This window comes from Hemiscyllium ocellatum, chromosome 5 (assembly GCF_020745735.1).
Source record: "Hemiscyllium ocellatum isolate sHemOce1 chromosome 5, sHemOce1.pat.X.cur, whole genome shotgun sequence".
In the NCBI taxonomy this organism is placed as follows: domain Eukaryota; kingdom Metazoa; phylum Chordata; class Chondrichthyes; order Orectolobiformes; family Hemiscylliidae; genus Hemiscyllium; species Hemiscyllium ocellatum.
Window position 1 is genome coordinate 41,847,111 of NC_083405.1, and position 72,089 is coordinate 41,919,199.

Here is a 72,089-nt window from a genome sequence, read left to right on the forward strand (position 1 = left end):
ATTAGACTACTTTCCTAACATGGACACAGGATTGGTTAGCTGACAGGAAATAGAGTATAGATAAATTGGTAATTTTTGAGCTTCAAGCACTGTATCTGCAATCCAACAAAACATTTATTTAGTTTACAGGAAGATCCAGAGTAACTCAAATGTAAAACAGGTCAAACTTTGCAGGAACAGTTACAGAAATATTGACTTGAGCTCAATGCTCAACTGAAAAGCTTTCAATAACAGGTGAAGATGCACAGTACATGACAAAAAAAAGCTGAAAATTCCTCACAATATTCTGCCAATGGTACTGAAGACTTTCAGTCCAGAACCAGCTTCATTGTTATCAAAACTGTTCCAGTGCAGCTACCGCACTGGCATCTAGCCAACAATCCAACAATGTGAAAAATAGCCTTGGTATGTCCTGTACACACAGACTAGGACAAACCCAGCCCAGCCAATTGCTCCCATATCAGTCAGCTCTTGATCATCAGCAAAATCATAGGGACAGGTAGTGGTGTATTGGCAATATCACTGGACAAATAATCCAGAATGCCAAGCTATTGCTCTGAGGTCACAGGTTCAAAACACAGCATGACATACAGTAGAATTTAAATTTAATTGATAAATCTGGAACATTAAACCTAGTCTCAGTAATGGTGCCATGAAACTATGACTGATTTTTGTAAGAGCTCATTTAGTTCACAGTGTCCTTTAGGGAAGAATATCTGCCATCCTTATTTGGGCTAGGTTACATATAATGCTGTACTACAGAAATATGGTTGACTCTTAGCTGCCCTGTCAAATGATTCAACAAGCCACTCACTTCAAGGTCAAATAAAGATATGCAACAAAATCTTACCTGCAGAACCCAGTTCCCATGAATGAATGAAGTAACAAGTAATGAAAGAAGATGTCAAATGTGCTATCCAATAGCATTTTCAAAGGAATAAGCTGCTCACTGATTCTCAATTTGGGTTCTACCAGGGCCAGCAGGCTCCTGGCCTTATTACAGCCTTGATCCAAACATAGACAAAAGAGCTGAATCACAGACATGACAGAAGTGACTATCCTCAACATCAAGGTAACAGTTGACTGAGTGTAGTATCAAGGAGCCTGAGCAAAACTGAAGTCCATGGGAATCAGGGGGTGAACTCTCGACTTGTTGGAATCATACCTAATGCAAAGGATGATTGTTGAATTTGTTGGTAAATCACCTCAATCCCAAAATATCACTGCAGGAGATCCTCAGATTAGTGTTTTATGCCAAACCCTCTTCATCTGCTTTATCAAAGACAATCTTTCCATCATAAGGTCAGAAATGGGGATATTCAGTGAAGATTGCACAATGTTGAGCACCAGCCATAACTCCTCGCATATGAACAGCTCACATCCACATGCTGTAAGACCTGATCAACATCCAGACTTGGACTGATAAGGGGCAAGTAGCCATTATTTGTGCCACACAAATGCCAGACAATGGCCATATGCAATAAGTGAAAATCTAACCAGTATATTTTCATCATCTACAAGGCAGAACTTGAGAGTATGATTGAATACGCTCCAGTTGCCTGTAGAGTTATGACTGAAATGAAGGTTGAAACCATCCTACACAAAGCAAACCATTTGCCTAATGCTTCATTCACCAATATCAACATTCAGGACCTTCATCACTAATGCACAGTGGCAGCAATGTGTACCATACACCGGACAGACTACAGTGCTTACCGAGGCTCCTCTGACAGCATCTTCCAAATCTGTGACCTCAAGGCCCTCGAGGAACAAGGGCAGCAGATGTATAGGAACACTATCCCTTACATATTCCTCTGCTAAATATTTTCACTGCATCAAAATCTTGGAACTCCCATCCCAGTAGCACTGTGTGTGACCCTACACCTAATATCTGCAATTCTTCAATAAGGCATGCTCGAGAGAAGTTTGGAATGGTCAACAAATGCTGGCATAGACAGAGAGGCCCGCAATCCATAGACAAATAAAAAGAAACACATGATATAGGCCTTTCAGAAATAACTTGATTTTGCTCTACTTGAAACAGGTTGAGACACAAAAGAAATTTGATCTGATTTGGCAAAATATGGTTGAAGAGCATCAGAAAAAGAAAATTTTGGAACAACAACTGCAGTCCTTGAAGGAAAATTTTGATAACGCCTTCAGATAAATCACCATTAAGAATTCTGGATGTGTTACCAATAGGTTAGAGAGACTCACAGGCTCATCTGTTATTAGAAATAGGTAACCTTCATTTTGGGAAGGAAAGATTGTTGTATCTACACTTTATCTTGAAGGAATTTCAACATCCAGGACTCCATTTGCTCTCTGTGTAAGATGGTGTGACTCTGCTTGCCAGTTAGTCTGCTTCGTGTTTGCAATGCACACACAGTTAGTTGCTGTAATATCTGTATCCTAATGATCATAGACCATAGTAAGATACAATACAGAAGAGGCCATTTACCCTATCAAGTCTGTACAGCCTAAAATATACTACTATCTAGACTAGTTCCACTTTCCCACACTGGGTCCATAGCTTTGAATGTTATGACATGTCAAGTGCTCATCCAAGTATTTTTTAAAAGGTTGTGAGGATTCTCACCTGAACTACCCTCGAAAGCAGCACATTCCAGGCCCCACTACTCTTTGGGTGAAAATGTATTTCCAAAGATTCCCTCTAAAGCTCCTGCCTTTCATTTTAACGTATGCCCCTTGTTATTGATCCTTTAACTAAGGGGAAAAGCTGCTTTCCAATCACCCTGTCCATAGTCCTCATAATCTTGTACATTTCTATCAGGTCCACCCCTCCTACCACCCACACAACCTTCTTTCCTCCATAGAAAACAATCCAAGCTTATCCAGGCTCTCATCTTACCTGAAATGCTCCATCCCAAACAATGTCCTAGTGAATCTTTTATTAAAAGTGATACTTTTTAAATAAACTAGTGCACGAAATTTATCAACCCATATTGAGCAATTAGTTATTAGACCATTATCATTACTGTGATAGAGACCACTGTCTTGCTTCTACCTCTTGATATTAATCATGCACTATTTGTCAATGGTAGTTTCATTTAATGTTAAAGAGTCATGTTAATTTTCAGCTTTGCTGGAGCAGATCATTGTCTGATGCTAGTGTGGCATGAATGTTAGATGCCTCTACCAGGACAAACCTAAATGTTCTTCAGTATATTAGGAGCTGCAAATGATACTGAACATTGTGCAATGGTCAGAGATCACCCCCAATTCTGACCATATTTTGGATAAAGATGCTTGAATCCAGGACACTATTTTAAGGAGTCCAGAAGGCAGTGTCCTGTGGAGATTGGCCTCCTACATGTAAAACTACTTTTTAAAATATATATTAGATATCTCCTGTATTCAGCTGGCTGTAGAAAAGGGATATAGTGTCTGCCAATACTTTCAAAGACCCTTTGTGACCATTGGGCAACACAGAGCTAAACTGCATTCTAGACACTGGAAATATTATTTTAACTTATACATTTATTTCATGGATTAGTTTTGCTTAGTTTTGTACTGTTATAAGTAATTTTGGGGGGCTTTGATGGTATGAGTGCAATACAATGTCTTATTTGCTTACTCAGACCAACTATCTGGAACAAGTTAATATTTCATTTATAGACCCATTATTGAATTCTTCAAGAGTCTGCAGCAATGCAGTATTTTATATCCCCGAATAGAAAACATAGTTTCTGCTTGTTGGTTGGCTGGTCAATGCAAATGTCTGAAACCTCTATAGTTGAGTCTCCCTCTGAGTGAGATGCCAAGCTAATCATTTTCAGCAATCAGCTCTCTTGCATTTGAATGTGCCTCTTTGTCTCTCTTAGCATAATTGGATTTATAAAATTTGCACAGAATTTTAAATTGTAAAATAGCAATGGGAACGCAATACTCCTTTCATTTTGATTTTTTTTTAATGGCACCCATATACTTAATGCAAGCTTCGAGCCATTAGCAGAACCATTGGCTGCTAAGAGCACGATGATTGTAAAAACAAATTTGTTAAAAAAGACCTTCCACCCTAGAGTTGGTAAGGTTTGACCCATTTCCATGTTACCACAAGCTAGGCAGTGGGTGGTCAAGGCACCCACCGTTATATAGTCAGACTCTCTGTAATTTGTGAAATTTTAACATGTTGAAGTATTAAGTATACTGAGAAATCCCCACCCAGCGGAATTCTGTATACATGGCCTCAGCCATCAACTTTATGGAAATTGCTCCAAAAACATTACAGATAACTTTATTTAATGACTTTTATGAGGCATTGTGGAAGCATGTGCAAAACCTTGCAGCCTCTGCTAGGGTCACTGCAATCCACACCCCCCAGATTACATATGCCCTCTTTAATCACAAAATGCCAGCTCAGCTCCACAGAAAAACCATTGGATTTCCTGCCTCCCCAATTAGCAAGCTGCCTGTCAGTGACCCGAATGCATGGGCGGTTTGCCATGAATACTATATTGAGACCTGAGCTTGAAAATCATTCAGGGATTTCAGTTAAGTTCATTGGGCTTCCTTCTCTCACCTTCAGATCGAACAGATGAGATCACATAAAAATCAGTCTCTCTCATACACTGAAACAAACAGCTTTTCTGTTATACCAGCAAATTTAAGCTTAATTATAAGTTTCAAAAGTTTATTTATCTCTCTTTCAATTAAGTTTGAACAACAGTCATATGATGTATGTTAAGTGAAGACAGTAATGCATATCATTTGGCATCCTTGAAAGTAAGAAATGCACTTTTGGGATTTTTGTGCACTTAAGAATTAATACCTTCAACATAAAGAGTGGCTATTGCCAGCAAAAATGTTAAGATGTGAAATATCTTGGGAGAAGTAAAGTAACTCTATTTGGCATTAAAAAGTTTATAAGATAAATTTAAGCATTATTACAAATGTATCCATTTTATTTAGTTTATTTCATTTAAGTAGACAACTTGAAAAGTGAGTTACTGAGAAAGGCAAAACAATCTTCTTACCGGAAACAGTCAGATTTGTTTTTTTATTACAAAGGGCAAGCTATAATAGTTGTGGTTTGACATATTTACATAAAGTGCTTATTGTATCGGATTGACTTATGCTTTTTCAATCTTAAAAGTAATATAGGAAGTGGAATAATGTGTAAATAAAAACACATTGTAATGAACTAATATGTAGCTTGAAACTATTGGCTAGTTGGTTATTCTATCTTCATTACAAGTACATTAGGCAAGCCTAAATGGAGTGCAGACTTTTCTTGCAGGGAAAGTGGCATGCCTGTTGGAGAATGTGCTAGATTTTCCTCTTGTTTATGAAAAAAGATGTAGATTCATGAAGGATGTACAATTTTCTCCACTTAAATCTTTTTGCTATTTATAGCCTGGGTAGTGTTCAGTGGCTGGGAGTGAAAGAAGTCCAATTTACTCCATAGGTTCTTGTGATATTTTCTTTGTTACTAGTCAGTTGGGCTTTATAAGCTCTGAGTGCACTTCTGAAGCAGCCACTATTAGATGCAAAACACAGCTACAGTTCTGTACCTGTAAGAATAATGAAAATCTTGAAGTCCATCTCAACCGTAATGAATTATATTAGTAATACTAGATTATTTTTCTGCTCTAACACAGGGAGGTAGTATCAGGAACATTCTGCCTTGCTAGTCAGAACTGTAAACTTTAAGTCTTTTGAAGATTTCTCTGTAGTATTTCTGTATCAAGTCAATAATATTGATTGCAACTGGGGTCAATAGCTTAACTTACAGTCTGAAAATTGCAGTTAATATTGTTGCAATGCAAACTTGGACTTTTAAATGCATAATTTACAGACTGCCCTGGTCCATGAACAGTACTTTTGTTTTGACTGCTGAAGAGCTAATATGCACTCTTAAAAAATTGGATATCTTTGCATACATTCTGTGTTCTCTACAACCTGTGTTCTTGAGACACTGGGGTAATCATCTCTGGTCTGCTATGTGCTGATATCGCTAACTGAAGATGATTGCCTGCAGACAAACCACCAATTTAGCCAATTATTAGTGGGAGTGTCCAATCAACTTTGGACTCATTGCAATCTTCCACTATCACTACTGTCTTACACTAGGTGTGGAATTAAGGCTCATTGAAGTCAAGGTTAAAAATTTCCAATTTATTGAATAGACAAGAAAACCTCTTTTCATTGAAATTTAATGTTAGGTTTATCATTTAATAAATATATCATGCAACTTCCTTTTTCTAAGAACTACTATATTAACAAATCAATAATGTTTTTCATGCTCTAAGAAAATCAGTCTTGGAAAACATAAAGGTAGATAAATCCCCACCTGATCAGGTTTATCTCAAGACACTGTGGGAAGTGAGGGAGGAAATTGTATGATCACTAGCAGAAACACATCGGAGGACTGGAGGGTGTTGTGCCTTTATTTATAAAAATTATGTAAAGACAAGCGTAGGTACCATAGATCTGTGAATCTGATATCGGTGGTGGGTAGGTTGTTGGACGTGATTCTGAAAGGTAGGATTTAAATGCATTTGGAGAGGCAAAGAATGACTGGGTTAGTCAGCATGGGTTTCTGTGAGGAAAATCATGTCTCACAAACTTGACTGAGTTTTTTAATGAAGTAACCAAAAAGATTGATGAGGGCAGAGCAGTAGATGTTGTTTATTTGGACTTTAGTAAAGCCTTTGACAAGGTTCTGGATGGTAGGGTAATTAGTAAAGTTAGATCACATGGGATTCAGGATGAGCTTGGAGACAAAATTGGTTTTATGGTAGGAGATAGAGGGTGGTGGTGGAGGGTTATTTTTCAGTATGTAGGCCTGTGACTAAAGGGTTCACTATTGGGTTCATTTTTATTTATCATTTATATAAATGATTTAGATGAGAAAAAAGGAGGCATGGTAAGTAACTGCAGATAACACCAAAACTGGTGGTATAGAGGACAGTGAAGAAGGTTATTAAAAAGTACAAAGTAATCTTGATCAATTGGATAATGGGCTATGGAGTGGCAGATGAAGTTTAATTTGGATAAATATGAGGTAATGCATATTGGTAACACAAATAAGACAGGTCTTATACAATTAATAGTAGAGCCCTGTGTTGTGTTATAGGACAGAGAGAGACCTAGGAGTTCACTACATAATTCTTTGAAATTTGCATCAAAGGTAGACAAAAGATTTAAGAAGGTGTTTATCACACTTGCTGTTATTGCTTAGACCTTTGAGTATAGGAGTTGGGAGATCATGTTGAGGTTGTACAAGATGTTGATGAAGTCTCCTCTGGAGTATTGTGTCCTGTTGTGGTTGCCTTGCTATAGGAAGGATATTATTAAACTGGAGATGGTTTGGAAAACATTGATCAGGATGTTGCTGGCAATGGATGGTTTTAATATAAAAATACATCAGAAAGGCTGGGAATTTTTCACTGGAGCTTAGGAAGTTGAGAGGTGATTTTATTGAAGTTTGTAAAATCATGAGGAGCATGGATAAGGTGAATGACAAGTGTCTTTTCCTTAAGTTCAAACAAGGACCATATTTTTATGGTGAGAGGAAAAAGTTTTAAAAATACACATGGGGACAACATTTTTACACAGTGTTTGTAGAGTGAATAGCCATAGCAAGTGGTGGATGTGGGTACAGTTACAACATTTAAAAGATATTTGGATATTCATGAATAGAAGGTTTGGAGGGATATGGGCCAAGCCAAGACTGGTGGGACTAGTTTAATTTGGCATGGACAAGTTAGACCGATGGGTCTGTTTCTATGCTGTATGACTCTATGACATCGCTGAAAGCTAAAGTTTTATGATAAAGTTATTGGTGGCATGGAAGGATGTTTAGATTTGTAAAATGTGTATATAAATATTTGTTAAAATGACAAATATTTCATTTCTGTAACGTGGTACAATCCAATTAACAAATTGAGTTATATGACTGAAAACAAGATTTGAGTATTGAAGAGGGCTAAAGATGGGCTGATTGCAAAAGTGACATTCCCAATAACTAACTCAGCACTGGCCTGTTACTTTAAAACAGAAAATCTTAAAGAAATCCCAAATGCTGAAGAAAGTAGGCACAGAATAGAGAAGTGATGCATTTCACATTTTGTTATCCTATGTAAAGACCAATGGAGAAAACAAATTGCACTCTGCACTTGGCAAGGTGAGTGGTATAATCGGGGTAGATGTTCAGTGAGTCCTCATCTCAAATGTCAACACCACCTCGCTGCAATTTTTACATCCTTCTCAAGTAGTACTTAGATTCTCAGTATGCAGCAGCATGTTCCCGAATGACACTCTTTATTACTTGTCAAATGGCTTGTTAACAACCCAACTTGTCACAGGTTAGGATTTTACCAAACTTGCCATGCAAATTAGCCATCAGGAAAACTCAACATGGAAATCAGAGTGGGTTTTGACAAGTTCAACTCACCACGTTCTCCAAATGACCTTCGTGTTGGACACCACACCCCATCTCAGGCATGCTCTATTGGTACCATGTATCTGCATCCATATTTACAAACATTGGCATCCAACATATGCCAACCTCTGTGACCCCTTATGACACATTACCAATCCACTCTTAGGACACTTCTGCACTTCAGTGACGCATCAGTAGCTATCAGGTAATGCTGGAACAAGGATATTTTGCACTCGGAGACATGTACCCAGCTCATAGAATGGACCAGGCTGCATCTACAGGCTCTCACTCTGAACCTACCGGGATGCTTACAGCATTCCAAATGTCATATTCCTTCCCTTCATTAGTAAAAGTTCACAGTTTTACCATCAGAGGAAGTGGGGGAGTATTGTTGGTCACACAGACAGAAACCCAAAGTCAGTAGGGTTGCTTAAAATTACAGGACGAAAGTGAGGACTGCAGATGCTGGAGATCAGAGTCAAGATCAGAGTGGCGCTGGAAAAGCACAGCAGGTCAGGCAGCATCTGAGGAAAATCAATGTTTCTGGCAAAAGCCCTTCATCAGGAATGACTGATTAAGGGCTTTTACCCAAAACTTCAATTTTCTTGCTCCTCGGATGCTATCTGACCTGCTGTGCTTTTCCAGCACCATGTTGAACTTGCTTAAAATTACAGCTGATAGCAAAACACTCAGTTTTTCAGTTTTAAGGGCCTTAGCACACAATTGTGGGATTCTTAAATTTGTGGAATAAATGTAAATGCACTTGAAGGGTGAACAAAGTCTGTCTAAATAATCACGAATTGAGAGTATTTAAATCCCCAGTCCTTTAAACATGAAAATTCAGGTTGGGCTATCAGTTCAAGGTTTTCTAAAATAAGTTTCTGTTGGGATTACTTTGATTTCTAGACACCTTGCATAGTTTGGTAGAAAGCTATTACCATTTCTTCTTGCAATTTCAATAAACCTGCTTGTTAATTGTTCCAAAAGAGTGTCACTCTAGCTGAAATTATTACGCATGCTTGGCTGGGTTTAAAATGTTCCTACAAGATTTACATCAGCAGGGGGTTGCTGAGTTTACATTTTGAATGATAGGTTAAAGAAGCTATAAAGGATTCGCTGTCTTTGATGTCATTCGCACATGAAGCACGAAGCTTATGAAAGAACTGCACTGCATCAGCAAATGGCTATGTGTGAATGTAAACAGTCATTTTGTCTTTAGAAGAGACTAACCATTTGAACAGATTTAAACTATTTTAATTAGTTTCATGAATGTGGTTCTTTTCTCCATGTCAAGTATTTGAAGTCTATTAGATGGTTACAATGTTTCTCATATACATGTACTTCCTGATGTCTTCCAATACTGTATACTAATGAATGACTATAAGTTGTAAAGGTTGGCTATGAAATGGGGTTTAGGTGGGGATGAGTAGGTGATGAGGGGTGTATGAAGATAACCAAAGTGGATCTTCCAACAAGGCCATGTTTAAACCTGTTCTGAAGTTGTTGACACTGACTCTTTCTGACCTCTACATCGTCCATATATTGAGGTAGGAATGATTCAGGCTATCCAGCTCAAGAGCAAAGATCTAGCCTCTAGTATTTGAATGTTCCTAAATGCTGCCTGACCACATTCCTCCCTGACCCATTGTCCATACAAGTCTACATTAGCAAACCACCAACCTCAATACATCACCAAACCTACTCTCAGACCAAATCATATGGTACTGCAGCTTTTCAGCACTTTAGATTGGAGAACAGGGGCACCTCTGGCTTTCATGTTTTCGACAGGTTGCTTTGCATGCAGCAACTGGTACCAACATGTACATCTGCACAGGATGCATATTTTGGCTTTAGCATGCATTCTTCGCCCTTACTCACTTTGTGCTTTCTTCGAGGCTGCCAGCCTCTCTATATTTCCTATTGCCTTTCGAGTACACTCTCACTGTCTTCAGCACTAACTGACAGCCAGCAAGCATCTGAGGGGTTGTAGTGCTTTTCAGCAGACAGTGCCTTCTGTGCTCAGGTGCAGGCTGCATGTTTCTGTGCTGCGCAATGCTGGTTAAGCAAACAAGGAAAGGCAGGCAGCTTGTCATGGTGGAAAGGACTAAATATTCATCAAGATGTTTGTCTCTTTGTGGTATTGTGCCACATCAATGGTACACAACAGCTTATGAAAGAACCGCACTGCATCAGCAAACGGCTATGTGTGAATGTTAAAGGGGAGCAGTCTTTAATAAGATGAAGGAGAGCTATAGTCAGTCAGGCAGTATTGTCACATTCAATCCAAAGGCTTGGCCGTGATCAGTCAGCAACTTGATTCTACTAGAGACCAGGGATATTTGGTCACATCAGTCCAGCAATCAAATGTAACTTGTTCAGGATTATAGGTATGTTTTGGGGTGTTGTGAAGACATCATTCTCAGGATTAGGCTATGGTCACTTGGTGCTTTCCTACCAAGTCTTGAGAATGGGTGGGCTTTGTTTATCCTGCAGGGTTGAGCAATAAGAGTCAGGGGTCTTATCCAGGGCAGTCCAATCACTCTGGGAAAAGTGGGCAGCTCAAGATTGCAGAGGAAATGATGACAGTTCATATTGGATAGTAGATAGTAGATTGGAGATCGTATATTCATCCTGGTTAACAGGAGCGGCTGGGGAGCCGGAGGAAGGGCTAATCAAACAGGTTTGACAGTAATTCTGGTCTCTACATGCAGGGAATGTAGGGTCAACAAGGGCACAGTAATGTGGTCCAGGAGTAAAGTGAAGACATTAATGGTTGTATGGGTTTAACAAAAACAGGGGATGCTGAAAGAATATAGAGGTTACAGGAACAGTAACATAAAAGGAATCACAGGTGATACCAAGCCATTTACACTGAAATGAAGTTGGATCCTTGCCATGTTTGACTGAAAATCTAAATGTACAATCAATAGAGAAAAAGGCTGGTACTGTGTAAACTGGGTGGAGATAAGCTACTGTTTGTTTTCTTTGGTGACATGTCAAACTTTTGGAATTTGAATTCTGCTCAGAGCAATAGCAGCAATTGTGCATCTATTGATTTAGAAATGCTACCAATTGAAAATGCACTTTCAATTGCACTTTATCAGAGGGTCATTCATTGTCCAAGAATACATATTAAGAATTATAGCTTCAAGCAATCAAAATCATTGCATTGTGTGCACTAACTGCATACTTGTCATATCAGGTAAGCAAATGTAATCAGACAAAAACACTTAAAGATGGACCAGAGCTTTCCATTTCACAAACATATTTCATAACTAACAGTGGAAGACAACATTTTCCGACTGCCACCTTTGCACACTGAATCATAAGTATAGCAGTAGGTGGTCTGTGATATGAAAGGGAGCCTTAGTTTTGGAAAGGAGGTTGGACTATCATAAGGCTGACTGGTAGAATTCAACTCACTCAATGTCGTATGACAATGTTTCAATGTAAAGCATTTTCTGCATTATGCGATATAGCTCAGGGCTCTTTATAGAAACATCACAATGACCTTGTGAAGCCCCAGTGCCACATTGTGTTCGGGAGAAATGCATGCTGAGGAGCAACTTCAGTAAAATTGTGTTTTCTTTCCGAAATTGCCCACAGATTACCTGCTCACTCATCTGACTTGGAGATCAGTGTTTGGTGCCCTTGTGGGGCTGTTTCACTCTGAAGACAAAGCAGAAAGAGTCAGCAATTACAGTTTTGTCAGAGACACCAGCAAAACAGTGGCTGCTGTAAAGATTCATGGTGGAGAAGCAGTATGCGAAAGAGAATGATGGGATTCTGAATTGACAGGTCTCATTGTCAATTTCTCTAACTCTCTTTAAATCCTATGTCCAGATATACCTATTGCCATTTTCTGCAGATTACAACTATTCATATCCTGCTCCTTGTGATTAAGAGAGTCAAGTAGATTTACCTGGTGGGAGAGAAGGAGAAACTCCTCCAAACCTGGCTTAATTTAACCCGGTCCAAGAGTGAAAATTACACTACAGCAGCTGATACAAAAGTGCTGGCACCGACTAAGGATGTCCCTGGCCATTGTTACTGAACTGTGTTATCCATTGGAGCAGGACTTAGCATTTAGGATTTGTTTGCAGTTCTATCCCAGTGGCCACTGAGATCATACTGTCTTGTATTTTTAAGTGAAAAATCACACAACACAAGTTATAGTCCAACAGGTTTATTTGGAAACACTAGCTTTCAGAGCACCGCTCCTTCATTGGGAGCTAGTGCTTCCAAATCCACAGCCACCTGATGAAGGAGCAGTCCTCCGAAAGCTAGTGTTTCCAAATAAATCTACTGGACTCTAACCTGGTTTTGTGCGATTTTTAATTTTGTCCAACACCAGCACCTACTAGTCATGGCTTGTATTTTTAAGCAAGTGGCTCATTTCAAGGAACAACGAGGTCTTGTATGGCATCTCCTAATCCTCGACCCACAACATCATCCAGAATGTAACCATTTGCCATTTTCTAATTGAGGTGACTCAATTAGATTCACCTGTTGACAGACGATGATTAACCTCTAAACCTGGCTCAACTTAACAAGGTCCAAGAGCTAAAATTACACTTGAGCAGACATTTTAAAAGTGCAGGTGAAGATATCTTTGTGCAAGTGAAGGGTTATTTACAGTGATACTTCACATACCTCCATTATTCTCTCTACATGTTTTCTTCTTGCCTCCCATTATGTCTGCATCCAATCCCAACATGTGCATCCAAGCTGGAGAAGGCCTGTCCTGTTGTTTGTATTGTTGGCCTGGAAGAATCAGGTGATCATGCCCTGATATCTTTAGGACTCAGGATCCAAGATGGCTGAGAGTGTCCTGCTCAGATGTTTAATGAGCTTGTGAAGTGATCACAGTTAAGATGATATGTTACTAACAGGACCACTAGTCTAATTCAGTGTCTAATTCTCTACAATCCTTTTACCCACCTACGAACAAGCTACATTAGTTATGACTCACAACTCAAAGCCTCATAACAATTTTACAGACTCGGCATTGTGGCTAGCTGCATAATTAGACCTAACAGCTTGCCCCGCTGTCAAAATTTTCAACTATGGCATCACTCTAACTCATTGACTCATGTCCCTCTCTCTCACAAGATAAGGTGGCTCATGATAAGTAGATCAGGGAGGCAAAGAGACCCAAGTAATGTTCTGAAGACCAGAGTTCAAATCCCACCACAACAGATGGGAATTTTGAACTCAATAATGAATCTGGAATTATGTGTCTGATAATGACCATGAACCCATTATTGATTGTTGAAAAACCCTGACTCTTTCACTAATATCCTTTAGGGATGGGAACCACTTTCTTTACCTGGTCTGGCCGACATGTAATGACAGAGCACAGCAATGTGGTTGACTCTTAACTGCCCTCTGGGTAATTAGGGATGGACAACAAATGCTGGCCAAGCCAATGACACCGTCGATTTTACTGCTCCTCAGATGCTGCCTGAACTGCTGTGCTCTTCCAGCACCACTAATCCAGAATTAGATATTACTTGGGCTGTTGCTTGGAGCTGAGCAAAAACAATGCTGACAATATGCTCATGCTTAATTTATGTTCTCATTTCTGTTACAATCTGGGGAAAGACGACCAGATTTATTTTATGATCTGGTTAGGGACCTGCAATGTTTATTTAAAAGTCATCTAATTTGAAATTCCAGACATTTATCAAGACAATAAAACCACGATATTCCATAGTGTTGAACAAACTAAATAAACTTTACTATATAAGGTTAGAAAAGTGAATTAATCAGACAAACAACTTACATTTTTACATCCAGAATTAACATGAGGTAAATATGGGTTAACAGACACTGCATAGAATACATCAAATGGCAGATACTATCAAAACAGATTGCAAAGAGTTCGCAGCAAATCACCCAGATATTACTGATGCTGTTGGTCACTAAATCTCACTTAAAACTCCTCAGAAGGGATTCTACTTCTTCACTTTTGAAAATTAAGCCTTAAAGTAAATCAACAGGAACCCTTGTTCAGTTTGGAAGCCCTCCTGCTTCTTCACCTGCATGTGGTTCTTAGGCAATAAGACTCAAACTTAGAATTTCGGGCAAAAGCTCGGCTTTTGCCTGAAACGTCGAATTTCCTGTTCCTTGGGTGCTGCCTGACCTGCTGCGCTTTAACCAGCAACACATTTTCAGCTCTGATCTCCAGCATCTGCAGACCTCACTTTTCACTCAAACTTAGAATTCCCCAGTAATTGCTTACCGTCCAAAACAAAAGCAGAAATAACTGTAGAAATGCAGTGGGTCTGGCAGCGTCTGTGGAGACAAAGCAAAGTGAACATTTTGGATCCAATGATCCTTCTGAAAAAGAGACACCAGATCTGAAAATTTAACACTGCTTTTTCCACAGATACTGCCTGGCCTGCCGAGTTTCTCTAGCAATTTCTGTTTTTGATTCAGTTCTCCAGCATTTGCAATTCTTTGTTTTATTTGTTTTCCATCCTGCTGCTCGACCTCTCTCTCTCTAAGACTGCATCCTACTGGACTCTCCAGGCTAAACTCTTGTTTCACAGAACAAATCATTCAGTTTAAATAGGCTGGCATTGGTGTTTCCTGAACATCAGTTCCCCGAACTGCCTGAAACAAGTATTATTCGTGGGCTTTCCTGCCCCACACATTCAGCTGCAATGAACTGCCTTATTTGTCAGACAGATTTCTTTCAGCTCCACTAAGTTGATAATTGCCTCAGGGATTCTGGAGTCCAGTCCGTGCCGATTGCTACACTGAGCCTTTCCCCTACTCTTGACTTTCTCTGGCTCAAACTATTTGCTGAACTACTGTTCATTGAATTGCTTTGAGTGACCTATTAAGACACATCCAGAGCTTTTTCATGGTTATAACTAGACAAGATCTGACCATGAACAAATTGATGTCTGCGTTTGCTTCTATAGTCACTGGCAGCACCATCCTCTCTTACTCTGAGGCTGTATGTCTGGTGATGTAGTTCTGTGAGTACCTGTCTTGTGAATAGCAGCATTGGACACATTCCTTCTTGCATACGTAGAGGTAGGAGATGTGATCTTGGAAAACTCTAAATAGGTGAGACCTTCTCTGAAAGTCCTTTTCCTTCTCCCTCTGTCTGTCCTCTCATTTGTTGGCTCGCATCATCTCCTTTGTATACTGCAGCTAAAGGTGGCTGCTCCTAAAACCCTAGGAATAGGAGCAATTTGTACTCTTAGAGTCCTTGTGAGTCATAAGTGACACCTTCCCCATGTACAGCAACACCTTCTGTAAACTTCACCAACTGCAGAAAATTCATCAAAACACCCAAGGCTTCCACAAACACAGAGCCCTCAGACTATAGTTGACAAGTTATCGGTAACACTGCTGAGTGTCTTTCATAGAACTGTTCATGCTTAGCTGTGCGTAATTTAAAACAGGACATTAACTATAGTAGCAAGGTACAAAATGGCATCAATTTAGTGTTAGATATTGATGATTAATGCCAAGGTTTGTCTATCTACATACTTCTGATGCTTACGCTTAATGTCTGTGCTATCTCCCCTCACCAAGATTGTGTTCAACGTGGCTGAGCTGTAAATGGCAGTGGCATGGACATCACATATGCTACTAAACTGGACACAAAACACCAAAACTGCTAGTATTATGATCTGTTTTGTATAATATGGACAACATGTAATTTGTTCATTTGATTGAATTCTTCAGTATCATGACCTTTGGGAACCTAGATAAAAACAGTGAAAATGTTTCCATAACATTTCTTCTCTCATTCATTGGACACATTAATTTGTCATTCGTCAACTGAGTTAACACCCCATATGGCAAGCACTCAATTTTTGTTTTCTGTACTTAGTGTCATTTTATAGTTCTTTCAGTAGAATGCAACTCCCGTCTACTAAAAAATGGTGTCGTTTATCTGTCTTATTTGATGTGGTTTTTAACTGTTTATCAACTGTATTTACAGGAACAAAAAGTGTATTTTCCCTAAAGCAAATTATGTAAATCTCATTACTGCGAGAGCAACAACTTTCAATTAACATATGTGTATTTCTGAAGAGGTGGTAACAAGTAAGAGATGGAAAGGCTATTTTCTTTGTGGGAGAATTTGGAAATTAGGTCATAGTCTAAAAATAAGAGGCCATCCATTTAAGATAGAGTGGATTTATTTTCTCTCCTAATGTTGTGAATCTTTGGAATTCCTTTCTTGAAAAACAGTGGATATAGAATTAATAAATATTTTTAAAGTAGAGGTAAATAGTTTCTTGATTACGAGGAAGATGAAAGATTATTGGGATAGGCTGGAAAGTAAAGTTGAGGTAAAAATCAGATCTTCCATATTCTTATTGGATAGTGGAGCAATCACAAAAGGCCAAGTAGCCTATTGTTGTAGCTTGTTCATATGTTCCTATATTTGATCATGTCAGCTGAAGTTTTTATCTTTCATGGTCGACAGTGTGCTTTCTCCCCAGATATCTAAATGTTAAAAGTTGTACCTAGGTGCCTTAATACTCTATACTTGGACACTATCTGGAGTTTAAAAGCATGATAGTTGAAACATATGGGATTTTGAAAGGTTTGACAGAACAAATGCTGACAGACTGTTTCCCTTTGCTGGTGAATCTAGAACAAGGGACACAGAAAGCCTAGATCCAAGTCTCACTTGCTTCAGACGCATGTCGTAACGTACTTGAGCAGGCTGATTAAAAATATCTAAACATTCACCATTTAAGACTGAGATGAAGCTTTTTAATCCCTTAATGGTTCGTGAATGTTCTCAAATTGAATATATCCCAAGTTGAGATCAAACTCTAAGGGGATTCAGGGATGGAGGGAATTGGACGAAAAATGCAATGTTTTTTGAAAATCAGCCATGACTTTATTAAATGTTGAAACAAGCTCAAGGAACCAGATGGTCCATTTTTGTATCAATCTATAGCTTTTAATAGCTGCATTTAGACATTAGCTACTGCAAGACATCTTTATCCTCATAATTTTTTTCCGAACCTCTTTCAGTTCATGAAGTTTTGAGACATGCTTTAGTTAAGTTACAATATTATGTGTATTGCTTCTATTCAATTAATTGCACATGTTACTTTTAAGCATTCCACAGATAATTTTGAATTAAAACATTTAATGCATTTAATAATTAAATTCAGTGTTTAATGAATAGGAGTATACAAAAAAATTGGAAATGTCACATAATTAAAAATGTGTGACTTTTAAAAACAGTGACACAATTTCCTCCAAAAGACCTAAATCAGTTTCTAAGGTGTTCTTCCTCCTTTCCCTGAAGCAGTTCAACACAGCGAAGTCATTTTTATAAATAAAGTATTTATTGATGGCTTTGACATTTATTATGATCAAGACTTCAAAACAAAATAATTTTCTCTCTTGGATCATACTCACCACAACTCACACATCAGTCTGTCACTGGTACAATCTATTTACTCCACAAATACATTCAGTGCTGTACTATAATCAGAAGACCCGAGATTCAGCTTTAATGAAATAAACCATAGGATATTAAATCCGATCTCATCATAGCTGATAATCCAAGTTGCAGTCTGGATAAGAAATAAGACAATTTATTCATTAGGAACAGCAGAGAAGATTCTCCTCTTTGTTTTTTTTCTGTGTGAAAAGCATTGCATGAGTGGAACAAAAAGGACAACTGGGCATTGAGCATTGAATGGCGATTATGCAGCCCACTCACTCTGCCATCCATTAACCTAATGGAAACCTGGGCGAGATGTCTGATTTTTGAATGCACTCCATCAAATGTTCTACATATAAATACCAAAGAAGAAAATCTTCTTCAAAAGAATCAATTGACTGAGCAGCAGGCAGAGTTGCTAGGTTTCCTACCATACTGAAACCTTTGCCAAATGTGTATATGCCATTTTTTTCACACATTCAATAAAATTATCCAACTATCCAGAATCAAAGTAATTTCTGAACTCTCTGCTGGGCAAAGATTATGCAATGTAGCCTAAAAAAAATGCATCCACCTTTTTGAATGTGTGCACTTTTCAATCTTTATATTTATCTATATACGTATTACAAGAGAACCCAGTTTACATTGGGAAATTGGTTACACAATTGTCACAGTCGCTTGTGGTAGTCAGTTACAAATCACTGAAAAACTATGTTTCTGAGGTAATGTTTACATGTCTTTTGTCATGTGGAGTTGTGGGTAATGATTATAAAAGCTCCTACTTTCTTTCCAACACATAGCTGGCCAGGAATCCTTCTTCTAATGGGTACAGGATTTTTTATTAAAAGAAGTGGTTTTGTCTGTCGACTGGCTACTAGTGGTGTTTCATAAGCATCTGATTTAATATTGTTGCTCTCCATTATTTATTTTGGACTACAGCCATGATTTTAGAGTATCTGGATGGGAGAAATCAGGTAGGTTATCACTAAAAAATGTCCAAGTTTTTATTTGTCCATGACGGGCTTCTGCATGAACAGCTAAACTCAGTTGGGGTTCTTCTTTAAATATAGCAGCTGAAGTTTTTTGATATAATCTGGCCCAATCACCATTTTACCATGGGTCTGATTGAGAAATCTACTCAGACTTCATCCTGTCAGGAGTGCTGACTTTCCATTGGAACGTAGAATGAGGAGCTGGAGAATACCATTCAAACATTTTTGCCTGCCTTCAAAAGCTGATTGGGGGCAGATGTTTGCAGGTAAAGGGACGGCTGGAAAATGGGAAGCCTTCAGAATTGAGATAATGAGAGTGCAGAGAAAGTATATTCCTGTCAGGGTGAAAGGAAAGGCTGGTAGGTATAGGGAATGCTGGATGACTGGAGAAATTGAGAGTTTGGTTAGAAAAAGAAGGAAGTATATGCCAGGTAAAGACAGGATAGATCAAGAGAATCCTTAGAAAAGTATAAAGGCAGTAGGTGTATACTTAAGAGAGAAAGCAGGAGGGCAAAAAAGGGGAGATGAAATATCTTTGGCAAATAGAGTTAAGGAGAATCCAAAGGGTTTTTACATTAAGGACAAAAGGGTAACTAGGGAGAGAATAGGACCCCTCAAAGATCAGCAAGGCAGCCTTTGTGTGGAGCAGCAGGAGATGAGGGAGATACTAAACGAGTATTTTGCATCAGTATTTACTGTGAAAAAGGACATGGAAGATATATAATGTAGGGAAATAGTGACATCTTGAAAAATGTCCATATTACAGAGGAGGAAGTGCTGGATGTCTTGAAATGCACAGAAGTGGATAAATCTCCAGCACCTGATCAGGTACACCTGACAACTCTGTGGGAAGCTAGAGAAATAATTGCTGGGCGTCTTGCTGAGATATTTGTATCATCGGTAGTCACAGGTGAGGTGCTGGAAGACTGGAGGTTGGCTGACATGGTGCCACTGTTTAAGAAAGGTGGTAAGAACAAGCCAGGGAACTATAGACCAGTGAACCTGACATCAGTCGTGGGTAAGGTGTTGGAGGGAATCCTGAGGGACAGGATGTACATGTATTTGGAAAGGCAAGGAATGACTAGAGATCGTCAACATGGCTTTGTGCGTGGGAAATCATGTCTCACAAACTTGTTTAAGAAAGGTGGTAAGAACAAGCCAGGGAACTATAGACCAGTGAACCTGACATCAGTCGTGGGTAAGGTGTTGGAGGGAATCCTGAGGGACAGGATGTACATGTATTTGGAAAGGCAAGGAATGACTAGAGATCGTCAACATGGCTTTGTGCGTGGGAAATCATGTCTCACAAACTTGATTGAGTTTTTTGAAGAAGTAACAAAAAGGATTGATGCGGACAGAGTGGTGGATGTGATCTATATGGACTTCAGTAAGGCATTCGATAAGGTTTCCCATGGGAGGCTGGTCAGCAAGGTTAGATCTCATGGAATACAGAGAAAACTAGTTGTTTGGATACAGAACTGGCTCAAAGGTAGAAGACAGAGGGTGGTGGTGGATTGTTTTCAGACTGGAGGCCTGTGACCAGTAGAGTACCACAAGGGTCGATGCTGAGTCCATTACTTTTCATCATTTATATTAATGATTTGGATGTGTGCATAAGAGGTATAGTTGGTAAGTTTGCAGATGACACCAAAATTGGAGGTGTAGTGGACAGCAAAGAAGGTTACCTTAGATTACAATGGGATCTTGATTGGATGGGCCAATGGGCTGAGAAGTGGCAGATGGAGTTTAATTTAGATAAATGTGAAGTGTTGCATTTTGGGAAAGCAAATCTTAGCAGGACTTATACACTTAATGGTAAGGTCCGAGGGAGTGTTGCTGAGTAAAGAGACCTTGGAGTGCACGTTAGATAAGATTAGATTCTCTACAGTGTGGAAACAGGCCCTTCGGCCCAACCAGCCCATACCGACCCTCTGAAGAGTAACCCATCCAGACCCAGTCCCCTCTGACTAATGCACCTAACACTATGGGCAATTTACTATGGCCAATTCACTTGACGTGCACATCTTTGTGACTGTGGGAGGAAACCGGAGCACTCAGAGGAAACCCACACAGACATGGAGAGAACGTACAAACTCCACACAGACAGACAGTCACCCAAGGCTGGAATCGAACCCACGTCCCTGGCACCATGAGGCTGCAGTTCAAACCATTGAACCACTGTGCCACTCCTAATAAACCAGGTCCCAGACATCCCAGCTTACCCACAGCGGCTTCCTCGCTGATTCTCCTGAACATTGCTGACCCTCAAACTGGCCAAATTTCCCAAACCCTTGTGAATGGCAAGAAGCACGAAGCAACCTCTGAACACGATTAGGCTTCAAGTCTCAAGATCATAGAGGGAAGCCACATGCTGGAAAGGCAGTCACTGAGAGTGTTCGGAACAGACAGACTGCATCACAGTGGTATCAGTTGAGCTGCATCACATTACACCCTCCATGAAGGAAAGTTCAAAAAAGTATTTAAACTAAACGTGAAAACCTTCCCCACTAACTGACTGACATTATCTTGAAACAGTACAATTTAGAATGGGATATCAGCAACAAAAAAAGAATTTGCTGGAGAAACTCAGCAGGATTCTATGTGATGCAAGATGGAGGACAGGAAAAATTGTGGCTGTAAGAGCTGCTCCTTTTTTGAGGTATTTTAAGTGTTTGAGGGGATTTCCTCAAATTCCAGGAGCACCAATTACTGTTTTCTATGCTGTTGCAATGTTTTGGAACTTTGGGGGAAAAAGATCAAAACAACTGCGTTTTTAAAAGGAGGGAGGCAGACAAAAGGCATCAACAACATGGCCAGTGAGGGAGAGAGAGAAAGAAACCAACACTGCTAATTGACATAGCAATGAATCTGCACAGTTACTGCCTTTTCTGTTTGAGTTCATGTATCTCTGGACATTAGAGTGTTTCTAGGAAAAATTAACAAAGAGTAAAATTCACAAGTGATCTTGGAGGAACCTGTGTGGGAGAGCTCATAGAACAGAAACAGATAAGTGCATAGTTTCTAACATATAAACTTGCTGTACGTCTACACTAATGAGTAGAGTGGGTTCTTTCTTGATTATATGTTTTATTGAGATCTGTCTGTTGATTAAATTTTAAAAATATAAACCATAAATACTAAGTTAGTCTGGAGGACTCTTTGTTAGAGCAAAAACACGGTGATGTTTTCTGGGTCTGTAGATTGTGAAGGAGCAAAGGTAGCTTTTAGTAGAGTGATATGCTCTTCCTGTTGGATGTGGGAGAGTTTGCAAGTTACTGAGGATTATGTCTGCAGGAAGTGTCTTTGGTTGTGAATCCTGTCACATCACATGGATCAGTTGGAATGGTAGTTACAGGCAATGAGGAATTTACAAGAGCTAGGGGAGTGATGAATAGAAAGAGAAAAAAGCTGCAGATACAGTCAGGTAGATGGGTTAACTCCAAGAAAGGTAAGAGAGGTAGGCAGGTAGTGCAGGAGACTTCTGTGGCTATCCCCATTTCAAACAAATATGCTGTCTTGGAAAATGTAGGGGGTGATGGACTCTCAGGGGAATATAGCATGAACAGCCATGTATCAAGGCTGTCTCTAATGTAATGAGGGGTACATTGAGTTCCAAGTGATTGTGATAAGGGACTCTCTAGTCAGAGGCAGAGACAGACATTTCTGCAGCTTGGTGTGTTGCTTCCTTTGTGCCAGGATCAAAGATATCTCAGAGAGAGTGTTCTCAAAGGGGAGATGAACCAGCAAAAGGTCATTGTACATACTGGAGCCAATGACATTGGAAGGGAAAGGAATGAGATTCTGAAGAGAGAGTGTAGAAAATTTAAGATGGAGGTCCTTGAAGGTAGTAATATCTGGATTGTTCCAGGTGTTACAAGGTAGTGAGGGTAGGAATAGGAGGAAAGAGCAGATGAATGCATGGCTAAGGAGCTAGTGCAGGGAAGATGCATTCACATTTTTGGATCATTGGAATCTCTTCTGGGGTAGAAGTGATCTGTACAAGAAGGATGGAACGCACCTGAATTGGAAGGGGATTAATATACTGGCAGGGAGATTTGCTTGAACTGCATGTGAGGATTTAAACTAGTAAGGTGGGAGGGATGGATCCTGGGAAATAGTGAAGAAAGAGATCAATCTGAGACTGGTACAGTTGGGAAAAGGAGCTAGTCAAACAGTCAGGGCAGGAAAGAATAAAGCAGAGAACAGTGTAGGACTGATAAATTAAACTGCGTTTACTTAAATGCAAGATACCTAACAGGGAAGGCCGATAAATTCAGGGCATGGTTAGGAACATGGGACTAGGATATCATAGCAATTACAGAAACATGGCTCAGGAATGGGCAGGACTGGCAGCTTAATGTTCCAGGATACAAATGCTACAGGAAGGATAGAAAGGGGTCAAAAGAGGAGGGGAAGTGGCATTTTTGATAAGGGATAGCATTACTGTTGTACTTAGTGAGGATATTTCCAGAAATACATCCAGGGAAATTACTTGGGTGGAATGGAGAAATAAGAAAGGGATGATCACCCTACTGGGATTGTAGTATAGAAGCGCTAATAATCAGCGGGAAATTGAGAAATAAATTTGTAAAGAGATTTCAGTTATCTGTAAGAATAATAGGGTGGTTATGGTAGGAGATTTAACTTTCCAAACATAGACTAGACTTTTGCCTGAAACATTGATTTTCCTGCTCCTTGGATGCTGCCTGACCTGTTATGCTTTTCCAGCATCATTCTGATCTAAACCCTGGTTTCCAGCATCTGCAGTCCTCACTGTTGCCTAACTGCCATAATGATAAGGGTTCAGATGGAGAGGAATTTGTTAATTGTGTACAAGAAAATTTTCTGATTCACGTTTTGTGGATATTCCTATGAGAGAAGGTGCAAAACTTGACCTACTCTTGGGAAACAACGCAGGACAAGTGACTAAGGTATGAGTGGGGATGCACTTGGGGCCAACGACCATAACTCTATAAGTTTTAAAATAGTGATGGAAAAGGATAGTCCAGATCTAAAAGTTGAAGTTCTAAATTGGAGGAAGGCTAACTTTGATGGTATTAGGCAAGAACTTTCAAAAGCTGAGCGGGGCAGATGTTCACAGGTGAAGGGACGGCTGGAAAATAGGAAGCCTTCAGAAATGAGATAACAAGAATCCAGAGACAGTATATTCCTGTTAGAGTGAAAGAAAAGGTTGGGAGATGTAAGGAATTCTGCATGACTGGAGAAATTGAGGTTTTGGTTAAGAAAAAGGAAGCATAAAACAGGTATAAACAGGATAGATCAAGTAAATCCTTGAGTATGAAGGCAGTAGGAATATACTGAAGAGGGAAGTCAGGAGGGCACAAAGGGGATGAAATAGCTTTGGCAAATAGAATTAAGGAGAATTCAAAGGGTATTTATAAATACATTAAGGACAAAAAGGTAACTAGGGAGAGAATAGGGCCCCTCAAAGATCAGCAAGGCGGCCTTTGTGTGGAGCTGCAGGAGATGAACGAGATACTTAACATGTATTTTGCATCAGTATTTACTATGAAGGAGGACATGGAAGGTATAGAATGTGGGGAAATAGATGGTGACATCTTGAAAAATGTCCATATTACAGAGCTGGATGTCTTAAAGTACATAAAAGTGGATAGATCCCCAGGACCTGATCAGGAGTACCTTAGACCTCTGGAAGCTAGAGAAGTGATTTCTGGGCCCCTTGCTGAGATATTTGTATCATCAATATTCAGAGGTGAAGTGCAAGAAGACTGGAGGTTGGCTAACATGGTGCACCTATTTAAAAAAGTGGTAAAGGGAAAGCCAAGGAACTATAAACAGGTCAGCCTGACCTTGGTGGTGGGCGAGTTGTTGGTGGGAATCCTGAATGACAGGATTTACATGTATTTGGAAAGGCAAGGACAGATTAGGGATAGTTAGCATGGCTTTGTGCGTAGGAAATCATGTCTCATGAACTTAATTGAGTTTTTTGAAGAAGGACAAAGAAGGTTGATGAGGGCAGAGCAGTAAATGTGATCTATATGGACTTCAGTAAGGCGTTTGACAAGGTTCCTCATGGGAAACTGGTTAGCAAGGTTAGATCTCATGGAATACTGGGAGAACTAGCCATTTGGATACAAAACTGGTTCAAAGGTAGGAGATAGAGAATGGAGGTAGATGGTTGCTTTTCAGACTGGAGGCCTGTGATCAGTGGTGTGCCACAAGGATCGATGCTGGGTCCACTGCTTTCATCATTTATATAAATGATTTGGATGTGAACATAGAAAGTATAGTTTGTAAGTTTGCAGATGACATCAAAATTAGACGGGTAGTGGACAGTGAAGAAGATTTACTCAGAGTACAATGGGATCTTGATTAGATGGGCCAATGGACTAAGGAGTGACAAATGGAGTTTCATTTAGATAAATGTGAGGAACTGCATTTTGGAAAAGCAAATCTTAGCATGACTTATACACTTAATGGTAATGTCTTGGGAGTGTTGCTGAACAAAGAGACCTCGGAGTGCAGATTCGTTGTTCCTTGAAAGTAGAGTCACAGGTAGATAGGATCGTGAAGAAGGCGTTTGGTCTGTTTTCCTTTATTGGTCAGGCCATTGTGTATAGGAGTTGGGAGGTCATGTTGCGGCTGTACAGGAAATTGGTTAGGCCACTGTTGGAAGATTGCATGTAATTTTGGTTTCTTTCCTATCGGAGAGATGTTGTGAAACTTGAAAAGATTCAGAAATGGTTTACAAGGATGTTGCGAGGGTTGAAGGATTTGAGCTATCGGGAGAGGTTTAATAGGCTGGGGCTGTTTCCACTGGAGCATCAGAGGCTGAGGGGTGACCTTATAGAGGTTTATAAAATCATGAGGGGCATGGATAGGATAAATAGACAAAGTCTTTTCCCTGGGGTTAGGGAATCCAGAACTAAAGGGCATAGGTTTAGGGTGAGAGGGAAAAGATATAAAAGGGACCTAAGGGGCAATGTTTTCATGCAGAGGATGATGCGTCTATGTAATGAGCTGCCAGAGGATGTGGCGGAGGTTGTTACAAATGCAACATTTAAAAGGTATCTGGATGGGTATATGAATAGAAAGGGTTTGGAAGGGAAATGGGCCAAGTGCTGGCAAATGGGATGAGATTAAGTTCGGAAATCTGGTCAGCATGGAAAAGTGGACATTTCCGTGCTGTACATCTCTATGACTCTATGAGGTCTGGTAGCATCTTTGGGACTTTCTTTCCTGGAGCATAGGAGACTGAGGGTGACAGTATCGAGGTCTATAAAATCCTGAGTGGCATAGGTAAGGTAGATAGCTTTTCCCCATGGTAGGGGAGTCTAAACTAGAGGACATAGATTTAAGTTGAGAGGAGAGAAATACAAAAGGGTCCAGAGAGGCATTTTTATTCACACAGAGGGTCCTGAGTGCTTGGAACGGGCTGGCAAATGTAATATTGGAGGCGAGTATAATTTTGTCATTTAAGAAAGATTTGGACAGGTACATGGATGGGATAGGTATTGAGGGATATGGACCACTCACAGGCAGATGAAACTAGATAAATTGTGAAAAGTGGACAGCATGAACAAATTGGGCTGAGGAGCTGTTTCCACCACGATGGCTGTATCTGTGGGAAGAAAACAGTATTAACATTTCGAGGCTGTTATGACCCTTCATTAGCACTGCAGTTAGGGGTAGCATTTGTGATCAAACAAGGCGTGTGTAAAGATTTGTACTGTGCGTGCCAGTTGTAGTTGTTGTGGGTATATTTGTCGAGCTGGGAATTTGGATTGCAGATGTTTCGTATCCTTTCTCAGTGGCATCCTCAGTGCCATGGAGCCTCTGGGGAATTCTTAGATGCATGGCACTCATCCACAGACTCCATTGATAAACACACAGACCTAGACCCAATATACCAACCACTGCAACAAACAACCGGAACTGGCAACCAGAAGCAGCAGGAATGGAACCAAATAAATTCCAGAAGGCACAGTACAGCAGCGCTTCACAGGAGGCTCCAAAGCACTGAAGATGTTCCCAGAAAGGGGAGGAAACATCTGCAAATCAAAATCCCAGCTTGGCGAACATACCCACAACAAATGTGTGGTCATGTAAATCAAATATGAAAATGAAGGACCAGGCTAAATGCTTAGAATTTTCTCTTTCCACAGAGAAATGTTGTTGCTTGGAACGAATTGCTGACTTGTGTTGTGCGCGTGGATTCACAGGATCATTTCAAAACAGAACTGGATAAGTGCCTTACTATGAATAAGATCGTTGAACAACTGTGGTAGATAGGGCATTGAGTGTATACTATATAGTTACTGCAATATTTTGAAGGTCTTTTGACTATCTTGTGATATTAAGGAGGATTTTCTATTTTATTCTTCCTTTTTAAACATTCTGCTTTTTTTGTCTTCCACAGGGTTACATGCCAAGTGGGAGGAAACACTGGGAGTCATGATACTTAGCCTGAATCATTTATGACAGCTTCAAAGGACTAATCAGCCTTTCCCTTTTGTCTTTTCACATGTTCAAATACAAGCTATGAAGAGAGAACATGGCAGTGACAATATTCTTGGCTCAACACTGCTTGTAAGCCAACATAGATATTTTAGGTTGAATGATCTACTTTCATGCTACAAAACTGTCTCAATTCATAGACAAATCTACATCACCTTTTATACTTTTTCTCATTACTGTACTAGTCCAAATTCTGCCAACTTAATCCTATTTGTCCTTTTATGGTAATTTTTACCACATGGTCTCGAGTCTGGTATGGAAGATTGCCTACTTCATGTGGAACCTGCTCAATTTACATTCCATTGAATTAATAGGATGAGTTCTATAACAAGTGGGTTGCCACTTTGCCAGATTACTGCCCATCCAGAGAGGTTAAAAACTTGTGCATTTTAATCTTCTTTATTGAATTGTCCAATTTCCATATTTTGACTTGGAGATCTAGAAAAGGTTCGCATTATTGATATATTTGTGAGTTCAATCTGAACAATGTGTCAGGATCCATTGCCCCCAGTGACTGGAGAAACATGTAAATAAATCAGCAAATGAATTGGGGTGTTCTATGTTGCCCTGACTACAGGATTTGGATTAGTGGTGCTAGAAAAGCACAGCAGTTCAGGCAGCATCCGAGGAGCGGTAAAATCGACATTTCGGGCAAAAGCCCTTCATCAGGAATAAAGGCAGAGAGCCTGAAGGTTGGAGAGGTAAGTTAGAGGAGGGTGGGGGTGGGGAGAAAGTAGCATAGAGTACAATAGGTGAGTGGGGGAGGGGATGAAGGCGATAGGTCGGTTGGGGGGAGGGTGGAGTGGATAGGTGGAAAAGGAGATAGGCAGGTAGGACAAGTCATGGGGACAGTGCTGAGCTGGAAGTTTGGAACTGGGGTGAGGTGGAGGAAGGGGAAATGAGGAAACTGTTGAAGTCCACATTGATGCCCTGGGGTTGAAGTGTTCCGAGGTGGAAGATGAGACATTCTTCCTCCAGGCATCTGGTGGTGAGGGAGGGGTGGTGAAGGAGGCCCCGTTCCTTCATGTCCTTGGCAGAGTGGGAGGGGGAGTTGAAATGTTGCGCCACAGGGCAGTGTCGTTGATTGGTGCGGGTGTCCAGGAGATGTTCCCTAAAGCGCTCTGCTAGGAGGCATCCAGTCTCCCCAATGTAGAGGAGACTGCATCGGGAGCAACGGATACAATAAATGATATTAGTGGATGTGCAGGTAAAACTTTGATGGATGTGGAAGGCTCCTTTGGGGCCTTGGATGGAGGTGAGGGAGGAGGTGTGGGCGCAGATTTTGCAATTACTGCGGTGGCAGGGGAAAGTGCCAGGATGGGAGCGTGGGTTGTAGGGAAACCTGACCAAGTAATCACGGAGGGAATGGTCTTTGCAGAAGGCGGAAAGGGGTGGGGAGGGAAATATATTCTTTGCGGAAGGCAGAATTGGTGGGGAGGGAAAAAAAACTTCAGGATACTCACAAGGAGCATCCAAAAAAATGGGCATGTCTGGTAGTCTAACAGTCTGGTTTATAAGGGAGGACTTAACAGAGTGATTCATGATTGCTGAAACTGAATTAAGTGATTCCTACAATTTCCTGCTATCCTAGGCAGAGAGGAATAGAATATTCACCTATCTGACCCTATGTTTACTCCAGTTCTCTCCCACAGCCTTCTCAGCATTCCCCTTCAATATGACATGATCTATTCATTTAAGCTACTGGCAGGTATATCTTCAATGACACAGCCATTCCCCTGGCCTTCATAGCTTCATCTTAATTCAAAATTACTGAAAAGTCTGGTTCCTGGCACAACACCAGTTTCAATATTTTTCACAAATTCTAAATGAAAAGATGGCTCCATGTGATCAGTCACAGCTAAGTGTTCCTCATCTTCGGAATGATTCCTTTCATTTCCGCCAGATGGGACACTGCTTGTTAGGACCTACATAACTGATTAAGACGGTGAGAGTCCTGATGATGCAAGAACATTCTCTGACTGTTGATTTGATTTATGTTGAAATGGTTTCCATTTTCTGGTGGTAATCAGGACTGTTATAATTATCTCAACACACTGAATGAGGTCAGCCAAGTTGAGTTAGTTCTGCTTATTAGTCTTTATCGCTTTAAACATCACAAACAAATACAGCTTCCTTCTAAACTTGTGATGTGTTGTTTTATGGATACTTTTTTGAATAAGAACAAGGCACAAATATTGGAATGAGCTATTGATCTAGTGGTAGCACTATCAAGGCTTCCAACCGAAGGAAAACTTGAAACAGACAGCTCACCTATAGTGTTTATAGTCAGTTCCGTGTAGCAGATGGTGAGATGGTGATGGTCACGTCAAATTCACAGGTTGACATGCTGGAGGTCATGTGTTCAAATCCCACCATAGACAGGAAGTGGAGTTTAACTTCAATTAATAACTTTTGGAATTATAAAGCTACTTTCAGTTACAGTGAGCATGATGACTATCAGCAGTTATTGTAAAAAGCCATCTATGATTCAATAATATCTTTTAGGGAAGGATAGCTATCATCCTCATCTAGACATAGACATATGGTTGACCTTTGACTGCACTCTGAAATAGTCTTTGAAGCCATTCAGTTTAAGGGCAATTAGGGTTAGACAACAAGGGCTACATTTGCCAGTGATAGCCACTTCCCATGAAAGAATAAAAAAAGAAGCAACAATAAGTATTTACTTTAGAGTCATAGAGTCATCCAGCATGGAAACAGTCCCTTCAGTCCATCTAGTCCATACTGAACATGATACTAAACTAAACTAGTTCCATCTGCCTGTGTTTGGCCCATATCCCTCCAAACATTTCCTATTATGGTACTTAACTAAATGTGTTTTAAACATTGTAACTGTATCTGCATCCATCACTTCCTCTGGCAGTTCAATACACACACTAACCACTCTCTGTCTAAAATAGTTGCCCCTCATGTCCTTTTGAAAGCTTTCACCTCTCACCTTAAAAGTATAACCTCTAGTTTTAAACATCCCCCATCTTAGTGAAAATACCCTTGGTATTCACCTTATCTATAGTGAATTTATGAACCTACATAATGTCTATAAATTCTCAAACATCTGCACTTGAGAGAAAAAAGTTTCAGCCTTCCATTTCCAGCAACAAGCTGGTAAATCTTTTCTGAACTCTCTCCATTTTAATAATGTTCTTCCTCACAGAACTGCACACATTAATCCAGAAGAGGCTTCATTAATGTTCAGTAAAACTTCAACCTGACATTCCAACTCATATACTGCAAGGTCTGAGCAATGAAGATGTGCTAAATGCCTTCTTAACCACATTGTCTACCTGTGATGCACATTTCAAAGAATTATGTACCTGAACCCCTAGGTGTCTCTGTCTTACAACACCTCCCAAGACCCTATCATTAACTGGAAAAGTCCTGCCCTAGTTTGTTTCAACAAATGCAAATACTTTGTCCAAATTAAACTCTATCTACTCTCTTCAGCCATTGACCCAATTAATCAAGATCTCTTTGTAATCTTAGATAACTTTCTTCACTGTCAAATACATCATCAAATTTAGTATCATCCACAAACTTACCAACCATTGCCTCCGATATTCTTATTCAAATCATTTATTTAAAAGACAAACAAAAGTAGACCAGTATTGATTCCAGTAGAACATTGTTGGTCATAGTCCTCCAGTTCAAAAAGCAACCCTCCACCATTATCATCTGTCTCCTTCAATAATGCCAATTCTATATCAAAATTGGAAAGCTCGCCCTGAATTCTACGTGATCTAACTTAATTTATTAATCTAACAGGCTTTATTAAAGTCAAAATGAACAACATCTACCAATCTGCCCTCATCAATCTTTTTGGTTACTTCATTAAAGACTCAGAGCTGAAAATGTGTTGCTGGAAAAGCGCAGCAGGTCAGGCAGCATCCAAGGAGCAGGAGAATCGACGTTTTGGGCATGAGTCCTTCTTCAGGAATGAGGAGAGTGTGCCAAGCGGGGCGTTGGAAATGCGATCGGTGGAAGGAGGTTAAGGTGAGGGTGATAGGCCGGAGTGGGGGTGGGGGCGGAGAGGTCAGGAAGAAGATTGCAGGTTAGGAAGGTGGTGCTGAGTTTGAAGGTTAGGACAGAGACAAGGTGGGGGGAGGGGAAATGAGGAAACTGGAGAAATCTGAGTTCATCCCTTGTGGTTTGAGGGTTCCTAGGCGGATATGAGGCACTCTTCCTCCAGCCGTCGTATTGCTATGGTCTGGCAATGGAGGAGTCCAAGAACCTGCATGTCCTTAGTGGAGTAGGAGGGGGAGTTAAGTGTTGAGCCACGGGGTTGTTAGGTTGGTTAGTGCGGGTGTCCCAGAGGTGTTCTCTGAAATGTTCCGCAAGTAGGCGGACTGTCTCCCCAATATAGAGGAGGCCACATTGGGTGCAGCGGATGCAGTAAATGATGTGTGTGGAGGTGCAGGTGAATTTGTGGTGGATATGGAAGGATCCCTTGAGGCCTTGTAGGGAAATGAGGGGGGGAGGTGTGGGCGCACATTTTGCACTTTTTGCGGTTGCAGGGGAAGGTGCCGGGGAGTGGAGGTTGGGTTGGTGGGGGGTGTGGACCTGACAAGGGAGTCACGGAGGGAGTGGTCTTTTCAGAACACTAACAGGGGAGGGGAGGGAAATATATCCCCGGTGGTGGGGTCTGTTTGGAGGTGGCGGAAATGACAACGGATGATACGATGTATATGGAGGTTGGTGGAATGGGAGGTGAGTGCCAGTGGCGGTTGGAGAGATGAGGCTCAAGGGCGGAGGAGCGGGAAGTGGAGGAGATGTGGTGGAGAGCATCTCGATCACGTCTGGGAGGAAGTTGCAGTCTTTGAAGAAGGAGGCCATCTGGGTTGTTCGGTATTGGAACTGGTCCTCCTGGGAGCAGATGCGGTGGAGACGAAGGAATTGGGAATATGGGATGGCATTTTTACAGGGGGCAGAGTGAGAGAGGTGTAGTCTAGGTAGCTGTGGGAGTCAGTCGGTTTATAATAAATGTCCGTGTTGATTCGGTTGCCGAGATAGAAATGGAGAGGTGTAGGAAAGGGAGGGAGGAGTCTGAGATGGTCCAGGTAAATTTGAGGTCGGGGTGGAAGGTGTTGGTAAAGTGGATGAACTGTTCAACCTCTTCTTGGGAGCACGAGGCAGCGCCGATACAGTCATTGATGTAGCGGAGGAAAAGGTGGGGAGTGTAGCTGTGGAAGATGGACTGTTCCACATATCCTACGAAGAGGCAGGCATATCTGCCACAAATTCACCTGCACCTCCAAACACATCATTTTCTGCGTCCGCTGCACCCAATGTGGCCTCCTCTATATTGGAGAGACAGGCCGCCTACTTGTGGAACGTTTCAGAGCACCTCTGGGACACCTGCACCAACCAACCCAACCACCCCATGGCTCAACACTTCAACTCCCCCTCCCACACCACCAAGGACATGCAGGTCCTTGAACTCCTCCATTGCCAGACTATAGCAACATGACGGCTAGAGGAAGAGCGCCTCATCTTCCGCCTAGGAACCCTCCAACCACAAGGGATGAACTCAGATTTCTCCAGTTTCCTCATTTCCCCTCCCCCCACCTTGTCTCTGTCCCAACCCTCGAACTCAGCACCGCCCTCCTAACCTGCAATCTTCTTCCTGACCTCTCCGCCCCCACCCCCACTCCGGCCTATCACCCGCATCTTAACCTCCTTCCACCGATCGCATTTCCAACGCCCCTCCCCCAAGTCCCTCCTCCCTACCTTTTATCTTAGCCTACTTGGCACACTCACCTCATTTCTGAAGAAGGGCTCATGCCCAAAATGTCGATTCTCCTGCTCCTTGGATGTTGCCTGACCTGCTGCACTTTTCCAGCTACACATTTTCAGCTCTGATCTCCAGCATCTGCAGTCCTCACTTTCTCATTAAAGACTCAACCAAATTTGTGAGACACAAATTCCCTCATACAAAACCATGCTGAATATCCCAAATCAGTCTTTACCTCTCCAAATGCATGTGAATCCGATTTTCAGCATCACCTTCAACAACCTACCCACCACCAATGTAAGACTCAAAGATCAGTAGTTCCCAGGCTTCTCCTTACAGCTTTACTTAAACAAACTCACAATATTAGCCACCCTCCCGTCCTCCAGCATGGAATTAATAGATGACACAAATATTTCTGTGAAAGGCCTTGCAACTTCCTCCCTAACCTCCCACAATGTCCTGGGATACACTTGGTCAGGTCCTGGATATTTATGCACCTTTTTCTCAGACATCCAGCACTTCTACTTCAAAACATAATGTTTTTTTCCCTGAATTCTATAGCCTCTGTTTCTTTCTCAACAGTCAAAGTTGACACAAAATATTCATTTAATGTCTCTCCCTCTCCTGAAGTTCAATGCAAAGGCCTCATTGACCTTTAAAGGGTCCTACTCTCTCTCTAGTTGCTCTTGATGTACTTGTAGAATCTCTTTGGATTATCCTTAACCTTAGAATTTGTTTAACTATGGCTGATTTGTCTCACCTCTTTACCCTCCTGATTGTTTTCTTAAGAATACCCCTACGCAACTTATACCCTTCAAGAGATTCATCTGATTCCAGTTGTCTATATCTAATATATGATTCATTTTTTTATTCTTGACTAGCACCCTAATATCTTTATTCATCCATTGTTCCATAATTGTACCAGCCTTACCTCACTCTGACAGGAATATAATGCCTCTAAAGTCTCATTATTACACTTTTGAAAGCCTCCCACTTATCAGTCATCCCACTACCTGCAAATAGTCTACTCCAATCAATTTTTGAAAGTACTTGTCTCATACCATTTAAGTATGCCCCGACTGCAATTAAGAATTTTAATTTTTATGGAAGGCTTATATTTTTCCATAAGTATTGAAACTAATAGAACTGTGATCAGGAGGCCCAAAGTGTTCTGCTACGAACACTGCAGTCATTGTAATGAGTAAACAGCTAATTAAAATAATGATCTTGACAAGTTCAATGCTGTTTAATGAATGGTGTGAAATGTGAAGCAGGAAAAGATCTTAGTAAATGATAAAATATCTTGAAACAGAAAAATGGAGAAGCTAATCTGTACATAACTGATCTGCATGTGATTGTTGCTGAAACACGTACGACACAGAATTTATAGCAAAACATTACAGTGTCATACATCTTTTGCTGTACACACTGTGTCTTATGATCTTATACTCCACAGCCACCTGATGAAGGAGCAGCACTCCGAAAGCTAGTGCTTCCAAATAAAACCTATTGGACTATAACCTGGTGTTGTGTGATTTTTAACACCAACACCTCCAAGCAATATCAGAGGAAAGCAGCCATAAAGCCCAAGACCGATGTCAAGAAAAGTAGAGATTGGAAGAAAAGCAGAGAAACACCAGCAGAGGTTTGTATCAAAAGGCCTCCCACAGATTGTCTGCAGAAAGGTCTCCTGCAACAAAAGAGGAAATGTGGAAGCAGAGGGTCGTGTTATTAATGATAAATGGACAACTTTTTTTTATTGTGGAAGTGAAATGGAAACCTATGTGCCTGATTTGAAGAGAAGTAATTTCTGTTATGGAAAAAAAACGCCAGCAAAGAATAACATAACTGCACAATGCACATCAAAAATGGACCACTTTAAGGATAGGTGCATGCAGATAAAATGAGAACACTTAGAAAGAATTTGGAGGTTCAGCAAACACATTTCAACCAGCCAAGAAAGAAGATAGGCAGTGTTACTGAAACCAGTATATGGTGATGGAACAAATCACTAAGTGACTTGGGCTTCATTCAGAGGGGGAGTTTTTAAAGTTGCATCATTGCGATAGCAACTTTACCGATTCCAGAGTCACGTATTATTTCAAAATATGAGCTTGATTTAGATTCACTACAGTGTGGAAACAGGCCCTTCGGCCCAACCAGCCCACACCAACCCTCCGAAGGGTAACCCATCCAGACCCATTTCTCTCTGCCTAATACACCTAACACGATGGGCAATTTAACATGGCCAATTCACCTAACCTGCACATTTTGTCACTCTGGACCGTATCTGGTCAGATTAGCATGTGGCTCAGGACATTAAAACATCTCTGAAAGACTTTGAAATGATTTTGAGTTCTACTCTCTGGCTGTTGATAAGAAAAAAACAATTAAACAAGGCGAACTTTGGAATCACAGCAAATTTTGAGGTTAGAAAGGATTTGCTTTCTTCAACAGCAATGCATGAAACCATCAAAGGGGAAGATACTTTTCAGAGGCTTGCATCAACAGTGCACAAATTTAAGTTATTATTTGAATGATGAAGTCGACTTACTACTGATGGTGCGCAAAACATTTTTGTATCTCTGAAGGGATTCGTTCTTCTAGCTGAGAAAGAAATAGATTGATTCAACTGTGTTCTGAGTGAGTTGCTTGTGTGCCACTGCTCCATTCATTAAGGGAATTTGTGCATATAGCTCCTGCGGCCCAGCTGTGTAATGCTGAGTTCACGTCAAATATTAACTTTATTAAAAGTAAAGCTTTAAAGCAGTCACCAGCTTAAGGAGTTGCTGAAAGACCTTGAATCAGAGCACAGTGATTTAATCTCTTATAATGGAGTAGGATGGCTCAGGGAAGTGAGGGGGTGGTTGTGGTTGGAATATGCTGATGTAGTTATATGAACTGAGGAACTGATTGAAAATGTTCATGGAGGCAAGGGAAAACTTGTGGCTGAGCTGGGTGACCACTAGTGGCTGTGTAATCTGGCAATCATGGTCGGCATTACACAGCACCTCTCTGAGCTCAATGTCAAATTGCAAGGGCAAAACCAGCTTCTTATCTCTTTTCTTTCAAATGTGGTATCGTATGGATCCAAATTAACATTGCCGCAAATGCAGCACAGGCATTTTCCTATTGTTCAGAGACAAAACCCTGCGACAACAGGGGAATGTACCAGGGAACGTGCAAATTTATTTCAGAAAATACAAATTAAAGACCTGAAAATGAAAGAACAAGTGTCATTCATTTTTGCACATGATTCAATATGAAGCTGCTGATATGTCTGAAAACCTTCAACTGGAAATCGTAGAACTGTACAGCAACAGTGAACTGGAGGTCAAATACAGTGACCTGCTTCTCCTGGAATTCTGCAAACTCCACATAGGTAACTCCAAATTTGATGAAACACTTGCTAACAATTGAATCACTGTTTAGAACTAATACTGCTGTTAGCAATTCTTTTCAAAATTTTCTCTGGCGCAGACATTTCTTCACTCCAGATTAATAGATGAAAATTTGGAACAGCAGTTGCAAGTAACAACCTCTTCATTGCCAGTGGACCTAGAAAGCTCAATAAAGCAAAACAACCTCAGCCAATATCCAAACACATGACATTTTTTTTGTGTGTGAGGCCTTCAATTGATTAGGCAGTGAAAAGAAAAATCATTCATTTCCCCACTACTGCTCTGATGGATACATCACCTCCTTGCTTTTGTTTTCTATGCCCCTTTTAATAAAACCCATTCAATAAATGCTTTTACCAAACTGCTCTCTTTTAACAGTCCCACCATTTCAATGTAATCTGTCCACATGTAAATTCAGGCCCCACTGCTCCTGGACTCCCTTTAGAATTCTAACCCTATTTTATATGGTCTCCCAGTATTTTCCTGAACAAAGTGCATCAACAACATCTGCATCCATTTGCCTACTTCAACAATTTGTCAATGTCATTTTCGAGTTCCATACTATCCTCCTCACGGTTTATAATTATTTTCAAGTTTTGTTTCATCAGCTAATTTGGAGATGGTGCCCTGAACCCAAGATTAATATCAATAATATATAAGAAGAATTTAGGGGGTGGCTCAATGATTAGCACTGTTGCCTTACAGCACCATGGACCCAGGGTGACTGTCTGCGTGTAGTTTGCATATTCTCCCTGTGGGCTTCCTCTGGGTACTCTGGCTTCCTCCCACAATCCAAAGATGTGCAGGTTAGGTGGATTAGCCATGGATTTTGTAGGATTATTGGATAGGGGAATGGGTCTTGATGAGATGCTCTTCGGAAGGTTGGTGTGGGCTTGATGGGTCAAATGGCCTGTGTCCGCACTGTAGGTGTTCTATTATTCAGGAAAACAAAGGGTCCCAACATTGATATTTGAGGAACTCACTATAATCCTTCATTCAAACCCCCAAAATATCCATTTACCATTATTCTGTTCCCTTATCTTTCTGAAAAGATGATGGAAGTAGAATCCTTGAATATTTCAAGGCAGGGATGGCTAGATTATTCATAAGGGTGTGTGTGTGTGTGTGCGTGTGTGTGTGTGTGTGAAGGTTAATCAGAGTGGGCAGGAATGGGGATTTTGGGTTGCAATTATCAGTAATGATTTTAATAAATGGCAGAGCAGGCTAGAGAGGCCCAATGGCATAGCCCCAGTCCTTGTCTCTCCATCATTTACTCCTTACTCCCCTCTTCTGGATATAAACTGACATTTCCCTAGCTACCATCAGTTCTGAGGAAGGGTCACTGGACATGAAACATTAACTCTGATTTCTCTTCACAGATGCTGCCAGACCTGCTGAGCTTTTCCAGCAGTTTCTGTTTTTGTTTCTGGTCCTTGTCTGTTTGTCTGTAGATGGTAAGTAGCTAGATTCTACACCCTTAACTCTATTCCACATTAGAATGAAATAAATAGTGCAAAGTATAACAGTTAGCGATCCTGGGTCTTGGAGACTAACCCTCCATCAGTCATCCAATAACACGTTCATCCAGGTCATTGATTATAGATGTGACTACCTTATGTCTTATTTCCAGTGAAATAGGATTAAGGTCAGGGTTATACCTGGCACTAATTTGAATCCTCATAGATCCCCTGCACTTCTAGGAAAATCATAAAGCCTCAATAAAATTGAAGTTCGTTGCCTTTTTAAAAAGCTTAGTTACCAGCACATTATGTGCAAACACGAGCCTCTCATGACATGCCAATTGCCCTGATGAACATCTGGTTCCCAACCACCATCCATTCTGATACATTCCATGTTGAAATTCCAAACTCTCCCAACTCTTATTTCTCATAAAACAGATTTAGACGTTGGTTGCCACTTGCCAGTGGGGTCGGCCCAGAGTATAAACCTCTGCAAAATTTGGGGAAACTAGGCAGTTTTATTCAGAACTATAGTTCTACGATAATGGAAATGTCGCAGTGACATAGAAGTGGATGGTTTTTTGAAGTTGGGTTTATTGTTAATATTTAGGTTTGATTAGAGGAAATTTTGCATAACCTTGAGGCTTTGCATAATCTTAAGGTCCTTACTAATGGTACTGCACAGTAGAGTTAGCAAGTCCGCACCCATGGTGAGGTAGCTAAAAAACAGTGATTGGGTAGATAACTTTCAAATATGGATTGCAGATTCATGGACTTAATAGCTTCCTGTTACAAAATATCAGCAGATCCTCATGAATTAAATTTATGGATATCTGTGTGTCATCCTTTAAATCTGAGACTATCAAAAAGCAATTATGGAAAGTAATTCCTGTTAGCTGTCTATAGCTGCTTTTATAATATTCGGAAAAAGGATATTGCATAACATCCTCATGCAACAAATAGTCATGACTGGTGAAATGATTTTACCTTCCCCAAACTGACTGTTTTTTGTGTTATTTCTGATGAAGTTGAGAAGGGTAACAGCAGCAGAGGAAGTGAATGACAAGGTCATCCTTGTTAATGTTTTCAGCTTATGTCTGGTGTCAGCCATGAGGGAGTTTTAACATAATGAAATGCGAGAAGTAGAGGGGATTGAGAAGGTCTGATAGCATGTGGGAAACCAAACATAAGTGCTGTACATCTGTCAGTGTTTTTTTTAAATGCTGCCACTCAATTGGTATCTGACGTCGTGAACTGCAGCTTGCGCAAGTTATGTTGTTGTAAGGACTAATGTGTTGGTGAGGATTTGAGAAGAAAAGATGAGGGCTTTGGTATGACAGGCACATGAAGATACAGTTAAATATGATAACCTACATGTAGTAACTTCAACTGCTGCATTTAAAGGGACAATGCAAAAATCACTGTTGCTGGCTTCTAGACGGATGACGTGAGGTAGGAGAATAAAAGAGTGAAGTGTTTTATTGGAGTCTCAATGCGCTGACTATGCACCTCACTTCACTCCTTCATTCCTGGGCTTAAAAATGTAAGGTCTGACAGAGAAATACTCTTCCCTATTGATGGGGGGAAGAAACATGCCACTGAATGCAGGAAGACATAATTCAAGTCACTCAAGAAATGAGAAGCACAAGTGTGGTACTAAAGGTCTCTGTGCTAACAGCATTTTAATAATCTAACCAAAGGTGAGCAGAATGGCATGGTCACCTACATTCTGATGTGCTTATCACACCAATCTTCTCATTTATCCTTCTCAGGTCTACTCCAGCTTATCAGTCCTTACACCAACATAACTTGTAAGTGTGATCACTCCTCTTCATCTATACAAGTGAGACAATAATAGGGAGGAAGAAGGTGCGGGAATGGGCCTCATCGTTACAGTCTGGTATCAAATGTAGCCTTTCAGGAGATAGTTTTGATTGAAGGGGGAGAAGGATTGTTTTGGGTGAGTGATGTCATGCTGTGTACAGCTGCACATTAAACAAACTTTCTAATAATTAGTTAAATGGTTCAAAACCATAGCCCAGCTCCCTCTTACATCATTGGCTCCTCTTTACAAACATTGTCATTACTTCAATAATCATGGCTCTCATTCATTTGATATTCCTGCAACCCCTGGCTGCGAAGAAGGAGAGCTCTTGCTGTCTAATAACGCAGGCCAAATGAGTAACAGCTGGCAGGAGCAGAGGGACAGACTATTCTATCAGCACACATCTAGGGAGGGCATTGACAAAAACGGGCCCTGCTTCCACAATGCATATATCCACAAGAGCAGTGCTCAGATAGGCAACGCTAGAAATGTCTGAGGACACCCTGGAATGTAGTTACTAGAAAATGTCAGATTATTTCAGAAAATTTGCAACCCCACAGATCTGGTTGGAACCTCATGCCAATTGTTCTCAATGTTTCAGTGAAGCACAGTTTCCACGCCAGTTGTGGTACAATGGAAAACTTGTGTGGCATCTCATAGGCTGCTACCCATAGACGTATCAAAGTGACGCCCAATGATTTATTTTGTCATGCTGATTATTTTCCGCTGATGAAGACAACTAGATCTATCAGGTTACTTGCATTCAGTGTCATTCACAGTGTTTCCTCAACTGCCAAAGTGGCATTGCCTAACCTCATGGCTGTAAAAAGTTCCCTGGAAACAGCCAGCTGCATTTGGAAATTAAAAGGGTTTCACTCCATGAATGTACAGCTGGTGTATGACCATAGCGGAAGAAGAGTATTGAAGGTCTTTGCTCATTTTCTAAGGTCATGTCACAACACATACATCCTGCACAAATCATAGTTTCTTGGGATTTCTAAAGACCTGGTTGATGGAAGGTAAGGGCTACCTGTTGCATATATAGCTCGTGATATCAGTTAGACATTCTCAGAGCATTAGAGATGTCTTGAAGAACCTTCTGAGGATGTCAAACATTTCCAGCAACTCATGGTGACCAACCACAATTGAAGGAGGTTGTGAAGGCCACAAGGTATTTAAACACTGACTTATGAGCAATACCCATCACCACATGGCAGAGTCTCCAGTATTGATGAACTTAGCATCTCAGAATCCATCAGTCAGTCATCCTCCAACCAGAGGATCTGCTTAAGAGAGACAAATAAGCATTGTTTAATTTCAATTTATGCAACATTTCTGAGATATTCAATGATTTAGTTTGTTTTTTATGTTATTACAGTTAGTGCTATACATCTATAGTATGATATTTGAACTTTTATATTGGTTTAACTGGGCAAAAAATGACCACCAGAACCTAACTATGACTTTGATACTGATTCCTATAGGAAACCCTACTTTTTCACTTTTTCTTTGCTTAAAACCATAATTTTTAGGATCAAACCCTAACTTAAAGTGGGGATACTCTATTATGAAAGATAATGGAATCTTGACTGAACATTCCATACAAAAACATCTGGAAGGCAGAAAAGTTAATGAAGAGTTGTCAATATGAGCTCTCACCCAAAAAATGACCAGCAGCTCTGCAGTTCAAGAAGCATCACCAGGAGTGAAGCCACTGTTTAGAATGTAGTGAGTACTGAAGGGGACCAAACTGCAATGGTTTTGACATTATGTTCATGGTCTCATTAGGGTCAGGCTGGTAAGCTTTGAAATGAGAGATTAAGAAAGTGAGTAGGCATGGTATGGGGAAGTGGAACAAGAAGGAACAGGCAGGGATATCATTCTGTCGGAGGCATCCAATGTGCCCAGAAGAAATATTCCCTTTGCTTGGTCATTACAGTGCCAGGCTTCTCTAGATGGTTTGCATATTTGCCTCAGGCAATCCTTTGCCACAGGTAAAGTCCCACTTGCAGCCACTTAAAGGCATTCATTGACCCCATGGTGAGCAGACCAGCCAGTGCCACCCATATCACTGTAAACATTGCAACTTGATGACAGTGACACTGTTGGACAGTGACACTGTTAACACCTTCAGGGTATCATAAAATTCAGAGTTTTGAATTCTTTGGAATAGAAGCTAAAATAATAAAGATGGGATATTTAGTAGCTACGATATATCTGCATTTTCAAAACGCCTTCAGCAAGGTCATGCACCGTGAATGTTTGAGCTAAGGTCACGTGGAGTCTATTGACACGTAGCAGAATGGATGGCAGCATGGATACAAGACAGAAGCAGAGGAGGTGCTTTATCTTCTGCTTTAGAACAGTGCTGCTACCTGCACATTGATATATGGTCTGACGTATCTTAGGCTGATGTTGACATACACTGTTACTGACAATGTTTGCTCCATATCTCTAAGTAAAGCTCTTCATCTCCTTATACACAGTAGCACTCCTTTATTTATGTCTTTACATAGATTACAAAATACCATTCTATAGTGTAGTGTCAAAGACCTTATTCTTGCATGTTCAATTTAGACTGATGCCTTCTCTGTTACTGATGTCAACAGTTACATGATCACGATTTACATGAATCTCATTGTTCCGCATCTCCACCTTAATATCTCTCATGGTTTATATTAGCCAGAGAGTTTCCTTAACTTACTTTCTTAGTCTTGTTAATCATGAAGGTCATTACTAACAGAATTATGACCATTATTAACCATCTCCTCTCCCAATTCCAACTCGTTATCAAACTCCTATCACCTCACCAAATTCTAAATCTCAGGTTGTCATGGTCTGGCACTCTGGACATTCAGATCTGGCTTGTTGGAATTCACACAGTCAACTGCTATTGAATTCAACACTAGGGTGATGTTATTATACTGTGTCTGGAGTATAGTTGTACCATTCTGCACTTCTGTGATGTAGAAATAGCTGTCCCATATTCGGGGATTTGGTCACGGTCTCACTTCTTGGCTCAAGTAAGATAATGCCATCCTGTTCTCTTGAACGTCCCTTCAATTATTCTGACTGTATATGGTCAAGGTTGATCTATTTCTCTGATAATCATGGCCACTGACCTCCTGTCCTTTAATCAGATTTTATGCCCTGTCTTTAAATTTGACAGCATTTTTGCTATGTGTTTAGGGTTGATTCACCTCTGCTGCTTTTTTTTCCTGTGGCTTTCTCAAGTTATTTTATCTTTTTGAGTCTTAAAGGGCTAAAGTTTGCTTGAGATTGCCTTATAAAAGTGGCACATCAATATGTAACCTCCTGCCCAATAATCTTCCATTACTGTCAAATGTTGAATCCATCTGAGTTACCTTTCCAGAATTTATTCTGCTGCATAATATTTCAACTATCCTTTCAAACAGAGTTCCTTGGTCTTTGTGCTCTTTATCAGATTTGTTTAGCTGCACAACTTTGTACAGGTTTGCGCTCAGTTGATGATAAGTTGTTGACTATTGCCATAGGATAAGACATTGTAGAAGAATAGGATAATCTTTTCCTGCAAAATTTACTGGTGCCCTTGAAAATGTATCGTCCATTATTTGTGTTTTGTTTGGAACACAGACTATTCCATAATAGTATCTCATCTTTGAATGCACTGAAGCATTTTTGATATTTCTTACAGTCCCAATAACGTTATCAAAAGGTTATGATCTACCTTGTCCTGAAATTTCAGTCTCACAAGGTAGTCTGCAAACATTTCACAACCCCTGCTAATGCTTCCTTCTTTAGGGTTGCATACTTTAATTTTTGTTAAAGTTCTCAATGTAAAATAGACAAATTTCCACATTCAATCAGTTTGTACTAAAAAAAGGTCTGATCCCAATCCAGCGGACATTGCACATGCGGCAAAAATCAGGGCGCAAAATCATTCAGTATTGAAAGGAAACAATAAGACCAAATGGGGAAACGTGATTTGGAGATGCTGGTGTTGGACTGGGATGTACAAAGTTAAAAATCATACAACACCAGGTATAGTCCAACAGGTTTAATTGGAAGCACTAGCTTTCGGAGCACTGTGGCTTCATCAGGTGATTGTGGAGTTACCCTGCCACGCCCCTTAAGAATCCCATATGTTTCAACAAGATCACCTCTCATTCTTCTAAACTCCATTGAATAGAGTACGAACCTGTTTAACCTTTACTCACAAGGCAATCTCTTGATACCAAGGATCATCCTGGTGAACCTTCTCTGAACTGCCTCCAATAAAATGATTTCTTTCCTTAAATAAAGGGAAGAAAATTGCTCACAGTACTCCAGGTGTGGTTTCACCAGCACTTTGTACAGTTGCATTAAGACTTTGCACTCTTAGACTCCAATCTCCATAAGTATCAGAGATTCGTCTGACATAGTTGAATAAGTAAGCCCCAAGGTGGCATCATTAGCAACTGAAAGCCTACCGAAACACCAAAAGAGCTGGAATCAGCAAAAACAACAATATTTATATTGTACAAGTTATGGCTCCTAATGGAATCACAAGTGCAAATAATATACAACACGAAAGCTGTATGTGTGGCCAGTTGGAACACTTCATGAAATATTGTAAGTTCATAGCACTTGCACCTTGTCAAAAACAAAGAATATGTCTTGCAAATGGAAAATTCCCAGAGAAATGAAAATATTATAACCAAGAAAATATTTTCAAGAAGTTTAAGATACAGACCAAAGGTGCAGACAATATTCGTATAGGAGGTCAAACAGAATCAAAATCAATTCTGAACTATCAACTTGAAGACACAAGGTTTTGAAACAGAATTTAAACTCAACAGAGAAGAGGTGTTTCGGTAATGTCCTGGTTGAAGTCTGTGAGGAGCAAGCCAGCAAACACAAAGCTCTAAGTTTCAGGAAAGTGAGATATTACAGCGCATTAGCAAATCATCATAAAGTGTAGTCTCAGAGGAAGAAATGCCAATGAATGTTTATAAGTCAGAGTACCTCATTCTTGAGCAGAAATGCATCAAGAAGTGGGTATTGTACTTCAGATTTATTAAATTTCAAGAAGGATAAGAGGCCAAATGTTTAACAACACCAGGAGCATTATTAAGGAGGTGTTCACTCCACAAGGCAGGAAGCTTAGACTGAACTATTTCCCTCCAAAATGATTGATGATGTAATCATTGCATCATGTCATTGAACTCTTACAGTGGCATTCCAACAAAGTTACAGAAATGCACAACAAAACTTAATACAGAAGAGAATTTCAGAAAGGATTTCCAATGCTATTCAAAGGTTTAGGTAAACTGAAGCAGGGGTATCATACTGCTCTGCAAGAAAGTGCTAAACCCATCTGCTTGAACACTGCCAGGAAAATCCCTCATTGTTTGATGAGTAAAATGGAATCTCAGGCCAACAAGATCAAAAGTGAGATCATATCACCAGTGACAGAAACAACACATTGGTGCTCATGGCTATTAGACATTACCAAGTCAAATGGAGAACTGAGATTGTGTTCAGATCTCACTCAGTTAAAGAAAGTATTAACGAAATCCAACTTATTTCTTCAGTTGATGATAGCTTAGAAAAATTGGCAATTTGCAAGCTTTCATAAAATCAGGCACCATATATGGGCTCTGGCAGATACCTTTAAACCAAAGTTGATATTGCCGACTACCTTTATGATACAATGAGGGTATCATTAGTTAGTAAGTTTGCAGATGACACCAAAATTGGAAGTGTGGTGGACAGCAAATAATGTTACTTCAGATTACAACGGGATCTTGATCAGATGGGCCAATGGGCTGAGCAATGGCAAATGGAGTTTAATTTAGATAAATGCGAGATACTGCATTTTGGGAAAGCAAATCTTATCAGAACTGACACACTTAATGGTAAGGTCCTCAGGAGTGTTGCTAAACAAACAGACCTCGGAATGAAGGTTCATAGCTCCTTGAAAGTGGAGTCACGGATAGATAGGTAGAAGTTTGTTATGCTTTCCTTTATTGGTCAGAGTACTGAGTACAGGAGTTAGGAGGTCATGTTGCGCTCTACAGGACATTGGTTAGGCCACTGTTGGAATATTACATGCAATTTTGATCTCTTTCCTATTGGAGAGATGTTGTGAAACTTGAAAAGATTCAGAAAAGATTTATAAGGATGTTGCCAGGGTTGAAAAATTTGAGCTATCGGGAGAGGATTAATAGGCTGGGGCTGTTTTCCCTGCAACGTTGGAGACTGAGGTTTATAAAATCATGAGGGGCATGAATAGGATAAATAGACAAGGTCTTTTCCCTGGGGTGGGGGAGTCCAGATCTAGAGGGCATAGGTTTACGGTGAGAGGGGAAAGATATATAAGAAAGCTGAGGGGCAACGTTTTCATGCAGAGGGTGATACATGTATAGAATGAGCTACCAGAGGAAGTGGTGGAAGCTAGTATGATTGCAACATTTCAAAGGCATCTGAATGGGTATATGAATAGGAAGGGTTTAGAATGATATGGGCAAGGAGCTGGCAGGGACTAGATTGTGTTGGGATATCTGGTCGTCATGGATGAGTTGAGCCAAAGAGTCTGTTTCCATGCTGTACATCTCTATGTCTCTATGACTCTATCTATCATTTGAGATATCTTCTGCACTTGAGATTTTCTAAAGATTAATATCTGAAATCCTGCATATGAAATAGGGAATTACTTGCCATACAAATGATATCAAAGTGAATGGTACAATGAAGAAAGAACACAATCAGAGAGTCCAGGATGTATTAAAGGCACTTCAGAGAGGAGGCCTTAAAATAAATAAGGAATCTAATTCTCTAAAACTATATTTCATTAATCCAATGAAATGATTGATCACTTACAGGAAGCCATGGAGTAACTTACACAATCAGGCTCAGCAGCAGCAGTTACAGACTCATTAGATTGATCTCAAAGCAAGGTTGGAGCAAATGACAGATCTGTCAAACAGGTGGAGATGCATAAACCACACAGCAAGGAGCCAAAAATTACTCATGAAACAACTCTTTAAGAAATAAATACTAGCAAACATGCTCAAATAAAAGACCTCAAGCAGGGCATTGAGGAAACCAATTACTGAAGCAGAAAGTGGAAGAGGTCCAGGCATCAAAGAAAATAAAAGATAGATTGCTGGATCAGCAAGTTGACTTCAAAGACATTGAGCTTGAAGACATTCTTCAAATTGACCTGATACGCTTCTCATAACACAGATGCCAGCAGCTACAAGTGCAATGAGCAAATATTCCACACCACAGAAATGATTAAAAAACATGATTGAAAGATGGCCTAATTCAATTCACTCTTTCTACTAGTACATGAGATCGTAATATTCTTATTGGGATGAGCTACACATCTCCCAAAGTGTCATTATTAAAGGGAAATAAGTTACCATATCAGATTCTTTGTAACTTAATATTGTTTAACAACTTCATCACTTACACATCGGTATGGATTGTTTGAGAAGACTTACAAGAAAGTCAATATATAGACTGGGTATAAACAGTACATAAAAATCCTTGTTCAACTCTGCAAAACATGATGAGAGCATATGCCAAGTGAGTGGAAAGAACCATTGATACAGGAGGAAGTTCTTCCCATCTCTGATCTAAAATCACATCTGACTTTTCTCATGTCCATGGAAATGACTATACTGTCATTGTAAACTACTTCACCAAGTATCCTCTCATTTGTCAATTTCATTGTACATTAAGCACAACTGTTGTGCTATATTTTGAGCTACATTTTTAGTTTATTTGGTGTCCCTGGAGAGATAATTATGGATAATGGTTTGATAATTTATTGTTGATAAGCCATTCCAGGGAATGTGTGAATGATGGAGTATGGAAAACAAGGCTTCTTATAGACGAAAGTAACCCAATCCTCTGGCATTAACTTGCTGCAAATACATGTCAGTCTTTAGTGACTTATTAACAAGAGCATCCAGGTCCCATTGTGCATCTATGCTTTTCAACTCTCACCAGTTATCATAGAATCCCTACAATGTGGAAACAGCCCAGCAAGTCCATACCGACTCTCCGAGCAGTAACCTAACCACTCCCCTACATTTACCCCTGACTAATGCACCTAACCTACACATCTCTGAACATTACAGGCAATTTAGCATGGCCAATTCATCTAACCTGCACGTCTTTAGATTGTTGGAGGAGACTGGAGCACCCGAAGGAAACCCACGCAGACACGGTGAGAATGTGGAAACAGACAGTGCCTGAGGCTGAAATCGACTCCGAGTCCCTGGCGTTGTGAGGCAACAGTGCTAACAACTAAGCCAACCTGCACATCTGTTTCCCTAACCAAAGTGGATAACCTCACATTTTTCCACATTATATTCTATTTGTCATGTGGGATCCTTGCAGCATCCCCACTGATCACAGCCTACCAATGTGACAATGATCCATTTACAGGTATTCCTAATCTCTGTTTTTTGTCTGTTAGCTAATCATTAGTCCATGCCAGTGTATTAGCTCCTATCCAACTGCTTTAATTTTCCTAACCAGCTTTCTGTGGAGGACTTAGCTTTTCAAAATTCTTCTCTAAAACTAAGCACACTTCCTTCATCAGCTCTCCTTTATTGATTTATTAGTAACATCTTCAAAAAAAACTCCCAAAATATTCTTCAAACACAATTTCCCGTTTCTAAATCTATGCTGATGGTGACTAACCATGCCATTATCAATTAGGTGTCTATCCATTCCACCCTCTATAATTGATTCTAGCATTTTTCTCTGTTATTGATGTAAGGTTAACAGGCTTGTAGTTCTTTGTTTTCTCTCTTGTTCCCTTCTCAAATATTGAGGTGATATTTGATTCCTTTCAATCTGGAGGAATCATTCCAGAATTTATTGAAGTTTTGAAGTTGATCACCAAAGCACCAACTATTTCAACCTCACTTCAACATTTTAGGAGGTAAACCATCAAGTCCTTGAGATTTGTCAACCTTCAGCCCTGTTAATTTCTACAGTACAATCTGCTTATTGATGTAAACTTCCTTCATATCCTCAAGACCCAAACCACTACTATTTGGTGGTCTATAAATAACTTCAAATGGTGACTATTATTCCTTGTTATTTCTCAGCACCACCCACACAGTTTCCAACCTGAGATCCTCCCTTACTAATGTATCGATCATATCCCTTATTATCACTGCAACACCACCTCCTTTTCCTTCCAGTCTGTCCTTTCCAAATGTTGAATATCCTTAGATATTCAGTTCCCAGTCCTCATCACCGTGTTTCAGTAATTGTAATTAGATCATATCTACATATCTCTTTTGGTACCTTTAGATCACCCACCTTTTTGGGGATACAGATACATTCAAGTAGAGTATATTTAACTTTATCTTTTTGACATTTTCAAAGCATTCCCAATACTTGACTTTGTTTTCTTTAGATTTATAATCTCTCAAGCATCTTTCACTTTCCTGGCACCAACTTTACCTCAGAGGTTCCTAATCCCTGAGAAGTTGGTTTAAAACTACCCGAACATCACTAACAAATTTCCTTGTGAGGGTATTCAGCACTAGTCCCTTTAAAATGTAACCTGTCCAGCTTGTAGAGGCTCCATCTGCCCCAGAGCTGGTCCTGATTCCTCAGAAATCCAGTGTCCTTCCCTTCTCTGACCACAATTTCATTTGATCAATCCTCCTGTTCTTATGTTCACTAGCACATGGAACAATGAGTAATTCTGAGATTACAGCTGTCCTGCTTTAAATTTTCTTTCTAACTCCCTGAAATATACTTCATCCCTCTTTCTATCTATGTCATTGTTACCAATTTAGAATATGACCATTGGCTGATTCCTATTCCTCCATGCACACCCCTCCCTCACTCATCCTTGTTTACAATGATCTGCCTGTACTGCTCATAAACAAAGCTTTTCACGATACCTCAGTACACGTAACACTAAATCAATTAAACAATCATAAACTTGAACATGCACCAGCAGGTTCAAGAACAGCTTATTCCTTGCCATTTATAGACTGCTGAGTGGACTCCCTAACTTGAAATAATGCTGGTCTTGTAATGTTGACCTTGTGTAGCACACACCCTGTATGACATAACCTGTAATGCCTCTGTCTAAGTTTGTTTTCTCATTCTATGATCTGTATATCCTTGCTTACCATGATCTGCTTTTACTGTTTGTAAACAAAGCTTTTCACTGTACTTAGGTATGTATGACAATAAATCAATCAAATAAATCAATCAAATCAAATCAAATCAAATCAAAGATGGATGTCCTCCAACTGTTTCATGACACAGCATGCTAGAGTCATGTTTACTGACACAGAAATGCCAGGATGATCTCCTGACCCTGGAATCCCTATAACTATTGCTCTTTCATTCTTTTCCCATTTTCCCAATGCAGCTGAGGCACCCAGGGTGCCAAAGTCTTGGCCTTTGCTGACTCACCTGAGGAACCCATCACCTTCAACGGTTAAAATGGCATAACCCTGCTGAGCAAGCACAATAGACTCGGGCAATTCCTGCATTATAGCTGTTGCAACTTGGCTGTTGTTGTAAATGGCTTTCTTTCAGAGAGGAATGGCACAGTTTATGTGTACCTTGTCTAGAAGTAAATTCATTTTTAAGGACTCCATGTGCTGTGTGTATAGTGGGTGGCACGGTGGCTCAGTGGTTGGCACTGCTGCCTCACAGCACCAGGGTCCCAGGTTTGATTCCAGCCTCAGGCAACTGTCTGTGTAGAGTTTGCACATTCTCTCCGTGTCTGCGTGAGTTTCCTCTGGGTGCTCTGCTTTCCTCCCACAGTCTGAAGATGTGCAGGTCAGGTGAATTGGCCATGCTAAATTGCCCATAGTGCTAGGTGCATTTGTCAGAGGGAAGTGGGTCTGGGTGGAGTACGCTTCGGAGGGTCGGTGTGGATTTGTTGGGCCGAAGGGCCTGTTTCCATTCTGTAGGAAATCTAATCTAATCATATAATGCTGTAGTTCTTCCTGTCAGTTGATATGCTGCGGGTCTGCAAGGTACACTCACATAAATCAGTTGGCTTGCTGTAATTTCAACTTCATAACTTGTTATATATTTTACTGTTTTAAATAAATTAGTCCACCGAGTTAATCAATCCCTGATGACTGATTGACCATTTAACATTAATCATCACCATGCCAGTGAAACTTTGAAATGTTTCAGGGTTCTTCTTCACGGTTTTTGGAATCTTCCTGGTCTGTAACCTTGTAATGGTTGTCTTCTGTGCTCTTATCCCCATCTTTGGAATCTTCTCCTTCCTAGCTTTGTCAAAGTCTTCTGAAGTCTTGGCCTACCTTTGAATGTTTTACTCAGCTGCTCCTTTGGACTCTTCTGAGGTTCTATCCATGCTTTGAAGTCTGTCGTGTTAGTTGTGTCCCATGGACATTGTCTTGATTTCAAATTTTATTTGTGTTTTATTTTCCTTAGCATCCCCCATATTTTATCTGCTACTTGCACGTTTCACAACCAGGCTGAATTACCTCAAGATGTGAGTGTCAGCACACACTGTCCGTGAGGTTTGTGGCTCCTTATCTCTAAGTAACGCTCTTTCTCTTGTACTATAACACTCCTTTGTTTACAGCTTCACACAATTAGTCAGCTCCACATAATTGGTCGCATGTAACAGCTTTCTCTTCAGATCCTTTTTCCAGACTGGAGTGCTCTGTCTTCTTGTGATATTTTGTGATCAGATATGTCAATGTAATTTGCCTGAATCTCATTATGCTTGTAGCAAGAATTGAGGACAGCTTCCCAGACAGCAAAAAGGTGGGAAATGGATCAAAGTTGAGAACAGTGTCATTCACAGATTATATTAATGCTTTAGAATCATAAAGTAGATTTACAATTTCTGTTTACGGTTGATACTTACAATTTCTCTGTTCACGGTTGATACCAGACTGAAAGGTGTGTTGATGCAGAGGAAAATGTGCTAACATACAGAAATATTAGGAGAAAGTGAGGACTGCAGATGCTGGAGATCAGAGCTAAAAATGTGCTGTTGGAAATGTGCAGCAGGTCAGGCAGCATCCAAGGAACAGGAGAATCAATGTCGATTCTCATTTTTCAGTACAAGAAATATTAAACAACCTGTAAAATGAATTATTTTTGACAAATTAAGTTGATATAGGTGAGTGTGATGTTGTTTAATTTGTAGGAAGTAAGAAGAGATAACATACTCCCCTAGGCTTAAAATGTCTCTAAATTGATTAGGGGAACGAAGGAAGCTTAGGATGTGTGTACATATCTCACTGACAATAGTAACACAGGTTAATACCTTAAACAGTTACTCCCTTCACCACTGGTTTATCTACAGAATAGGATGCTGCAATGTGCCAAATTTCTTTTGGCAGCATTTCTAACTTGTTTTTTGTAGATGAATGACAGATTTTGGGGAATCAGTAATTGAGTTACTCATTGTAGAGTTCTCAACCTTTAACCTGTTCTTGTTATATGACTGGTTCAGTTAAATTTCTGGTCAATGGTGAAGCATAGAGTATTGATAATGGGGAATCAGTGGTGGTTGTAACGAGTCTGGAACTGACTAGTCAGGGTCAAACCTAAATTGAGCATTAGCAAACAGGTTATCCCTTACTTAGAGTCGCCTTTTAGTACTGGTAAAGACAGTTGAATCAATTTGTTGATAAATAAAAGCAGTCTTATCAGTAAATTGCCAAGCTGGATTTTTCCTGCTTTTGTGGACAGGACAATATGTAATTTTCATATTATTAGATAGATGCCAATGGTGTGGCTAAACTGGCCCAGTCGGTCTAGTGGCACAGCTACACCGAAGCTCCAGTCTTCAATATTACAGCCTGCATTTGTCGAGGTCCATAGTCTCTCCTGTAACCAGTATGTTGAACCATTTTTTATTGATGTGAGGAATGAGCTGAATTTGCTGAAGATTGGCACTGACATGTTCCCAACAAGGTGGAAAACTGTATTTTTTTCCCCGATTTGTTTGTGACATGTGGGTGTCATTGGCCAGACCATTATTCATTGGCTATCCTTAATTGCCCTTGAGGAGTGTTTTGATCAACCTTAGTCATGGAGTCATAGAGTTACACAGCACAGAAAGAGACCCCTTGGTCCAACATGTCCATGCTGACCAGATATTCTAAATTAATCTAGTCCCATTTCCTAGCATTTGGCTCATATCCCTCTAAATCCTTTCTATTCATATACCCACTTCTTGAAAGGAATTCTTAGACCCAGGAATGGTAAGGGAGCAGAGATATAATTTCATGTCAGGATTACGTGTGGCTTGGAAGAGAACCTGCAGATGGTGATTTTCCAATGCATCTGTTGCTTTGGTCAATCTTGATAATTGGGTTACAGATTTGGAAGGCATTGTTGAAGCAGCCTGGGTGAGGTGTGTCTTATCTGTAAACAAAGAGACAAATCCAATCTGTTGCCAAGGACCTAAGCTCTGGATAACTCTCCCCACACATTTCCATCATCAGACAAATTGTTCAAGTCCAGCCACAACATTTTCATCTCACCTTTGTTCTTCTTAAATCTTGCTTCTTTGTCCAAACTGTTCACCATATCTTTTCTCCATGTGGCTCATAGCAATAATTAGATGCTCTTGTGAAGCACCATGAATCTTCATTATTTTAAAAGTGCTGTATAAATATAAGCTGTTGCTATTGTTACTGATACTGATTGAGGTTTCTAGTCAGTCTCCAATTTCCTGATGCAACAGGCATGGTTGAATTTCCTGACAACAGATATCCAGTGGCAGCTCAGGTGTCAATGAACCAGGCTAGTTGACAGTTCTTCTGACCTGACTGGGTGCAAATGCAGCCCAAGGCTGTGCTGTAGAAGAGGGATTTTAAAAAAATAAACATTAAACCTCACTGTACTAGCCAGACTACATTTCTATTTTTCAAGTAAATTGGTAAAAACAAAGTCAGTAAGAGACTGCTTCCATGCTCCCTTTACAGAATATTTTTTGACCCATTTCTGAAACTTAATTAGATTATTTACAGTGTGGAAACAGGCCCTTCGGCCCAACAAGCCCACACCAACCCTCTGAAGAGCAACCCACCCAGACCCATTCCCCTACGTTTAACACTACGGGCAATTTAGCATGGCCAATTCACCTGACCTGCACATCTTTGTGATGGGGGGAGGAAACCGAAGCAAACCCACACAGACACGGGGAGAATGTGCAAACTCCACACAGACAGTTGCCTGAGGCGGGAATTAATCTCGGGTCTCTGGCGCTGTGAGGCAGCAGTGTTAACCACTGTGCCACCGTGCCACCCAATTGTGAAACAAAACTCATTATTCCCAATACTATATGCTCTAATCAATGATAGACTTTCAGTGACAGTAACCATTTTAAAATCATCCAGTTGATGCCAATCAATATTTTGATTTTCAAACCATTTTTGACACTAGAAACAAGGCTTACACATTTGCTAATTTCCTGATGCACCTTCAAACAATCATTAGTAGAGATGCCAGAGTCTTATTATTCATGCTCAGTGGGTTTCCCATGGAGCTCTTGTGCTTTACTACTGTCTTTTTTCATCTAACCCATTAATGAAGTGAGAGATATCAAAAAGATTTACTTGGAGATATCAACATGACTTGAAGTCAAAGACAACCGACATGGTGCAGTAATAATGGAGTACAGGAGATATGGTAGTTAACTGTATTCAGGTTGATATGACAACTTGAACCAACACCATTCCTACTAATTACAGGCAATATCATTGAAGGTCAGAAGTATATCACTGGCAACCCCAGGGGTACCACAATAAGATCAAATTGTGCATTTCTAATGGAAGTGTAGAAGTAGGAAACTGTAGTAGTAATAGAGTATATTTTTATTCCTTTGCTACTGATTCTGTACTTTTTCCCTTTAGAGGTAATTAGGTCATAGTTATTTACTTGGCCTTCATGAATTAAGATATAGTGACAGGGTAATTTCTCCTTTTTTTGATATTATCGTTACCTTTACCTTTGATCAGTGATTCTTCAGTTGTAAAAAATACTTGTTTACTAGTTCAGTGTTTAGTTTTAGTCACTGAAACCCATATATTGCCCTTGAACACATGATTTGCAGATTTACCACAATGGTACAATGTATAAAGCATTTTGAGGCCAAGCTGCATTGAGGTTTGAGATTTGAGATGATATATTTGATACACTTAAATTGATAAAGGATTTTGATTTCCTGTAGAGTCATGCAGTCATAGAGATGTACAGCACAGAAACAGACCCTTCGGTTTGACTCGTCCATGCCGACCAGATATCCCAATCTAATCTAGTTCCACCTGCCAGCACCTGACCATAGCCCTCCAAACCCTTCCTATTCGTCTACACATCCAGATGTCTTTTATGTGTTACAATTGTACTAGCCTCCACCACTTCCCCTGGCAGCTCATTTCATACACGTATCACCCTCTGCGTGAAAACGTTGCCCCATAGGTCTCTTTTATATCTTTCCCCTCTCATTCTAAACTAATGCCCTCTAGTTCTGGACTCCCCCAACCCAGATAAAAGACTTTGTTTATTTATTCTATCCATGCCCCACATGATTTTACAAACCTTTATAAGGTCACTCCTCAGCATCCAAAACTCCAGGGAAAACAGCCCTAGCTTATTCAACCTCTCCCGATAGCTCAAATCCTCCAAACCTGGCAATATCCTTGCAGTCTTTTCTGAATCTTTTCAAGTTTCACAACATCCTTCCAATAGGAAGGAGACCAGAATTGCACGCAATATTCCAACAGTGGCCAAACTAATGTCCTGTACAGCCACAACATGACCTCCCAACTTCTATACTCAATACTCTGACCAATAAAGGAAAGCATACCAAATGCCTTCCTCACTATCCTATCTACATGCCACTCCACTTTCAAGGAACTATGAACCTGCACTCCAAGGTCTCTTTGTTCAGCAACTCTCCCTCGGACCTTACCATTAAGTGCATAAGATTTGCTTTCCCAAAATGGAGCACCTCACATTTATCTAAATTAAACTCCATCTGCCACTTCTCAACCCATTGGCCCATCTGATCAACATCCCGTTGTAATCTGAGGTAACCTTCTTCGCTGTCCACTCCACCTCCAATTTTGGTGTCATCTGCAAACTTACTAACTCTGCCTTTTATGTTCACAGAAGAAAGTCTGAACACAGAGTTGTAATCCTAAAATTGGAGTTAAACGTTTTGGAATGAAATGAGACAGCCTTTCACAATAATGGGGCTAGTAGAAATCTGAAACCCTCTGACCTGAAAGCTGTGGACAATGCGTCCATTTATACCTTAGAGTCTGTGGTTGATAACTCAGTAAGAGTAAAGCGGAGCTGGATGGGTAAATATGGTGAAGGATGTGGAGGCCAAGTCTTTGAATGCATTTAAAAAAAGCCCTAGAGACAGATAGGTTCTTGATTATCAAGAGGATCAAACATTAGGGGGAGAAGGCAGGAGAATGGGACAGGGGAACCCATCAGCTATGATTGAACAGCAGAGCAGACTCAATGGGCCGAGTGTCCTAATGCTGTTCTTTTATCTTATGATCTTATTGACAGATCAGTTGTGATCAAATTGAATTATGGCACATGCTGGAAGGCCTGAATAGCTTACAGGCTGGATTTTATGGTACAAGGGAGCTTTCTGCTCCACAATAAAAGTTGGGGTAAGTCTGCCTATGTTTAGTTGGCTCTCTCTATAATCAGTTAACCACCATTTTGCCTTTTCGCCACAGTGCACCCCCCAAAAAAGAGGTATTTCTGCTCTAGACCTGCTGGCCAATAAGTAACTGACAGCTCTTTCATTCCACTGTGCCACCAGGAGCAGTGGCCACTTGTGTGTGATCAGGTGCTTCAGGGTTTCACTTCTGAAGAGCTTTGGCTCCACCTCTAAGCTCAATCTTCTAGTTCTCCAGGCAGCCCCTTCGTAAAAAGAGCCAGGATGTTGGGACTTTTGTGTAAAGTGTGAAGTCTCGCCAAAGTCCCTGACAGGTCCTGGTGAAGGGGTTTGTGTTGCCAGGTTTGACAGGGTGCAGGAGTAGGGATGTGCTGGAAGGAGGAAATGTGGGGCGGGAAGAATAGCTTGTTTGTGGAGAACAGGTCCTCAAATAAGAGGCACCCTTATGGGCCAGCCACAGCGTTGTCAGGTTTTACCACAATCTGACCACTTACCATAGCATACCTTATACTTCACTCGTACGCTCTCCCTCTTTGCTTTGAGGTCTTTAGCTGTTCACTTCATTGTAAAAACACCATACCTCATATCCTTCTTTCTTCTGGGCAACTGTCATATCTGGAATCCAGGCAGGGTTGCTAAATTTGTTACAATTCCAGCCAGAATACTTTGATTTGTCAAGTTACCAGTTGAAGAGGGGTGCTTTGCTTTCCAACCCTTCTGGTTGATCACAACAAGGTTAATTTGGGCAGGATTCCTTCCCTTGGAGATTTTTTTCTCTCAAACCAAACTGCTATGTTTTAATATTAGTCAGTTTAAGTAGGCTTTCTTTAATTATCGGGAATCGATGGCTGGTCTACAATGTAGAATGAAGCATGAGTTCATTCTCGGCACTGAATGAGGTTACAATGAAGATGCTGCCATCTCAATCTCACCCCTTGCCTGAAGTGTGTTAATCCTCAGGTTAAACCACCATCAGTCATTTCTTTCTAATGAGAGACAGGTCCTCTGGGACAATGGGATTAATGTGACCTACTTTACTTAAGTTAACAAAAGAGTGGGTTTATTAGTTACTAAACATGAGAGGAATTTAAAAGAAACCTAAGGGCAACCTTTTCATGTTGAGGATGGTCATGCATGGAATGAGCTGCCAGAGGAAGTATTGAAGGCTGGTACAATTGCAGCATTTAAAAGGCATCTAGTAGGGGATATGAATAGGAAGGGTTTAGAGGGATATGGGCCAAATGCTGCAAATGGGACGAGATTAATTTAGGAAATCTGGTCGGCATGGACTAGTTGGACCAAAGAGTCTGGTTCTGTGCTGTACCTCTCTGTGGATTGGAAAGCTGAATTGAATCTAACAAAAAGACAAGAGATATTTTTAACAATGGTTCTGTTGTTGAATTGTTCATGAAGAGTACATAGTAGAACATTACAACCTTTATTGTGGATGTTACCAGCGGTGTTGACATTGGTAGTTGAACAGTTGAGTTTGAGAATATTGACTTTGCAAGTACAGTAACATGCCTGCAAGAGATCTCTCCTTGCGGAGAGGGCTTGTAGCTGGGTAGTCAACCTCTCATTGTCTCTTCCTATAGAGTCTCCCTGTTTGAAAATTCAACTACCAATGTCAACACTGCTGGTAACATCCATAATAAAGGTTGCACAATTCAATAACAGATCCATTTTCAAAAATATTTTTTGTTAGATATCCTTATTCTGAACATCTGTGACATGCCAGAATTTCTCCTCAGTCAGTGAATTTAAATTGCACTGCTCTTGTCAATAACAACCTTCTTTTTAAAAAAAAATAACATTGGAATTAAAAATTTGATACATCTATAGGTGATCTGGGGTTATAACTTTTGGTCATGTCACAGCTCAAGTTTTAAATCTTAAATTTGAAATTTTAAATACAATACTAATTAACAGGCAACCAAACAGCCTATCAAGAAAATGCCAAAATTATTAGTAAATCATCTAGAAGTCATTTTGTTATTACATGTTTCTTTGCTCTGACTCAAATTGTACAAGTTTTAACGATTGGAAGAATCAGACATTGACATTACTCTTGGATGTGTGAGGGGTATGAATACTTACACTGGGGATTACAGCTTTGTTTGCTCATATCAATAAGTGAACATTTACAAACGTTATGTACAGCTAAACTCTAAGACATGAAAGAATAGAGTGAAGAGGAGCCCATTAACATAGGTATATTCACCAGATTCCTGTGTTTAGGTGCCAGTGTCTGAGCCAGAGCATTATTTCTACAACCAGACCTTTCTGCGTATCTTTTTCTATTATTTTCAATGCCTCAGATTGTAGAATTCCTAATGAGAAACTCATTAATTGGTGCCAAGAATGGTGCTTGGGGCAAGATTAAGTAAATTAGATTAACTGACACAAAGGTTCATGAAAACCTAAGTATCTATAAGGAGTAAAAAAAGAGTTAGAACTGACTAAAGTCAACAAATCTTAATATTGCAGTGTGCTTTCCAGACTCTTCAGGATAACTCTCATTGCCATAGCTGTGCATTTAAAATAGTCATGAAATGGCATGCAGGAAGGCTGTTTTCCCCTGTTCCTGTTTAAACGAAGCATCTGCCTGAATGAGTTGGGTGGGTGCACCACTGAAGGCTCTCCTACTAGAAACTTTGTCATTTATGCCAATGTGGGTGGTGTTCAGGCTATTGAATTACTGCCCAAAAGGTCCAGCGATAAGCAACTGGACAGAAAGCTTATGATGTTCTCGGCAGGCAATAAAGTCTGGTAGCCAGTTCCCTTCCGGACTTTTATTTATAGTCTGTCAAGGAATGCTGAGATTCATTACAATTTGTTTTATTAAGTTGTCATCAGGTTCATCCCCCTCTAAATTAACAGTAAGCAATAGAATCAGCGATGAAGAGGAGGGCTGGGAAATGGTCATAAAGGGGTGTTTCTACTTTTGAGAAAATGATTGAAATAGGTTAAATTAATTAACTGCTCACAAAATCATGTTTTTAGAACATTTCTAAAATCTCAACACAAGTTTAAACGCAGTAATGTAAATGTGCCTTTTTCACCCTTGAGATGTGAATATTGCTGGCACAGCCAGATTGTCTTGCCTATTCTTAACTGCTCTTGAGAATGTGTGATGAGCCGCCTTCTTTAACTACTGCCGTCAATGCAGTGGCCCACCGACAGTACAGTTCAGGAACGAGTTCCCAGCAACAGGCAAGGAATGGTGATATGGTGCCAAGTCAGGATTATGTGTAGCTTGCTGGGAGAACTTGCATGAAACTGCTGTTCTTGTCTGGTCTAGAGAGTTGTGCTGTCAAAGGAGCCTTGGTGAGTTGCTGCATTATATTTGTCAATGTTCATCAGCAGTGGTCAATGGATACTGATAAATAGGCTGCTTTGCACTGATGTTCTTCATTGTTTTCAAATCAGCACTCATCCAGGCAAATATGCATTATAGATGGTAGAGAGAGTTTAGGACATCAGAGTACAAGTTAATTGTTGTAGAATTTCAAGCCATTGAACTGCTTTTATAGTGATAATATTTATCTGACTGGTCCAATTCAATTCCTGGTCAATGGTAAGCCCCAGGATGTTCATGGCGAGAGTTTCAATGATGGTAATTCCATTAAACTTGAAGAGAAGATGTCGGGTATTGTCACTGGAGGTAGTAATTGTCTGGTATTTCTATCGAGGTTGGTATTCACCACTTCTCAGCTCAAGGCAGATTGTTATCTCAAACTGGTTACAGGCAGGTAAGGATGGCTTCATTTTCTGAGTAGTCACGGAGAATACTGAACATTATAAAACCATCAGTGAACCTCTCCTCCTCTGAGCTCATGCTTGAAGGTAAGATATTAATGAGACAGCTGAAAGTGGCTGGGCTAGTGGACATCCTTAGCAACTCCTGCACTTGGGTTGTGGAACTGAGATGATTGACATCAAATAACCACAGCCTTATTCTGTTGTGTCACAAATGACTCCAACTTGTGGAGAGTTTCTCCCTTAATTTCTACTTCAATATTGCCAAGGTTTCTCAATGCCACACTTGTGTTAAATAATACCTTAATGTCAAGGACTTACCTCACCTCAGGAGTTTGGTCCTTTTGTCCATGCTTGAACCAAATCTGTAATGAGGCCAGGGTTTGAGTGGTGCTGGCAGAAGGTAAAGTGAGCACTGGGTGAGCATGCTATTGCGGAATAAATGCCAATTGATTATGTTGTCAGCAACATCTTTCTCTATTGATGATTGAAAGCAAACTGATGTGGCAATGATTTGCCAATTATGTTTGAGTTGTTTTCAGTGGACAGGACATACCTGAGCAACTTGTCACATTTTTGGATAGCTGCCAATGTTGTAGCTAATAGCCAGTTGTACTTTAACATCTCACAAATGGGTAATGAGTATGTTACCCAGTATAAATCCAGTACTCAAAACAAATCTGCTATGAAGTATGCAATTCTAGTCTAAAAGATATGAATATTTGCAGAAAACATTGTACCAACCTAGCTCTGGAAAACCTGATGATATCCACAATGAAGTGCCAAAAATGTTGACAACCAAGTAAGACAAGGAAGAGACATATTTTGGGACATATGTAATGAACTTTAGGTAAAATACCAGAAGACTTAGAAAGGAGAAAAAAATTACATAGCCTAAAGAAGACCACAAAGTGGGACATGTCTATTATTGCTAAACAGCTATCTCGGATACAAAAATATAAGAGGTACTTAGCAGACTTCTTAGTAAAATGTAAATCACTACTGGGCATTACTTTGAAAAAGAGCAGTGATGTCTCCCAGACTCCTGGCCAATATTTGTCACTAACCCCCAACACCTAGCACAAATTATTTGGTCATTACCACTTTGCTGTTTGGGGGACCTTGCTGCGTGCAAATTGACTGTCGCATTTCCTACAGTACACAGTAGCGACACTTCAAAAGTAATTTATTGGTTGTGAAGCATTTTCGTACTCTGTGAAATGTGAAGTATAAATGCAATTCTTTCTTTAATGGACAGAAAATCATAGGCTGTATGCCCTGCGACATGCTCCCTGCTGGAAGTACAGGAGTGCAGAATTAGCCTTCATGTTTCAATCCCACTGCTCTTATGTTTAAAGGTGTACTTCACATATAATTGGATAGCACAGTGAAGAACAGTTGCTGATTCCCAGACTATATGTTGCTGATGTTGCAAGCCATTATAGCTCTGTTAGCAAAGGAAAGTTTAAAGCCATTAAACCATTTAAAGATTGAAGGGAAAAAAACTAATTTTATACTGAATATTGTTCAAATATTCTTAGATTGGTGCAATATTTTATACAAATATGTCTACAAAGTGAATGTGCTCAAGCCTGTAAAAGAATGAAGATCTGGGTAAATTTACTTGTTTAATAATGATGCATCATCTGTTTGATTTGTAGAAGGTAGAGAACAAATTTATCTCCATTTGAACTGGAAGAGCAGCATTTGCTAAAGCACTGAACAACATTGTCTTTAATTCTCAGTGCAGTTGTGCAAAGTATCTCATTCCTGCTGTGAACCCCTTCACAGTGTTAATTATGCTGAGAACAATTGTGACCTTGCATCAGCTATTAGTGCATTGTGAATGATAGTCATCTTGCAGGTCTTCCTCAGTCAAATGCCCTCACCTTCACAGGCTGTTTGTTGGTTTAGTACTGCTCTTCACTTATGCCTAGGAATTCGATCCTGGTGCAGTGTACATTTAACTTGGTGCAATCTACACCACCTCTGCTCAGAATTATAAGAGTGTTGTCCTTCCTTTGCTTTCAGCTGCACTGTTCTTCCTGAGCTATTTGTGTGAGCTACCTGGGGATGTCTGGCTGCACTCAAGCCATTGGGTAAAAAGCTCATCTGTAGTGTTCACTTCTGACACTGCTGCGCTAATATTTCGAAGTATTCCCCTTCCTTAAATCCAACCTGACACAAAATAATGTATTCATTGTTTATCTCAGCATAGATCTACCTGAGTTTTCTTTTATTGTGAATCATATAATGTTAGGAAGCAGCACAGCAAAATGGCAATGAGCCATGATGTGAAATGGCTGGACAGGCTTGTGGGGCCAAATGGCCTACTCCTGCTCATATGGTCCCATGCTGGCCTTTTGCTCATTAGTTTTACGAATGCTTGTTCATCCATTTATGGAGAAATGAGAACACAGAGAGCAACCATAAACACAGAAGCCTGGCTTTTTATCCCTAACTTCCATGCTTTGCATGATCAAGAAGAAGACATCCTAACTAGAGTGAGACCCAACCCGAGTGAATACATAATTCAGGGGATTTGGAGGCAGCTGGGAATTCAGTGCAGAGGTGCTTTTTGCTTGCTTTTTTTGGTTCATAGTTTGTAAAGTTTTTAATGAATAGGATAAATTAAAGCCCAAAAGCACAGAAGAGTGACATCACAGATAAACCGTAAGTTAATTGCTTGGTGGTAATTTACCTATCCATCATAGAAAAATTTCAGAATGAAAGTAAGTAAAGGACAGGCGACAAACTAAAAGACGAGAATGAAAATATAGGAGCGAGAAATGTAGGTGTCATTAGGAATACTTTAGTTAGGGTAATAGACATGGATTCTCTGTGGCCAGGATCGAGTATGCTATCCACCTCCCCTCCCTTCCCCCCCACCCCCCCGCCTCCCGCCCCCACCTCCATCCGAAGGCTGTGTTGTCTGCCTGGTGCCCAGCTTCAGGATACCTCATCTGGGCTGCAGAGCGACTTGGTGTAAGCGGGGAAAACCCAGTTGTTGTGGTCCACAGATGAACTGATGACACAGACAGAAAGAGGAAAGAGGCTCTTTTGAGGGAATCCAAGCAACTAGGAGTTAAACTAGAAAGCAGAACAAAAAGAAAAGGTCATAACCTCTGGATTACTACCTGAGATATGAGAAAGTTGGCACAGGATCAACAAGATTAAAGAGGTAAACATGTGGTTCAGAGGTCGGTGTGGGAGAAATTCAAATTCATGGGACATTGGCACCAGTACCAGGGAACGAGGGAGCTCCACCTGGATCATGCTGGGACCAGAGTCCGGGCAAAGCACATAACAAGGGCTGTGGATCAGGCTTTAACCTAAATAGTGGGAGGGTGGGTTCAGTTGTATGGAAAATTATGGAACAAATTAAAGCGATGGAGTGCTCAATTAAAAAAAGAGCAAGCTAATGTTTCAAATCTAGATGATTCGTCATCAGAGTCTCTGCTTGCTTTCTCTCCATGAATGCTGTCTGACCTGCTGTGATCTCCAGCATTGTTGTTTGCAGTCCAGATTCCAGCATCTGCAGTAATTTGCTCCTAACTAAAAAAGACAGACAATATGGAAAGGGTTAGCAATCTAACTTCAGGCATAGCAGATGAGGGGACAACTATGACAAAGGAGGTAGTCAATGCAGGATGTTGTACTTAAATAGACACAGTGTACAGAGAAGGTAAATGAGCTTGTAGCAGATTGAAATTGGCAGGTATAACATTATGGGTATCATAGAGATGGAGCTGCAAGGTAATCAGGGCTGGGAACTAAATGTCCAATGAACCTCATCCTATCAAAAGGACAGGCAGATGGGCAAAGACGGTGGGGTTGCCTTGTTAAAAAGATATGGAATTAAATCAATAGCAAGAAGTGATAGTACAGTCAGAAGGCAATAGAAAGTGTGTGGGTACAGTTGAGAAACAGCAAAGAAGGAAAAACCTTGATAGGCGACATGTACCAACTTCCTAGCAGGGGTAAGGATGTGGGGAAGACATTAAATCATGAGATAGAAAATATATGTAAGAAAGGCACTATTTAATAATGATGGTGGACTTCAATATGCAGGTGGACTGGAAAAATCATGTTGGTATCAGATCTCAAGAAAAGGAGTTTGTGTAGTGTCTAGGAGTTTTTTTTGGAGCAGCTTGTGGTGCAGCCTGTGAGGGAGCAGAAAATGTTGGATTTGGTGATGTGTAATGAGACAGACTTGATGAGGGAGCTTGAAGTAAAGAAACCCCTTGGCAATAGTGATCATAACATGATAGAGTTCACCTTGCAGTTTTTGAGGGAAAAGCTGGAATCAGATGTAATGATATTACCGTTGAGTAAAGGTAACTACAAAGCTGACCAGAGTTGATTGGAAGGGGAGTCTAGCAGGGAAGATGGTGGAGCAGCAATGGCAGGAGTTTCTAGGAGTAACTGAGAGGCACAGCAGAAATTCATCCTAAGGAAAAAGAAGCATACTAAGGGGAGAACAAGGGACCCATGGCTGACAAGGGAAGCAAAAAAAAGCACACAAAGTGGTAAAGATTAATGGGATGTCAAAGGATTAGGGAGTCTATAAAAACCAACAGAAGATAACTAAAAAGCAATAGGGGAGAAATTTAAATATCAGAGTAAGCTTACTGGTAAGATAAAAGACTTGAAGAAATATTTTGGATATATCAAAGGTAAGAGAGAGGCAAGAGTGGATAATGGACCAATAGAAATAAGGCTGGAGAAGTACTTTTGGGAACAAGGAAGTGGCAGAGGAACTGAATTTTACATTTTACATTTTACATTTTACATCAAGTTTCACAGTGGAAAACACCAACAGTATAACGAGAACTTCAAGAGATTTGGGGGCAGATATGAGTATAATGATCATCACTAAGTAGAAGGTGCTAGAGAAGCTTGACAGATCTGAAGGTGGATAAATTACCTAGACCAAATGGACTACACCCCAAACTTCTGAAGGAGACTGCTGAGAGGATTTTAGAGGTATTGTTGTGATCCTCCAGGAATCACAGGAGTTATGGAGGTTCCCAGAAGACTCTGTCTAAGAAAGGAGGGAAGCAAAAGACAGGAGATTATGGGCTAGTAAACCTGACCTCAGTTGTCGGTAGGAATTTAGTGTCCATTATGAACAATGAGATTGTGGATTGCTTGGAAGTACATGGTAAAAGCACAGCTTTGTTAAGGGAAGATTATACCTAATAAACTTGTTGGAATTCTTTGAGGAGGTAATGAGCAGGTTAGACTAAAAAGAGCCACTCAACGTGGTGCATTTGGATTTGCTGAAGGCTTTTGACAAGGTACTACTTTGCTAAATAAGGTAAAAGCCCATGGAATTGGGGGCAAAGTACTGGCATAGTTAGAGGATTGGTTGACTGGCAGAAGGCAGAGAGTAGGGGTAAAGGAGTCTTTTTCAGAGTGGCAGTCAGTGACTAGTGGAGTTCCGCAGGGGTCTGTGTTAAGACCACAATTATTCATGGTATACATTAATGATCTGGACAAAGGAACTGTAGATGACACAAAGGTAGGTGGAGGGGCAGGTAGTATTTCAGGATGGCAGTCAATGATGAGTGGAGTTCTGCAGGGGTCTTTGTTAGGACCACAACTATTCATGGTATATATTAACGATCTGGACAAAGAAACTGTCGATGACACAAAGTTAGGTGGAGGGGGAGGTAGTGTTGAGGAAGCAGGGAGGCTGCAGAAGGACTTGGACAGGAAAGGAGACTGGGCAAAAAAGTGGCAAAGAAGAATATAATGTAGGAAAGTGTGAGGTTATACACTTTAGTAGGAAAGATAGAGGTATGGATTATTTTCTAATTGGAGAAAGACTTCAGAAATTTGAAGCAGAAAGGGACTTGGGAATTCTAGTTCAAGATCTTCTTAAGGTTAACGTAGTTAGGAAGGCAGTTAAGAAGGCAAATGAAATGTTAACATTTCAAGAGGGCTTGCATACAAGAACAGAAATGTACTGCTGAGGCTCTATAAAGCTGTGGTCAGACTGCATTTGGAATACTGTGCCAATTTTGGGCTCTGTACCTAAGGAGGAGTGTGCTGGTGTTTGAGAGGGTCCAGAGGAAGTTTACATGAATGATCCTGAGTATAAAGATCTTGCCATATAAGGATTGGTTTAGGATGCTGGGTCTGTACTTGATGAGTTTAGAAAGATGAAAGGACATCTAGTTGAAACATACAGTATGCTGAGAGGCCCAGAGAGATTGGACATGGAGAAGTTGTCTCCATTAGTAAGAGAGACTAGAACCTGAGGGTACAGCCTCAGACTGAAGGGATGACCTTTTCGAACTGTCATGAGGAGGAATTTCTTTTAGGCCGAGGTGGTAAATCTGTGGAACTCTTTGCCGCAGACAGTTGTGGAGACCAAGGTATTGACTTTTTTAAGACAAAGATAGATAGGTTCTTGATTGGTAAGGGGGTCAAGGGTTATGGGATAAGGCAGAAGAATGGGGTTGAAAAATACATCAGCTATGATTGAATGGCAGAGCAGGTGCAATGGGATTAATGGCCTAATTCTGCTCCTATTTCTTATGATCATATGGTCTTATAATGTGCTGAAGCAGGAGAAATCGCATTTGCACAAACCCAAATTTTATAAGTGGCCAATTTTCATGGTGAGTGGTGGCAGGCTGAATTAAAGTCTGGGCTGGGTGACCCAAGAAGAGTCAGTTCCAGGGGCATGCTGGGTAAAAGCCTCTCTTAGGCTCCAGCATTCTATTCAATGGTTAAAACAAAGACTTTCAATGAACTATTCTGATTACCCTCCCCTCACCCAATTACACTCCTTACCCTTTCCATGCTATTGTCTACCCCTGTATCCATCCCAATACCCCCTCATAGCCTCTGTGTCATTCACTGGCCTCTAACCATCCCATGTATCTACTCATACCACCTGTGCTATCCAAATGGAATCATTAATCTCCATTCCAGTCAACTCATGCCCTAGACTTTTCCCTCCACCTCGATGTGAATTCAGTTAACATCCACTGTGGGCAAAACTCAGATGGCATGCTGACACTGTCTATTGATCTTGGTATTGGGAAGAAAAATTAGTGATAAGAAAATGAGGAATGTATTGAAATTTCTTAAACTAATTGTTTATAAAAACAAGCATGTCACCTTAAGTGCTTAAACCACAAATACATAATCCCTTGTCTCAACGAACCTTTCCAGTCAATTAGCAGTTATAGCTGTCCATCAATAGACACCTCATTATGAAAATGATAGTTTGGGAAATCAGTCATGCAGCAGAAATCCTGTAATAATTTTGTAGGAACAGACACTCCGAAATGCTTAGCAGTTTTTTTTAACTCAACACATTTTTTTGGACTATTCCTTTATGATTCTGCCAGTCCCAATGTTTTATGCATTTTTTTTACAAGCATGTCTTTTCACAATCCCAGATGGTTCCTTACTTCCAACACAGAATGTCTAATCTCTCCGGTAGCATGTATTATTAAACCCCTCATCCCCAAAGCTGTATAAGTACCTGATCCGAAATGGTACATTGCTTCTCCTAAAGTGCATATACATACAATAATCTGCCAGCTATCATATCTTAGATCCTCATCACATCCCCATATCTCCAAATGCCTCACCCCTTCCATTTCGTACTGCCAAATGCCCTCTGCCCATCCCTCATGATCTCTCATATCCTAATATCTGTCTTTTCATTGTCTACCTACCATGATATAGTCATTGATTATGTTCTGTGAGTACTTATTAACATCCATGCTCGTAGCAGAAAAAGGTATGGTTATGTTGCTTAAACTTCTATACTGTAGGCAATACACAATGGAGAACTACACTCTCATTCACATTTTGATACTTGTTGGTACTTGTTGCCAGGTGAACATCAACTGTCACTTCCAGATAATTCTGGACAGGTCAACATTTGGTGACACTTTGTGACACTTCTAGACAGATGTTGACAAATTGGACAGTTCCATGTTTTCTGTGCACCTTTTACACATAGCTTTCTGCAAAATTAACAGTTCCAATGCACAAGTGATCCTCACACCCAAAAGATATCTGACCCCATGCCCACACAATTCTTACCACTGACCAGAATGACCCTGACCCCAAGATCATATCTGCAGGGATACCTCAGCTCTGGAAAAAAAAGGTACCCTTGGCTATCCAAAAGAAGTGCGTGGAGAACACGCCTGAGTTTACTTGTTTTACTCTCCAGGGCCCCAAAATCTGACTTTGGTGGTTGCAGCTGATCAGTGGAATGACCAGCTACGTCAGGGAGCTGTATATGTGCAAACTACAGATGACCCTTAATTCCTCATCTCCACAAAAGTGAGAAATGCCAGAAAAAAGCATAGAAAAAGCTGGAGAAACTCAGCAGGTCTGGCAGCATCTGTGGAGAGTGGAATAGAGTTAATGTTTTGCATCCAATATGACTTCTTCTTTCTAACTGCAAGGCATTGGAAAAAGATGTTTTTATATATTTTTGACAAAGAGGCATGAGAATTGCTAGGCTTAGGCAGGATTTGAATTTTCCAAATTCTTCCTGCATTTTCATCATGGTGGAGATATTCTGTGCCATGGCAAAAATCAAGTCCAGAATCATAGCTTGCTAAGCATTCATTGCTGAGATTCCACCATCAGTCGTTCAAGGTACATTTTTGCCAGAATGATCAAAATCCATAATGTTCGGTTCCAAGAAATGATCAGTACAGGTGCCAAAAAATAACTGATGAATTATCAAAGATAGAAACAAATATATTCGAGCAAGGCTAAAAATATGCCAGAGTGCCACAAGACTGTAGTCAATCATGCTTGGCACTGCCATAGCCTCACATTATGTGGTTTGTATGTGTGTTGTTTCCACTTGTCTTTGTTCTTAAGTATAGCTCAGAGCACAGTGACTTTCATGGTTAAACTGTGAACATTGCATTCCTGAAGTTAGACCAATTTTAAATTTAGTACAGACCTTGTAGATTTGATTCACTCCGCTCTGCAACTTTTACTGTAGATTGTGACCATTGGTATAACTATGACTATCATCTATAACTTGCCAAAACCATACAAAGCGCCTCCTGTATGACATCATCTTTTATATTAAAAGTCATGCATTCTAGTTTGTAGAGAAAGCCGAGCGTGTGAATTTTTTGCAAATTTTATTCACGTTGGATGGATGTAATAGTTGCTTTGATTCTCAGTCACAAAAAGAACTGTCTCTCAATAGTTTCCCTTTTTTATAAATGGAAAGTATATGTCGTAGCTATTATTTTACATATACACCATTTAAGCAAGGTGTACATTTCTCCAACGGACCTTCAAATACTTGTAATTTCCTTTCACTATAATTTATTTCTGATAAGTTCACAAAGAAAATAGTGGGTTGAGTATGGAACTCCAAATTTTTATTTGCTATTTCAACGCGTGGAGAAAAAAAAACTCATGTTAATTCAATCTGCTTTCCAAATCATAGCAGCAGTATAAAAATGGTTGCTCTCATCCTTGTAATCAGTTGCTCAGAGCACAAGGGCAGCATTCCCTAGTGTCTCATCTGTGAACTAATCTTTCATTTCATAGCAGATCTTTCCATATCAAACAACACAAATGGCTCAATTTGCATGACAGGATTTGTAACGGGGCAAATCTAGTGTCAAACTCGATTAAAGATTACACTAGAGAGCTATCATAATCAGCACTCTAATGAGCCTAAAGAGTACATATAAAGTCTCCCCTCTTTGTCATTCCAGTCATGTAAAAAGGGAATGTGTTTCTTTTCATCCACAATCCAGTTCTTTATTTTGCTCATTATGCCCTGTGTGGATCGCAAGTCATGTCAGGCTGGTTTCAGAGGGGGAGAATGGGGAATAATAAAGCAAACATCACTTCACAAATGACACTGCTTCGTATAAGCCAACGTTTGAAGCCCTAATTCTTCTAATCTGCAAAATAGTGAATACTAATGGGTTTTTGCTTTTGTGACTGCTGATGCATATAAAGAAAAACTTTAATGAGCTGCCTGGGTTGTGCTTACAGATACCTGTCAAATGTCTGTCATTTTAGCTATCATTGGTGCATTTTAAGGTAGGGAACAGCCAAAGGATGACAGTATTTGTGCAAGCATTCTTCATACTAAATTGTGCAATTTTCCTCATGTCATAATTTTATCATATCCAGCAAGCTAGGTGGCTTCTAAAGATGGGACAAAGGATGTGTTCACTCCTACTAACTGTCTTGGAAGAATTCAGCCAATTCTTGTTCTCAAGTAGATATTGTGTTAAGCAGAATCCACGTATCATCATGAAAAGGCTTTATAACACAGTCTGTGCTTACTTAAGTCACACAGTCCTCTCCTGCTAAACAATACATAAATCTTGGTCACAATTATTACAAATCCTCTTCAGCACTGCATCCTGTGTCTCTGAAAACTACTTCCCTGACCTAGTCAGTGTACCTCTGATCTCCTGCACCCCAGAAGCTGTCACAAGTCTCCCTCCTTCCCAGGAGTTGAACACACAATAGAGAATAGGCCCTGGCTGTGAGGTTCAGCAGCCATTAACCCCTACCAGCTGTTCCTGCAGGGAGGCTTCTGTAGCTGAATGTCCTTTCTCTGTGGAGGCCCTCATTTCCACTAATCTAACTATTGTTTGTGAGGAATGCTGACAGAAGAAAAGAAATTTTTCTTGTGTCCATGCAAGCGTGTGTATCTGTGTGCGAGAGGAGAGAAGCTGAAAGCTAATTTTCTTTTGCTGGCATCCTAGCAGAAGAAACAGGACTGCCATAAGTTAGCAAAGATACTTCCTTACTTGTTTGCTTTAAATGGTTAAACAGGCCAATTTTTTTTGCTGATAACCTTTGAGAAAATATAAAAATTGGCTCAGTAATTACACATTGAGCTCCTCAAGAAAACAGAGAAAGCTACATAAATGTTTTCATTTTGATACATTTGAAGAAATCAATATTTTCTGCAGTATTTTTACCACACTATAACGATTTAGGATGGATCACATTTTAAAATTTTCAACGACGTTCAGAGAATTGGCTCCTAAATAAAACCTGAAATTATACCGTTTAACATGCTTTTGGACTGAGATGCAATAATCTCTTGATGCCAAGCAGAGGTTATAGGCAAAAGACTGAAAAAAAAATGACAAATAAGCTCATTACGGTTCCAAATAGTACCTTTTCCAGGGTTCAAATCAAACCTGGAAACAGTGACAATTACCAGATAATATGGCATTTCTTGTGGAAAAAGAGATCTCATTTGATACTTTAATAATTGTGGTTCCAAGTGTGTAAGGAGGTTGTAGTAATTATTTAAAACAGTCTGGAATTAAAGCAAGATCAGGCCAGGAAAATGTGTGTAGTCTGTTGTATTAACAAACTTATTCACCAAAATTCTGAACTTCCAAAAGTCAGCTTTTCTCCAATTTATTTTTTTATTTAATTCTACCACTACATTTTGATTATGGATAGACAACAGTTGGCCCATTTCAATTCAAATTAACAATAATCCATGTAAAGATCGTATTTTCCAGGCAATTAGACTATATGGGTGAGGGAAAGCACTTTGAGTTAATAAACCTCAACTCTGCATCTGTTCCCATGTCCAGTCTGTTGTAATTTGCTTTCACTCTGCCAGAAGAAATCAAAATGACTTGTGCTAGTACAAAACTTGGACTTGTGGCTGTGAGAACGCGTAAGAATGTTTGAAACATCTTTTAATCTGAGGTGGTTGAAAAAAAAATCATAAACAACAGCTGAAGCATGTGGCATATACAGCACTCGTCCTGTTGTGACAGCTAGCACTATCAGCGTCAGTCAATTATCTTCACAAACGCCTCTTGTGCTAATGAGCACTCACAAAAATCACCAGACTTTTCTGGCAAGGAGAAAAGATCAGTTTCATTGCTTGCAGAA